The sequence below is a fragment of the Phacochoerus africanus genome, chromosome 13 (assembly GCF_016906955.1).
Source record: "Phacochoerus africanus isolate WHEZ1 chromosome 13, ROS_Pafr_v1, whole genome shotgun sequence".
NCBI lineage: Eukaryota > Metazoa > Chordata > Mammalia > Artiodactyla > Suidae > Phacochoerus > Phacochoerus africanus.
Genome location: NC_062556.1, coordinates 4,847,394 through 4,908,341, shown reverse-complemented (window position 1 = coordinate 4,908,341; position 60,948 = coordinate 4,847,394). Strand labels below are relative to the sequence as shown.

At 50.5% G+C, this 60,948-nt stretch overlaps 2 protein-coding genes, 1 long non-coding RNA gene and 1 pseudogene across 5 annotated transcripts; 1 reads left to right on the top strand and 3 right to left on the bottom strand.

Moving 5' to 3' along the window:
• Window positions 1–9,240: 9,240 nt before the first annotated feature.
• LOC125113514 (60S ribosomal protein L22-like) lies at window positions 9,241–10,057 on the bottom strand (annotated as a pseudogene).
• Window positions 10,058–10,617: 560 nt separating this feature from the next.
• LOC125113170 (uncharacterized) lies at window positions 10,618–15,519 on the bottom strand. The gene is made up of 3 exons (XR_007131374.1): window positions 14,372–15,519; window positions 13,913–13,999; window positions 10,618–11,612 (listed from the first exon to the last, which is right to left on the bottom strand). It is a non-coding gene; the product is annotated as an uncharacterized LOC125113170 (long non-coding RNA).
• On the top strand, window positions 14,741–28,413 carry MTIF3 (mitochondrial translational initiation factor 3). 3 transcript variants are annotated; one of them, XM_047755703.1, is made up of 6 exons: window positions 14,752–14,846; window positions 19,349–19,415; window positions 20,584–20,786; window positions 23,259–23,719; window positions 25,377–25,534; window positions 26,734–28,413. In XM_047755703.1, the coding sequence occupies exons 4-6, from the start codon at window positions 23,260–23,262 to the stop codon at window positions 26,947–26,949; spliced, it is 834 nt and encodes a 277-aa protein (XP_047611659.1). In that variant the 5' UTR covers window positions 14,752–14,846; window positions 19,349–19,415; window positions 20,584–20,786; window position 23,259; the 3' UTR covers window positions 26,950–28,413. The 3 variants fall into 3 exon arrangements, with proteins under 3 accessions (XP_047611658.1, XP_047611659.1, XP_047611660.1); XM_047755704.1 differs by lacking the exon at window positions 20,584–20,786; XM_047755702.1 differs by lacking the exons at window positions 19,349–19,415; window positions 20,584–20,786 and having other exon boundaries at window positions 14,741–14,846.
• Window positions 26,936–40,840, bottom strand: GTF3A (general transcription factor IIIA). The gene is made up of 12 exons (XM_047756430.1): window positions 40,799–40,840; window positions 39,611–39,744; window positions 37,090–37,168; window positions 36,741–37,019; window positions 34,494–34,594; window positions 33,460–33,556; window positions 32,722–32,810; window positions 31,881–31,954; window positions 30,299–30,379; window positions 29,535–29,764; window positions 28,256–28,315; window positions 26,936–27,191 (listed from the first exon to the last, which is right to left on the bottom strand). Exons 1-12 carry the CDS (start codon window positions 40,838–40,840, stop codon window positions 26,979–26,981), a joined length of 1,479 nt encoding a protein of 492 aa, XP_047612386.1. The 3' UTR covers window positions 26,936–26,978.
• Window positions 40,841–60,948: the final 20,108 nt, after the last annotated feature.

Genomic DNA, 60,948 nt, shown 5'->3' with positions numbered 1-60,948 from the left:
AGGCTGGAGGGCCGGAAGCACCGACTGGATGCGAAGAGCGAGTGGGAGGAAGGCTGCAGAAGCCCAGGTGAAGCTGCGGCATCGCCGCGGGGAGCCCCACTACGCTCCGGGCGGAGGGTCCTCCAGGGGGCATTTGAACAGCACCTTGAAAGATGAGAAAGGCCTCATTAAAAGGGACCTGCTCTGCTTAAGGAAAGCATCTGTGTTATCCTCCCGACCTAGTGATGGGCCCCTTCCAGAACAGTCCACAAATATTTGTTGAAGAATGAATTAAAAAACAAACAAACAAAAAAACCCTAAAACAGAGCTTCTCAAACCTTGGAGCGCATCGAAATCACCTGGAGGGCTTGTCAGGCAAGGCGCCTGGGCTCCGGCCCACAATCAGCCTCTGAGAACAGACCTTGAAAGGACTTTTCTAACAAACCTCCAGGGGATGCTGGTACTGCTAGTCCGCAGGTTCCACTTGTTTACCAAGCTTATCTCCCCCGTTTATGTGCAGCAGACTGAGGACTCTCAGAGATGAGCATTTTGGGGGGACATGGCATCAGACGATGAATAATAGCTTACATTTCCATATATATATATTTTTTGTCTTTTTGTCTTTTCTAGGACCGCTCCCATGGCATACGGAGGTTCCCAGGCTAGGGGTCGAATCGGAGCTGTGGTCACCAGCCTACACCAGAGCCACAGCAACGCGGGATCCGAGCCGCGTCTGCAACCTACACCACAGCTCACGGCAACGCCGGATCGTTAACCCACTGAGCGAGGCCAGGGACCGAACCCGCAACCTCATGGTTCCCAGTCTGATTCGTTAACCCCTGCGCCACGATGGGTACTCCCTACATTTCAGTATTGCTGGATGGTTTCCAAAGGCTTTTCCTTTATCTTGTGTGAGCCTCGGCCGTCGGTGATGTGACCCCCGTCTTAAGCATGAAGACGCAGGTGTGCAGAGAGTGGAAGCCAATCGCTCAAGGATGCACAGGAGGTCAAACGCGGAGTTAGGAAATAAATCCGGGTCCCCTGCTCTCGCAGTGGCTCTGTCCTCCACGTGGGCAACAAAGAATTGTTGGGGGGAAAAGTATACACTAGTATAAATACTCCTTTCTAGCAGACGACTTCTAGGGTCACCTCCCAGCCGTGTTTCTGAGAAGTGAAGGAAGCTCTGGGATTATAACTCACTTTACGTAAGACCTAGGTATATATGTGACTGGACAATAAATCACTATTATTAGTATTATTATTACATAAATAACATAGCACAATATCATTTGAACTCTCATGGATAGCAGCATGAACTCTGGAAGCAGACCTCCTAGGTTCTAATCCCGGCTCCACTGTTGATGAGCTGTGAGACCCCGGGCAAGTTACTTAACCTCTCTTGTCTCAGATTCCTTATTTATGAAAGAATACATAAGAACAATAATAGTACTTAATTAGAGAGTTTTTATGAGAACTAAATGAGACAATAGATGTTAACACGTTTAGAAGCGGGGCTGGTATACACGGTAAGCAGTATACATACGTACATGTGTTATGTCATTATTACCAGAGCCCCGAGGCTGTTTAGCCTTCAGGCCAGGGTCAAGTGCGATCTGCAGGAGACCTTAATTCAGGCCAGGACTCCTGGGTGTCGAGGCTCAGTCTTCTGACCTAGAATTCTCTTTCTAAAAACAAGACAGTGGAGTTCCCATCATGGCTCAGCGGACACAAATACCACTAGGAACCCATGAGGTTGCGGGTTCGATCCCTGGCCTAAATCAGTGGGTTGAGGACCCAGTGTTGCCGTGAGCTGTGGTGTAGGTCACAGATGCGGCTCGGATACCGCGTTGCTGAGGCTGGGGTATAGGCCGGCAGCTGTAGCTCCTTAGATCTCTGGCCTGGGAACTTCCATATGCTGCAAGTGCGGCTAGAAAAAGCCAAAAAAAAAAAAAAAAAAAAAGACAGAAACCCTCCATCAGTTAAGGCCTGTGAGGCGGCAGCCTCAAAAAGGAGCACCCCAGAGGAATTCACAGAGCACCTCGAAACCTGCCCTGGTGCCCTGGTGCCCTGGTGGTGGAGGCAGAAAAAGCCCAAGGCCCCTGGAGAAGCAGGCCCAGATGCCAGAAGGAGCAGGATGGGAGATGCCGGGTGGTCCTTACTGGCTGAGCCCAACTTGCTGGCACTCACTCCCTTCTCCACGTGGACATGTGGCTGGGTCACCTGGGCTGGGGCCAAGTCACAGTGTCGTTTCCAGAAAGGAGCAGAAGCTGCACGAGAGATGGCCGGTAAGCGCAGCACCAGGCCCAGTGCTGTCCCTAGGCCTCCGCTGGTCTGAGCGGTGGGGGCAGGGGAGGGGGCATTCACTGCAGGTGCTGGGCTTGGAAGTCGCTTCCCAGGGCCCTCTGACCCCTGTGAACGCCCTTTGTCCCTGCCCTTTTATCCCACTGCCTGTGCTTGGCTGACAGTCCCTTCTGTGGTCAGAGACCTTCCTGCACGGATTTTTCATATGCAGCTTTGCTAACGGTTGTGTGTGCTGCCCCCCTCTGGAAGCCCACGTGTCCTTTGTCGTGGAATTAGGGACACAATTCACCAAACCACTGAGCTCCTGTCCTCCGAGGCCTGACTCCCTTTGGGCACAGCCTCCTCAGGGCACAGCAGTAACACAGCCACTGAAACTCTCCAACCACTGAGACCAGACTCTCCCTAAAGAATCTGAAGACAGTGGAGATTCTCATGGGCTCCGTAGGACTAACTTCCAGACGCAGCTTCTACACTTTGGCACTTTGGTCACTCAAACACTCTGAATATGAGGGGTCAGCTCTAGCCCGGCCTTCTCTCATCAGAGTATTTTATTTTATTTTGACTTTTTAGAGCCGCACCTTTGGCATATGGAGGTTCCCAGGCTAGGGGTTGAATCAGAGCTTCAGCCGCTGGCCTACGCCACAGCCACAGCAACACCAGATCCAAGCCCCATCTGCAAGCTACACCACAGCTCACCGCAATGCCGGATTCATATCCTCAATCCACTGAGCAAAGCCAGGGATCGAACCTGCGTCCTCATGGATCCTAGTTAGATTCATTTCCATTGAGTCACGATGGGAACTCCGCATGAGAGTATTTCAGACAGTTATTGGCAAAAACCAGACATCTCTGTTCTCGTGGAATAATAAGTGTTACTGTTTATATACAGGTTAATTTATAAAAGAAATCTTATTTACACGCAAGCTGAATTTATAAACCATCTCTCACTGAACCTGATTCAAACTCTGATTTTCTGATGCAAAATTAACCTGTATTTTTTTTTTTTTTTTTTGGCTGAGTCTGGGACCTGCAGAAGTTCCCAGACCAGGGATCGAACCTGCACCACAGCAGCAACCCGAGTCCCAGCAGTGACAACACCAGATCCTTAACTTCGAGGCCACCTCAGAACTTTAGCTGTATTTTAACTTTCATTTTACATAATAAAATATTCTGTCAACAGTAACCAAATGATACTTTCAAGTTGTGATAGTTTTTAAGCATAAACTTCATGAAAATGCTGCTAAAACTGTATGTCGTAATGGCTACGGTGAAAGTATACAGTCTGAGCACCCTCAAGTCCATGGAATTCTGACTCACTGGGGAAAATAAACTCATTTCTATCTAACACCACATAAATACAAGCTTCTTTTTTGTATAATCATAATTTTAAGAAAGTTAAAATGTAGTTCATATTTAGCATCCCACTGAGCATTTTACGGGTCACTGAGATGAAACAGACGCAATGCTGAAAAGAAATGTGGTAAAATGATGGTCTTTTTATATCGTAAGATTTTCCTAGAAGTGGTTTAAGTATTATTACAACGATGTTTCCTTTGGCTTTTAGAAAGTAGACTTATTGAGATATAATGTCAATACATACCATGAAATTTACATACTACTACAATTCAACCAGTTTTAGTAAATTTATAGAGTTGTGCAACCATCACTGCAAACTAACTTTAGACCCCTTCCACCACTGTTAAAAACAAACAAACAAACAAACAAAAAAACCTCTTTCCTTTTTTCTTTCTTCTTTTTTTTTTTTTGTCCTTTTAGGGCTGCACCCATGGCCTATGGAGGTTCCCAGGCTAGGGGTCCAATTGGAGCCACAGTTGCCGGCCTACACCACAGCCACAGCAATGCCAGATCTCAGCTGTGTCTGTGACCCACACCACAGCTCACGGCAATGCCGGATCCCTAACCCACTGAGCGAGGCTGGGGATTGAACCTGCATCCTCATGGATCCTAGTCAGGTTCATTTCCACTGAGCCACAGCAAGAACTCCCCAAACCTTCTTTTCTATTTACAATTATTCCCCATTCCCACCCCCCACTCTAAGCAACCACTATCTACTTTTTGTCTCAGTATATATTTCGTTTGAAAATATTTCTTATAAATGGAAAAATCTTACATGTTCTTTCACGATTGGCTTCTTTCACTGACAAGAATGCTTCTCAGGTTTCCAAGGAGCCAAACCAGCTCACCTGCCACCTGCCCCTGGGTCTGTCCTCCTGCTCAGCCTCACTGGTCCAGTGTCCACCCCAGGCTCTCCTGACCTCCTACCCAGGCAGAATCTCCGCTGTCCTGTTTCCTTCTCTGACCCTGTCACATTCACAGTGTGAATGTGTTTCTCAGTCTGGCTGTGCCCTTCCTCCGTGCCAGCACCTTTGCCTGGGAAAGCAGGTGTCCCCCTCCTGAGAGCCCCCTGGCCACAGCTGGGGTGAACAGGAAGCAGGCAAGGTCGGGCCTAACCAAGTTTGGGGTAAGATGCCACCCACGTTGTGCCAACTGTAACTGAGCAGCAATCTCAGCCCAACTCAAGAAAGCAAGTGAGCTAGAGGCCAGTTACAAAAGGCACAACTTCAAGTCCATTCCAATTTATAAACAACAAAGTAGGTAAAATTGGTGGGAATTTTTGCAACTTAAACCAGTACGAGTGTAAAAGCCTCACCCACACTGGCATGTCCTGACCTGATGGTCAAATGTGAAAGGGAGCTCTAGAAACTGTCAAAGGCTGTGCGTGAGAGCCTATAACGAGGCATCGAAACTTGAGCTGCTCATCCTGTCTTCATTAGTCACCATTATTCTGTCGCATGTTCTCACAGTGATAAAGATGCAGTAAGAATTACACGTGGATCTGCTGTTGCATTTCTGTTTTTTACTGCGAGCGTTAACACCACAACATTTGAACACAGCAGTCATAAAAATCCTTCTATCATCTTCAAAGAATTAAAGAAGTGGTTAGACTGGGTGTTCTACTTCATTGTGAACTCTCTGTCTTGAAGGCAGCGGGGTCAGCCCCGTGTTACAGATATGTGATCATTTGATAACCCTTTGACAGTTCTTACTACGATTATATGGAATGTAGGTTGCAGTTATAGAGTCTACAACATGCTTATTCATCCAAGAGAATCCACAGACCTAGCTGTTACTCCTTTATAGGCACCGACTTTCTCTGTGATTTTTTTCATCAACTATTTAGACTTTCTGTGCTTCTAATTCAGTAATTGTAAATTACTACAGTAGTAGGCATGTGACTTAGAAGTTTGTTTCAACAGAATATGCCAACCTCAGAGAGCTTCCTGAATAGAAAGTTTCCTTCTAAAACGGTAATGCAACACCTAGTGCTCTCCCACTAAGTACTGTTAACTCCAAGGCAGCAGAGGAAAGCAAAACCTGCAGAAGACACGAAATCTTGCACCAGGGCTCCTGTAGTTTATTCAGAGAAAGTCGGCTATCTCTAACTCCGTTTGAAAGGGCTTAGCTGGGTGTTTCACAGCCTACAACTGTTCAACAAACGATGCGCCTTAAGGAAATGCGGCCCCGGGCGGCCACCTGGACCACATCATCAGCAAAGGCGCAGCCCCTGCCTTAGAGGCGCTGACACTGCAGAGGGCGGGATGTGCCAACAGTCACGTTACATTAGCAGTCAGAGAAAAGCCACTGCCGCAGAATACGCGTGGGTAAAATGACAGCGTTGGAAGAAGGGGAAAACTCATCCGCTTGGGCTCAGAGAAGGCTTCATGAGGAGGTGGTACTTGGGCTGGGTTCCAGGCAGGAGGTGGAGCAGCAACAGAGGCAGAAGAGCACAGACACGGTTAGGGAATAGCAGAGGTGGGTGAAGAGCGGTCAAGCTGGAAAGACATCTGATTCAATCAGAAGAGTTACTCCAAGAAAATCCACCAATCAACAGAGAGTTACCACAAGAAAATCCACCAATCAAGAGAGTTACCACAAGAAAATCCACCAATCAACAGAGAGTTACCACAAGAAAATCCACCAATCAACAGAGAGTTACCACAAGAAAATCCACCTAAGAGTTATCCGAAGACAGGAAATAAAGCCCAGAGGGTCACAGGAGGTGGAGTTAGAAGGCCGGGGATGAAGGCTCCCACCCCATCTTCACAGGGGCCCACAGCCCGGCGTCTGTGCGCGTCTAGTTCATGGTCCTGCTTCTCTGTAGACCAACTCATCCGCGTGGAGAACTCCAGCGAGCACGCGGCATTGGCTTGTATCGTGAAATCAAGTTTATAGACTTTTTAGTTGAAGTGCATGTTGGTGAAGAGTCGGTTCAGCTGCAGCATAGGAGCTTGCTCATTCCTCTCTCACAGTCGGGAATCAGGAGGCCCGGGTGCCACCCCGTCAGGAGCCATGTTCCACTTACAACGGTTTCCAGTCTCATGCTCCAGGACCCGCTCCAGGTGTCATATCTACCTTTGGGCCAGCAGAAAGGAGGAGGGGGTGAAGAGTACACCCGCCTCCTGCAAGAACTTTCTGGAAGTTGCACATAACAGCTACTTATTTAGGGTGGCCGAGTGATATGTCACTTAAACTGGAATACTTGGAGGTCCCTGGTGGCCTAGCAGTTAAGGATCCTGCATTGCCACTGCTGTGGCTCAGGTCGCTAGATGTGCAGGTTTGATCCCAGGCCTGGGAACTTCTGCATGCCATGGTTATGGCCAAAATAAATAAAATAAAGTAAAATAATAATAAAATTGAAAACCGGACTCTAATAAGAAAGAGGATGCTATTAATAATTGTACCAGGGTAACAGGCACAAACTAGCACTTTCCCAGGACTCATCGGGAATAAATATATGTATGTACACACACACACACACACACACACACACACACACACACACAGTCCACTGGCCAGAAGGTGAGCATGCAGCCATGTCCATCTATAAGGAAGGTCACACATACTGTCTACTCTGGGCAGCTGTGTGCTAAGACCCGGGAGGAGGAGGATGGGTATTCAATTAGTATCTCTGTCCTACGTACCCTCTGACACCCAAGGAGTCTCCCAGTTTGACTCTGCAGACTGTCTCAGCGTGTCGACTGGTTTCCTGTGTCGGGCTTCTGCCCTGGTCCCACCGGCTATGAACAAGAGAGGTCACAGGGGCAGGTTCAGCTCCCCTCTTGGGGGGTGTCCAGGAGCGAAGCCTGTGAAAGCGGCCTGGGCAGAGCAGGCAAAGTGACTTGTCAGCTACCACAGGCTACAGATGCCCCTCGGAGGGTGATGGATGCTGGAGTGCAGCATTACAAGCCCATCTGGCAGGCAGGCAGGCCGTGGAAAACGTTCTGCCAGCAAGGCAATGGTGTGAATGGAGCTTCATGGAAGCAAAGTTATCCTGGCCGCTGGCTGTAGGCTGATGTGGAATCAGATGGGATGGAAAGATACAGGCCCCCTTAAGCCACGCCTGCATTAGGCTAGGTGAGACTGAACTTGACCCTGAGCCTAACTTTAGGAGGCAGAGGGAACTAATAAAGCTAGGTAGGCACCTATAGCAGCAAGGGGTAGCAGGCAATATAATGGCAAGAGAGGAGTAAGAAAATCTATAAAAAGGAGAATCACAAATTCAAAAATCATGACCGTTGGGGCCACACAGTGTAGTGACATTGAGTACAACGTGACTGTTTTAGATGCCACCTGTGATAGTGTGTAGTCCTGATATTCCCATTATTTTTTTTGTTTTTATGGCCACAACCATGGCACATGGAGGTTCCCAGGCTAGGGGTCGAATCTGAGCTGTGGCCGCTGGCCACAGCCACGCCAGATCTGAGCTGCATCTGCGATCTATACCACAGCTCATGACAATGCCCGATCCTTAACCCAATGAGCGGGGCCAGGGATCGAACCTGCAACCTCATGGTTCCTAGTCAGATTTGTTTGTTTCTGCTGAGCCATGGTGGGAACTCCGATACTCCCGTTCTTAAAAACAGTATTCATTACACCCCGTTTCAGAAAGCAAGAACATTTGGAATACATTGTAGAAAATACTTGTCCTCAAAATGGTAAGTTTTGTGTTCACTTGAGAGGTAAGCTCAGGCATCTGGAAGATTCTCTTATCCAAAAAAATCTAATTTCCCAAATAATAATTAAAGTAGGCCTCACCACACCGGAAACCGTCAGGCTATCAAACGCATATTACAGAACCGCACCTGGATACGCAGGTTCCATTTACCTGCTGAGCATCAGATAGAATTCGAAGCTCCAGAAACCCAAGCTCAGCATTTTAAAACATCCAGCCTCGGAGTTCCCGTCGTGGCTCAGTGGTTAAGGAATCTGACTAGGAACCATGAGGTTGTGGGTTCGATCCCTGACCTCGCTCAGTGGGTTAAGGATCTGGCGTTGCCCTGAGCTGTGGTGTGGGTCACAGATGCGGCTCGAATCCCACGTTGCTGTGGCTGTGGTGTAGGCTGGCGGCTACAGCTCTGATTAGACCCCTAACCTGTGAACCTCCATATGCCGCGGGAGTGGCCCCAGAAAAGGTGAAAAGACAAAACAAACAAGTTAACAAACAAAAGTCCAGCCTCTTGTTAATGGCAGTAATGTGGGTTCATAATACGTGAGGTCTGTGTGTCATGCGGGACACTCATCCTCAGTCCTGGGCGATCACACCTGTTGAAAGGGGTGGGTTTCAAACTCTCCTTTGAAAGACCAATTTGTGCAGCAGTCAGTCCTTGAATGACAAACACCGACTAAAGAGAGACGCCAGTATAAAAGGGCATGTACCGAACCTGTGGCCATCTTTTTCCTTTTTTTTTTTTTGTCTTTTTGTCATTTCTAGGACCCCTCCCTCGGCACACGGACGTTCTCAGGCTAGAGGTCTAATCGGATTTGTAGCTGCCAGCCTACACCACAGCCACAGCAACTTGGGATCCAAGCCGAGTCTTCGACCTACACCGCAGCTCACGGCAACACCGGAGGGAATCGAACCTAGTCGGATTCGTTAACCGCTGCGCCACGACGGGAAGTCCTACATTTAACTGTTTTAACCCTCGTCTTCCTCCTCCTCTTCATCTTGATGAATCTGGAAGTAGCGTCACTCATAACTCCCTTTGCTGTTAGCACTGACGTGTAACCAGTCACGTAGGCTATTCTTGTCCAAGTATGTTTTGGTGAGATATCCCACACACCTCCTGGGAAGAGGCACCTCAGAAGTCACGGCAATCTTGCTTCTGCTTCTTTCGATTGTTAGCCCCCTCCTCCAAGAGTCCCAGCTTTTCCATTCACTTTGATTCTTTCCTGAAGAAACCGTTCAAAATGTGGCAGCATCCATGATGCCATCTTCCACCAAGTGTGTGCGATTAAGAGTAAACCTGAGACTCGGCTTCTTTTTTGCCCCCCTTCGCCACAAGCTTTTTCACAGGTGCCATGGCGGCAGCGGAGGCAGAAAACCTGGGGCCGTCTTTTCTGCTCACCTAGAAATACAATAAACCACTTGTTTTGCCTAAACATGAAGAAATACACGTGAGGAAATATAAGAGGAGGAGTCTGGTCATTTTGAGTAACAACTGGAAAGACTGTACCCGAACTGTTGAAAGGAAATACAAAGAAGCTTCTAGAAATCAGAGCCTCCTCATCCGATTGCCGAAGCAGCCCTCCCTTTCTAATAGAGATTTTTTGAAATACCCCTCACAGATTATTTTTGACTTAGCCAAGCAGGGAGTCTATTTTAAAGCTCTCAATCTGAAAGTTATGGAAGCTCTATAAAGTTCTCCACCTGCACCTCTTTTTAGGAACCCAGTTCTTTATCCTCTAAAGGATGAAAACCTCCAGCATATAAAAACTTTGTTAAGCTGTCACTATCAATAGGATAAAAAAAAAATAATGGTTGACAAAGAAGAAACAAATTGCATTTTCAAGTAAGTTTTCTTGAAGCTCTTGTTAAAAGCTATAACCTCCGACGTTAACTCAATTTAACCCATTCTGACCCTCGTGGTAACCCTTAACCTTTTTTCTTCTGCTTCCTGAGGCTGCTGGAGAGAACGGCCCCGTCCTTGGAAAAGCGTCCTCTGTCCCACACAAAAGCCCAGCCTTCCCGCTCCCCGTCAGGAGGCCCCAGACCGACCGTGAGGTCAGCACCTGTGCGGAGAAGCAGGTGACAGTGGCCTCGAGCAAGCTGTAAGAGTGTCTGCCCCGCCACTACCACGCTGCAGCTTCAGGCATTCAAGCCACTGCAGTTCAGGTTTTCTTTGTGAAGGCAGACTTTAAACAAATTCTTCTATTGCTGTTCAACTGACTGTAAAATTGGTAGATTTACTGTTGCAAAAAAAAAAAAAGAAAAAAAAAAGAAAGAAAGAAGAAAAACAGAGCTTTCAATTCGCCTTGGGTAAGGTCATGGATGCAGCCCAGGCTGCCAGCAAAACAGCCTTTAAAATCTTTGCGGTGGAACCTAGCAACTTCCAGGGGGAAGCAACCCGACGAGGACAGAAACGTACCTTGGAAAGAGTTTCCCCTACAGCAAACATGTAAAACTCCCCATCTGAGGAAGCTTCCAGGAGGGAATGATTTGCTTTTAGTTCCATTTTCCTCAAAGATGGGAAACAGAGCACAAGTCTGTTTCATCACTAGCACTGTATTTGCTGTCAGTCCTGCCTTCCTTAAAGAGCCTTGTAACCAGATCTGACATGCGTGTTTACAACTTGAGTGTAAAACACGCAATTATTGGTCCTGCTTTGCTCTGACTCACACTGAATCCAACGGTGCGCGTTCCATAATGATTCCTCCAGCCCCTCGTATGGCTGCATGACGTCTTACGACGGTAACGAACATGGTTTTCACTCAGGGTTTCAGAAATGATCAAAGTTCACTGAATCACCCCAAACTTAACATCTTTGAAAGGGAAACATATGGCCCTGTTGTTTTTCCAAAGGAGACTTTCGAACCTATTTTCTGCTTCATTCGGTTGCGCAAGAGACTTTTCACAGAAGATCAATGGCCCTTCCATACATAAATATTCTGTTACTTAGCAGACATGAGAGCTTTTAAAAGAAACTCATCACAATGCCATTCATTTCAGACAAATTTGCTTTGCTCATTCCCGACCGCCACCCTGTTAGAATAATCGGTGCCATCATTTTTGATACACATTTCCTCTGGAGTCTAATGTGATGGGAAGTTTTACGCATGATAAGGAAATTGAAGCATAGTCTGAGAGTCCGTGAAGGGTTTTAACACAGATGTGGTCCCCAGATGTTCCAGCTCTTCTGAGGAACCCAGAGAAGCAGGCGCATGATGGATTTAGGTCATTTCAGATTCTCTCAGTTGCCGGGAACACTGAGACAGCTGCTGATACAGGCTTTCATCTCCTTGCCTGAAATTTCCTTTTTAAAAAAAAAAAAAAAAAAAAAGCTGTCTTTTTGTTTTGATTGCCTTTTTTTTTTTTTTTAACATGCTTAGAATGGATTAATCCCCATTCTGCCTGGGGATGATGGTAGATTCTGTGGGAAGGCTTCCAGCTTTCACGCCTTATGATAGGAGACACGACAACGACGACCATGAGCTATTGGGCTGAGAGCATCCTGCGGAGGTTCTGAGGTTACCCCGCAGTCAGCCACAGCCCCGGGCACCCCTTGCTTCTTGATCCCTTTCAACCAGTTCATAAACGTACGCTCAGAAGAGAATGGACCCTCTGGGTTATTAGACAGCGCTGTGAAGAGAGCGCCGTGGCCAGTTAAGACACCGCCGTCACTGGATTCAGTCTGCCCCGTGTAGGCTCTCCCACGGAATAGACGCCCATCCTTCTGTTCAGCGCAAGGGTCCCGGTGGGAGTTTACAGTCTAATGGAGGAAGGGGAGGGGTATATAAACCAGCTGCAACCCATGAACAACGGCTCAAAGAAAATGCGGAGAATCTGACCCCACAGAGGACTTCAAAATAAACGCTCGTTATCACATTGCCGGATTATCAGATTAGCTTCTAATTTGTGGCTGTCCCTGCGTCATCATGGAGACTCAGCCCAGTGTTAAGAACTTTTAAAGAAATCACCCAGAAGAACACTTTATGGGACAGGTTTTTGGTTTTTTTGTCTTTTTAGGAGGACAGGTGTTTTGAATCTCAATGACCCGAGCCAAGCAACTGACTCCCAGGCCTCCCTCTGCACCAGTGGGGAGAGAGGAGGCAGAATATGCCCATTAATCCTTCGCCAGAGCAAAGCACAGACAGGGGCATTGTGTGGGGAGAGGGGTCACTGGGGGCCAACGAGGAAGCTGAACAAGGAAACCGCCCTGTGGTGGAAAATGTCTAAATTTCCGAGTCACCAGGATTTGAGTCATAACAAGCTACGCTTTTATACGTGGGGCTCTTTACGGGTAGAAACAGTAACAACGGGGAGCGCGCCCTACACTTCGGAGTCCACATGTTCCATCACTTACAGGGGGTTTGTGACCCAGTCAGATTATTACCACATCCCCAAAGCAAGAAGAGTGCCTTAGCAAGCAGAGGCCATAAACACAGGAAGGGGTCCCCAAAGAGCCAGCTGCCTGCTTGACTATCATTTTATTCAAGGGGCTTCCACGTCTGCCCCCACTGGAGCTGAGCCCAAAATGCCCCATCTCATGTCAGCCGGAGGTCAAAGCAGAATTCAAAAGAAGGGATAAAATGCTGCTGCTTCTCTCTCTGAAGGCATGGCTGCTGTGCTCACTCTATTCTGCTCCTCGCCTTCCAGCAACAGCTGAGGTATCTGACAACGGCCATCGAGAAAACGCCCAGATCTACTGTGGCCACACGTACCTTCAAAGAGGGGGAGTTCCCGTCGTGGCGCAGTGGTTAACGAATCCGACTAGGAACCATGAGGTTGCGAGTTCGGTCCCTGCCCTTGCTCAGTGGGTTAACGATCCGGCGTTGCCGTGAGCTGTGGTGTAGGTTGCAGACGCGGCTCAGATCCCGCGTTGCTGTGGCTCTGGCGTAGGCCTGTGGCTACGGCTCCGATTAGACCCCTGGCCTGGGAGCCTCCATATGCCGCGGGAGCGGCCCAAGAAATAGCAAAAAAAAAGACAAAAAAAACCAAAACAAAACAAAGAGGGGCTGCAAAAGGCATAGTGGCAGGTAGCTCTAGTTACCAGTGAAGACTTGATCTTACCAAATTTTAAGCCTTAAGTTGGGTATCAAACTCTTCTATCAGTTTCACCCGTTTCACTTAATATCTTCAGAGACTGGTAACTCCACTGGTTCACTCACTTTGTAAGGGATGCTCAGCATCAAGGGCGCCAACTCTGACACTAGGCTGCCTGGGTTTTTATTCTTGACTCTACCATCTGTATGACCCTGGGCAAATTATGTAACTTGTTCAGGCTTCAGTTCCCTCATCTGTGAAATAGGGTTAATCAGGTTTTCCTGAAGATTAAATGACTTGATGCAACTCCAGGGCTCAGAACAGTGCCTGGCGGCCAGCAGGTAACTTACAAAGGCGAGTAGTTCCCAAGTACCGAGATGGTCACTCTTACCTCTAGATCTACACCAAACAAGCACATCCTGCTATTAAGGAGTATTTGCGGCAGGATAAAATGAATCTCTGATTCTTCTCAACTTGGAAAAGGCCAACATGCAAATACTAACCTTGGCCTTTGAGTCACATCTAGTGTTTTCTGGGTTTACCACTTGGCTGTTTTCAGTTAGTACCTACTTTGCTCGAAGCCATGGATTCGATGAGGAAACGGAAACGTGGTCTTTGCTCTCAAGGAGGTACTTAAGGCTGAACTAGTCTCCTCGTCTGGAATGAAAGAGGTAATGCGTGATTTGAGAAGCTATTTGAGAGCAAAGCGAAGCGTCCCACTGGATTTGCAAGTACCCAACCAGGTAGCTTCATTGGGTCCCCATCACAGATTCCCGCTGTGCCGCTGAGCAACGTCTTGCCGGAGAAGCGGCAAGGGGGGCAGGGGCTGGCACAGCGGCCTGCAGGCTCGGGGCCTGCGGTGACCTCAAAGCAGCCTGGAAGAGACCAGGTGCAAGGCCCACCCAGGGATAGAAAGGCTCCAGAGCTGAGCAAACCACGCACCCACCACGCCAGTCTCCTCCTGAGTTAAAAGGCTGACTGCTCCACGTGGACCTTCCCTGCCCGGGACGGGGCTCAGCGACCGCTTACCTGGGAACCGAGGGGAGCCTTTACTTTCCGAGTCTGTCTGCTCACCTGCAATTCTAGACAGTGCATCCGAACTCACAAACGATTACAGACGTTTAAACGTTTGAAGACGTTTATTAAGTATATATCAAAATACTATGTTATTTAAGAAAAGAAGACGTGCACAAAAACTAAGCCCTAACGTGAACACAGCCACACCAAGGTTGGAGCCGACTTAATGGAACGTACGGAAGGGATGCTCTGGTCTCCGCTCAACCTGCAGCAGCCGGCCAGGCCGGCACCAACTTCACGAAGGGAACGCCCCTCGGCAGCGACATTTTCCGTCGGCGGACGTTGAGTCGCCGACCGGAAGCACCCCGCCTCACGTCACCTTTCCTTTAAAGACGCAGGCCGAAGCCCCGCCTACTACGGAAGGCGAAAGGGAGCCCCGTTTGCGGGCTCCTTCGGCCAAACCTTACCAATCGGCGGCCCAGTACAGGTAAAGCTAAAGGCGAAGGGCACTGCGCGAGTCAGGGGACCTGCGGCGGGAGGAAGGGATCGTGCGGCTGTGCCTGCGGAGGACGCGGCCTTGCGCTTAGCCATGTCCCCTGTCCCTACCCGTGGAAGGTCCGTGCCGCCCACCCGCCAACGGAGAGGCCCCGTAGACCCTGCCGCGCGGTCGGAGGTTGGGCAGGGCTGTAAAGCCGTCTTCGAGCCCAAGTTGCCGACCGCCCAGCCGGGAGCCGCAAGACCTACATGCGCCGCCAACCCTGCCATCCCCCGCACCTAAGGCCCAGCTATCCGGACGCAGCACGTTTGCTCGCGCACGCCCGCCGAACGTCGCTACGACCCTCCGCCCCAGGCGCGGTGCAGGGGCCGAGCCTGGGATGGGCGTGGCCGTCGCGGGTGCACGTGACCCGTCCGGCCGGCGCGGAAGGCCCCGCCCGACAGTACCTGGCTCTGCGCGGTGGAGGGAGATGGGGCAGACTGCTCGCCCTGCAGCCCAGGGAGGTCGTAGTGGGGTTTTCGAGGTTGCTCAGTGATCATGGGATTCCCCCACCCCATTTATCATTTACCAAGCTCCAAAGCTTAATACTCTTGAAAGAAGTCAATAAATTCTCTCACTAAACAGCTGCAGTTCCAGGAGTTCCCATCCTGGCTCAGTGGTTAAGGAACCCCACTAGCACCCATGAGGACGCAGGTTCAATCCCTGGCCTTGCTCAGTGGGTTAAGGATCTGGCCTTGTTGTGAGCTGCGGTCTAGGTCGCAGACGCGGCTCCAATCCAGCATTGCTGTGGCTGTGGCGTAGGCTGGCGCCTACAGCTCCGATTAGACGCCCTAGCCTGGGAACCTCCATATACCACCGGTGCGGCCCTAAAAGACAAAAAGGCAAAAAAGAGCTGCAACTCCAAGTGCATGCTGTGAGAGGCTTCAATGTAAGAAAGTACGGGGCGGGGGGCGGTTCCTGGAAAACCGACTACTGTTTACTGTGCCTGTGCCAGGCATGATTCAGGAAAAGAATAAACTAGATTAGTTCCTGCTTCAAAGAACTTACTGTCTAGTAAAGGAGAAACAATAATAAGCGTTTGAGGATGAAGTGTACCAGTGTCTGCTCCTTACTTTGAAATGTATCAAAAGGTACCTAAAATGAATGGAAAGAGGGGTAGGTAGATGGAGTCTAGGAGGATAGGTATAGGCCTGTTGTTCACTGTACGGTCTTCCAACTTTTCTGAGTGTTTAAACATTTTCATAATACAAAGTTGGGCCAAGAAGTCCTATAATAAGGAAGAGTCTGTATCGTATCACAAGTTAATCACTAAAGGAATGTTGTCTATAAGCTTACACTTAATGGTCCATCTCTGGGAACCCTGCCTCCCAGGTAATAAGAATTAAGGTAAAACATCTTCCTTTAGGAGTTCCCATTGTGGCACAGGTTAAGAACCCAATATAGTGTCTGTGATGATTTGGGTTCAGTCCCCGGCCTCAGTTAGTGGGTTAAGGATCTGGCATGGCTGTGGCTGTGGTGTAGGTCAGCAGCTGTATCTCCAATTCGACCCCTAGATGGGGAACTTCCATATGCCCAGGTGTGGCTGTAAAAATAAACAAAACACCTTCCTTTAGCTCATAGGAAGCATCCTGACCAGGCCCGCTTGTGAATGGCTGCAGGAAGGAAGAAATTAACATCTCCTCTGAAGTCTGGCTGGAACCAGGACCGTCTCACCTTCCGTTTTAGTATAAAAAAAGCCTGAGTTCTAATTGGGGAAGATGGGTCTTTGGGACACTAGTCCACCACCTTCTCATTCTGCTGGTTTTCTGAATAAACTATTTCTTGGCCTGTGTGGCGAGCAGTAGGAGCTGGATTTTCACAAGTCAAGACTAATGTGACAATGGACAGTACCTGGCCCTCGGCTCGCCTGAGACGCAAAGCATGGGAGGTACCGCATGTTTATTTAGAACTGCCCACTCGGTGCCCAATGTTTAAATTATTTCCAGTTCTCATCGACTGGGTGGATCAAACACTGAAATTACCCTGTGCTGCGTGCATTTGAATAAGGTAATCGACACTGCTTCTGACGTGGTCCTAGGATGAGGGTGGGGTTAGGAAGAGGCCCAAGAAGAGTGGTGAGGACTGGAAGTAGCAGGAGTTGCAGGAGAAGAGCCAAAGCCAGAGGAGAGAGGGGCTCTGGGGCTGACGCCAGTCTGTCCTCCAGTGCTTGAAGGATGTGGAGTCTCTCAGTGACCCAGTCTCAAGTAAGGAGCAACAAAAAGTGAAATTCTGTGTTTCCTTCTAGAACATGGAGTTAGCCCCCGAATTTAAAACTACCGATAGATGGGGCTCCTGTATCATGCAGGATTTCAGTAAGGTCTGAGCGAAATCATAAATGCGTGTCTCATGCTATTAAACTGTACCTTTTCAGTAACTGGCTTTGGAAATATTTTTGGATTCTCAGAAACACTAGTTGTAGGAGTGACTAAGTATATCAGTACTGTCATAAGGACATAAGCATTTTTTTAAAAAATGTTTTGGCTGCCCCAAAGCCTATGGAGTTCCCGGGTCAGGGTCAGATCTGAGCCACAGTTGTGACCTACGCCACAGGTGCGGAAATGCAGGAACCTTTAACCCACTGTGGCCGGCTGGGGATTGAACCTGCATCCTGGCGCTACAGAGACGCTGTTGATCCTGTTGCTCCCCAGCGGGAACTCCTAGAAGCATTTTTATTTTGATTTAGATTTGGGCTTGGTTCATTCGGTCTGTTATGTATTTGACAGGGAGAAAGCGGCTCCCTATTTTGCATCCGCCTCGAAAGGTTAAGGGTGATCCTGGACACCCCGGCTTAAAGCTTCAACTACTTACCCAGTGACGTTGTGTTGTTTTATTACTCATTTTCTTACATCTTTTTCTGCGGGATCCTAACCTGGTGCTTCTTAGCGGGGGCAGGGAGTGGGGGTGAGGAAACACACATCTTGCAGCTTTTTGTCTTTTTTGTTTTTAGGGCCACACCCACAGCATACAGAGGTTCCCAGGCTAGGGGTCTAATCGGAGCTACAGCTGCCAGCCTACACCACAGCCAGAGCCACTCGGGACCCAAGGTGCGTCTTCCACCTACACCACAGCTCATGGCAACGTCAGATCGTTAACCCACTGAGCAAGGCGAGGAATCGAACCTTCGTCCTCACGGATACTAGTCAGATTCATTTCCAGGGAGCCACGACGGGAACTCCAAACATCTTGCGTTTTGAAAAACCATCCCCAGGTGATGAGGGTGGGCTTGCAGTTTCTGAGAACCACTTCTCCAAAGCAGACGTGTTAACTTTTGGCAACACATCCTCCCTCAAACTGAAACCACCGCCACTTAAGGTGAGACACCTTCCGGCTTGATTCGATGAAAACCAGCTGGAAAAGTAAAGGTGATCTGCCTCAGTAAAACACGCAGACTGTTACGCTGGCCAAGTTCCTTAGCCACGGGCTTCCCTTAGACATGCACTTAAAACTAATGAGGGGACTCTCTTCTTTAGAGAGAAAACCAGAGTGCCAGTTGATTGAATGACGGTAAACACACAGCTTCTGCAGGCTGGAATAGTCACAGTGGTACGACTAGTGAACTGTTTCCTCTCTGTAGGCTGTTGATTCTTTTCCAAAAACTTTTTAATTAGGAAAAAAATTTAACATTGAAAAGTTGAAAGATTAATAACACTCCTAGAACCATAACCTAGATTCGGCACATGTTGCCCAAATTACATCTATATTTTGTGCCAAACCATATTTATTTATTTATTTTCGTCTTTTTGCCTTTTCTTGGGCCGCTCCCGCGGCATATGGAGGTTCCCAGGCTAGGGGTCTAATCAGAGCTGTAGCCACTGGCCTACGCCAGAGCCACAGCCATGCCAGAGCTGAGCCATGTCTGCGACCTACCCCACAGCTCACAGCAACGCCGGATGCTTAACCCACTGAGCAAGGCCAGGGACAGAACCGGAGTCCTCGTGGATGCTAGTCAGGCTTGTTAACTGCTGAGCCACGAAGGGAACTCCTAGGATTTACGCCTCCTTAGTCTTTTCATTCAGGTTCCCAGTGACACTTTTTTTTAAGACTCAAAGACAAGTGTTGTGCCCCACGGTGGATTTGTCAGATCGTTGCCTCGTAGTGTCATCAAATTTGTTCCTGAGTCTGGCCCTTGTATTGCCTGGAAACTAGAAGCTACGTCTAGAGGCTTGACCAGGTTCAGGCTAAACCTTGGCAGGACTGCTTCCCAGAAGGACCATGTGTGACATGCAGAGGCAGATGCGGGGTGTCAGGACGCCCAGCCCCACCTTTGCCACCAGGGCGACGGCAGAGTGTGTCTCCCGTTACAAATTGGAAGTGCTCTTTGGGTCACCCTTAGGGACCGTATGAATACCTTCCTTTCTCATCAGCTTTGACCTCGTGATCTCTGCATCCGTGGTTTGATGGGAGGTGGCAAAATGGTTTCAAAGTTACTTTTACTTTTCTTTTCCATGCATTAGCCGGCATTCTCCTCTAAAGAACACTTTTCTTCATCAACTGGGGATGATTAAAATTCTTCCTCACCAGGTAGGATGAATGCTTAGTTCTTTTTCTTTAACCACTTTCCAAAGTAAGAGCCGCATGGTTACGGCCAGTTTTCTTTCTTGCTTTTAGGTTCTTGTATATTCAGTGTGTAGAAATGAACTTCAGTCACTCATGTTTAAATTATCAGACATTTGGCCGGTGGGAGTCTCTTCATGCCACCAAGTGGAGTAAAAACAAAGTGATTATACTCTTAGGGAAATCTGAAGACTGGCTATTGGATAATGTAAAGGAATGCTTATTCGTTGGGATACGTTATTATTAAAAAGCTAAGAGTCTTCACTTCTTAGAGGTGACGGGCTGAAACGCTGATGAGACGGGATTTGCTCTGAGATGGTTTGTGGATGTCAGGGCGGGGGGAGCTGCTGGTGGAGAGGAGACACGGGCCAGTGCTGTGAGTTAGGGAGAGGGGTGCTGGGGGCTTAGGGCTTTATTACACTGTTTCTTTCTGTACACGTTTGAGAATTTCCCTAATAAAACGCTTTCACTTTATATTGCTATTTGCAATGCAAATGTAATATCATAGGGCCTTTTTTAACCCTGTATTTTTATTTCTACTATGAAAAGCTTATTTTGAAGAAACAAGTGTATTTTCAATTTTGCTGATACAAGGCCAAAATTTAGGTAGTACTGAAGTTTAACTGCTGTGTAAATCAAGAAAATTTAAAGCCTTTTAAAATTTGAATGGTAAAGAACTTTACAAAAAACACTATTTTTCTACTTTCTGCCTTTTCCTCTTCTTGGAAAGTGTTTTTAAAACTTAAAAAAATTCTAGTTTTCTTTGAAATTTTGAAATTTTTTATTTTGTAAATATATGTGATTTATTTCTTAGTATTAAATTACTCCTTTAAGAAAATTTGAGAAATAATGATAATTAGGAAGAATGGGGGACGTGTGTGAAATTACTGTCTTCAACCTTAGGAGGACCTCAGCATTTTTCTTAAATTTCTTTCCACTTTTTCCTATGCTGTTTGTTTGAAAAAAATCCTACATTTTGAGATACTATCTTTTATTGAACGTGTTGATCCTTCATCACAGAGGACACATTAGCTCTCCTCCGTGACTGCTAGTCTTACCCTGACTCAGTGAGGGCTGGGACTTGATGCTGCAGCTCTTTTTTGATGATAAGTGGTCTCTTTTCTGGTCTCTTCAGACTTTCCTGCTTTTTTGTGGTTTGGAGGCTTCCTCCACCAACAAGTATCTGACTGTTACTGGACAGTAAGCGTCTCAGCTTTTTAGAACCCAGTTCCGTCCCACTCTAGAGCCTCTACGGCATCTGCAGCTGGAGGCCTGCAGTTAATGACCGACAGTCAATCATTCTCTGTGGACGAAACATCTGGCACAAACCTCACTGAGGTCAGTGAACATGGGAAGTGTCAGCTGAGAGCTCTGTCGTTGTTGTTTTTCTGGTAAAGCCTGGATCATTTTATTCACGGTTTATTCAGTACTACAGAAAATCAACAGAAGAAAACTGAAAATTGTGGCATGACTGAATACTCCTGAAAAAAAGGCCCTCGCCTTTGAATAAAGGAGGAAAACATAAGGAGAAAAGTTCACTATCTTTAGAACAGAAAGAGCACACTTACCAGCATCTGGGTGGTGGGTGGAGACGGAGACTCCAAAGCCCCGGGCGCTAAGTGCCGGCAAACGCCGCCTCCCTTCTGGCTGCTTCCTTTGGCACACACGTTCATTCAGCACCTACAGTCGGCCCTCCACTTCCACAGGTTCTGCATCCTTGGGTGCGGCCAACTGTGGCTGACCACACGCAGGGAAAAAAATCCAGGAAGTCGTGAAAAGCCAAGTTGAATGTGCTGTGCCAGGCAGCGACCTTCATGGCATTTCCCTTGTGTTACGTAACCTGGAGATGATTCTCAGGGTCCAGGAGGTGGGCGAGGTCATCCGCAAACCCCGGACCCTTTCCCACGGGAGGGACGCGGGCACCTGCGGCCTTTGGCATCCGTGCAGGGACTCGTGGCACTTCCCCGTGGGTACCGAGGCCGGCTGCACGGACTGAGACAGGCTCTGGGCGCCAGTATTAGAAGGGAGCAGGGACAAGCCACGTCTTCTCACGAAGCTCCCGTCCTGGGGAGGAAAGAGCATGAGAGCCCCGTGTAGATACGTGTAGGTCAGCAGGGACTCGTTGTAAAAGGCCAGGTCGCCGGCCTTTTACAGAGCGGACGGGAGGCCTCGCTGAGAAGGAAGTGAACCTGCCTCCGAGGGAAAGGCTCACAGCCTGAGCGGGTGCGCTCAGCGTCTACGGGGACAGCAGGGGGCCTTTGAGGCTGGAACAGAGAGGGCGGCTCGGCCCTGAGATGGGAGCACGGAGGGCTGTGATCTGACGCCTGTGTTGTAAAGGATCACTCTGTGCCGGAGCTCGCGCTGCGGCCCAGCGGTAACACACCCAACTAGTGTCCACGAGGACGCAGGTTCCATCCCTGGCCTCATTCAGTGGGTTAAGGACCCCGTGTGGCTGTGGCTGTGGTGTAGGCCGGCAGCTGCAGCTCTGATTTGACCCGAAGAGCCTGGGAAGCTCCAGATGCTGAGGGTGTGGCCCTAAAAAGACAAAAAAAAAAAAAAAAAGAGAGTGAAAGAAAGGACCAGTCTGTGCCGAGTGGACGGGTGAGTCACAAGGAGCAAGGGCAGCGCTGGGGAGGACAGTGGATGGTCGGGAGGCTCCGACCCCGATCTGGGTGAGGGACGATGGCATTTTTGGAGCACGGCCATAGCGAAGGAGGTGAGAGGCAGTTGGATCCTGGTTATTTTAAGAAGTTGAACATTAGGTTCTGCTGATGAATCATTAAGAGAAAAGAGGGGTCAAGGATCACTCTGCTAGTTTGGTCTGAGCAGGTGAATGCGTGTGATCACAGGAGCCGGGAAGACTGAGCCGGCGCAGGTGGAAGAGTGGAATTCAGTTCAGCACAGGCTCATGTGGGTGACTGCTGGATACCTAAGGGGGGGGGTAGGCAGTTAACCCTAAAGTGTGGCTTTCGGGGGAGGCTGGAGCCGGGCAGTGGATCTGGGTGTTATCTAACTTTCTGTTCACCCCCCCACCACATCACTGGTGGATACCGGGTGAAGGCGGTGGTGCCGGGTGGGAGGAGTGGCGTCATGCCACCCCATGGGGTCACAGCTGGACCAGAGGGGGTTCCCAGCTTAACGCCCCAGGCGATGCTCGCGCAGGCGCCCCAGGGAGCGCTCTCTGGGAAGCACTGCTAAGGCACCCCTTGCTCATCTCTGATGGGCGCTTAAGACACCTCTGAGGGCTGCCTGGGCACAGATGGAAAGACAAACACGGTAAGGTAGACAAGCAACTAAAAAGTCAAAATGCCACTTAGCACTGCAGCACCTGTAGGCCTGAAGTCTAACCAGCGTCACCACGGGTGCCTAACGCTTAACTTTGGTAGCAGGGCCACAGCGATCCTGCGAGAGGCCAGCGTCGTTTATGAGGCCAGCCCTTTAACGTCAGGGTGCTGCCTTTGTGAGCGTCCCGGTTAAGCCCTCCAGCGGGTCAGCTCCCTTCACGGCGGGTCCCCTTTCCCATGACTGTGTTCTCTTCTCTAGACCAGCAGATGTACTGATAAGGGGTTCACGGGGCTTCTATACCGCACTGTCCTCAACACACCCTGGGGTGATACTCACTTGTGGAGTTGGCCCTGTGAGATCCAGGAGAAATGGAGTCAAGTGCGGTAACGTTTTAACTTCCTGTGCACGGGTCTGTAACACAACAGACGACAGAGCTCCCCAGGCTCCCACACGCCCTCCATCCTCAGCATCACATCCCGGGAACAAACGAGTGAATTCTCACGAACTTCTCTCCCTGCTTTTTAGGATGGCTGCTCTTTTTCTAAAGAGGTTAGCATTTCAAACTGTAAGGACTGAGACTAGCTGCACTGCAAGATGTCTGGGTAAACGCGTGGGACAAAAGACGTTGCCAGCCCCGCCGCACCATGTCGCTTCTGCCCCCAGACCGTCCTGCCTCATTCATGCAAAAGCTTTTAGTACTGAGGACGCCCAGGAGGAAAGAAAAAAGAAGAAAAAGCATGAGACGGCCTTCAGTAACGTCGGGAGAAAAATCCACGAGCGCATCATCCACGTGCTGGACGAGCAGGGCAACGACCTGGGCCACGTGCACCGCGCCGACGTCATCAGGCTCATGGCCGAGCGGGACCTGCGGCTGGTGAGGAGGGACCCGGGCGCCGAGCCGCCACGGTACCAGCTCCTGACGGGCGCGCAGATCCACCAGGAGCGGCTGCGCCTCCGAGAGGCCGAGCGGGCCGAGCCTAAGCCAGGTAGGCGCCCTGCTGTCTGCCGGCGAGCACCTCAGGGCCGCGTGCCCACAGCTTATCTGGCGTTTGCTGAGGCACCTTGTGACAACGGAGCAGTAGAAAACTAGGGAGGGCGAAGTGTCACCCTGGTTCCAGTGTCTTTTTTTTTTTTTTTGTCTTTTTGCCTCTTCTAGGGACACCCCTGCGGCATATGGAGGTTCCCAGGCTAGGGATCTAATCAGAGCCACAGCCACCGGCCTACACCACAGCCACAGCAACTCGGGATCCGAGCTGCGTCTGCGACCTACACCACAGCTTCTGACAACACCGGATCCTTAACCCACTGAGCGAGGCCAGGGATCGAACCCGCAACCTCATGGTTCCTAGTCAGATTCGTTAACCACTGTGCCACGATGGGAACTCCTCCAGTGTCTTTTTTTTAATCCCTCGCTTCTTTCTATGCCTCTTTCCTTTATTTTCTGTTATCATTTCCAGTATCTCTTCCTTTACGCCTGTGTGAAATGAGGGAAAACGAGGTAAATGCCCCAAAATGACAGGAACGCCCTCCCCTCTGACCTCAGCTGGGCCTCCCGGTAACTGACAGTGTGATGACGGGGGCCGCTCCCCTGTCCTGGGTGCCCGCCTGCCCTCATCGCTAAGGTGCAGGGTTGGGTTAATCACACAGGAGCACTTCCTAAACTCTGAGGTGTGCCCCGTACCCACGTCGTTACAGCCACAGCGCCCTCACCCACGTGGTTCACCAGCGCACGTGGCATCTGAGCTTTAGAGAAGCTGTGAGCTGGCTTCTGAGTAGAGGTTTGTCTCAGGATTCCTGGTAAGTGCGGATCATCCCACAAGGCTGTGTACAGCAGAGGGGTCAGAAGGTGGCCCCAGGCTGCCACAGTGAGGCTGGGTGTCAATTCTGGGGCCCCACACTGAACAGCAGGGACACTGACTAGAAAACAGAAAATATCCAGAAGCGGCCAACTAGGGTGGTAAGGACATCAAACGGTGTCACATTAAAGAGGGTGACCAGCCCAAGAAGCCTGGCTCAGGGCTGACGCGCTGATGGGGAACCTGGACCAGCCGGCCAGGGCCGTTAAGGAAGCAAGGCGGGGGTGAATACAAGCACTCCTTTTTAGAAAATTCCTTTGAACTACTTACTTTAAATTAAAAAGCATCACGGGGAGTTCCCGTCGTGGCGCAGTGGTTAACGAATCCGACTAGGAACCATGAGGTTGCGGGTTTGATCCCTGCCCTTGCTCAGTGGGTACATGGCTCGGATCCCGCGTTGCTGTGGCTCTGGCATAGGCTGGCGGGTGCAGCTCCGTATTCGACCCCTAGCCTGGGAACCTCCATATGCCGCAGGAGCAGCCCAAGAAATAGCAAAAAGACAAAAAAAAAAAAAAGCATCACGGAAAATGTAGCAAACACCTGTGACCCACCATCGAGAGTAAGATACAGGGAGTCACTGGGTCCTTTGAAAGTCGCCCCCCGTGTGCTTTCCTCAAACAATGGTAACCGCGAATGCAGGCGCTGCATGTCACTCTTACTTGGCAGGGAAGACGCTGGTGTTTGACTTTGTGTCTCTGACATGAGTCAGACGGGGACACGAGGCTTTAGGACACACGTGTGATAAAGCCCTCACACGGACTAGCACCAAGTCTCTCTTTCAAACCAGGACCCACCCTGACAAAGGAACTGAGTTTTTCTTCAAATATTGGACAGCATGATTTGGACACCAAGAGTAAACAGATTCAGCAATGGATTGAGAAAAAATACAAAGTTCAAATTATAATAAAGAAAGGGAGGAATGCAGAGGAGCCAGAAAACAAAATGGTAAGTAAAAGCAGGCATGAGTCACTGCCTGTTTTGTTTTCTGATCTTGAAAAATAACGACAGTAGAAAATCTAGGAAATGTAAAGGCAAAGAAAAATAACCAGTAATTCTGCCCAGTGACGGTAGTAGCTTTGCAATTTGTTCTTTTTTTTTTTTCTTTTTCTTTTTCTTTTTAGGGGTGCATCTGTGGCCTATGGATATTCCCAGCCTAGGGGTCTAACTGGAGCTATAGCTGCCACCCTACACTACAGCAACTCAGGATCTGAGCCGGGTCTGTGACCTACACCACAGCTCACGACAACGTCGGATCCTTAACCCACTGAGCAAGGCCAGGGATCGAACCTGCAACCTCATGCTTCCTAGTCAGACTCGATTCCTTGCACCACGACAGGAACTCCCAATTTGTTTCTCAAAATGCACGCATACTGTGCATACATTACTTTTTCCTTGTGGCATAAATACTTTGCCACGTAAAAAACCGTCTACTTCATAACTTAAGGGCTGCATGCTGTTCTATTTTACAAATTGTTGAGTATCTAACATTTAAATAGGAAAACTAAAAACTACATGGGTTCATCTTCTGCAGTTTGTTCTTCTTTATAAAGGCCTATGAGAAGCACTGCCTCTCAAGTCAAATCGTCTGCTAGAAAGCGTACAGCAGTCTGCAACCCCAGGATGAGGCTGGAGGACATGGTCGTACTTCTGGAGTTGGATTATCCAACAGCAGCTAACAGGCAGGGTCTTCAGCCCCAGTTCCACGTTAGAATCACTGAGGCCGAGGGCCCAGCCCAGCTGATCCAGAATCTCTAGAACTGCACGTCTGTTTCTTCCTAATCCCCCTACATGTCTGTGTGTCCAGTGTTGGGAACAGCACTGGGCTAACAGCTTGGGGATAAGCAGCCCAAACCCGCTGCTTTGTACTTTCTGCGAGAGGGTAGCCTGGGCCAAACACACCCCTAGGTGCCACAACGGGGGATTTAAAACTATCCAGCCCGAGGGCATTAGCCCAGTGACATGGAGGCTGTATAACCGCCTGGATACAGTACAGGTTGCAATCAGCTTAACCAGGTACGTGCGGTTTGATTTAGCAAGTCCCTGAAATAGCAGGAGTTCAAAAATGCTGGGTTTTACGGGTATGAAAATCAGCACTTTCTTACACTGGAAAGAATCACAAGCGTTTGGCTGTTTTCCTTTTCTAGGAGGAGCTATGCAACCAAATCCTCCAGACTATGCCTGGAATAGCTACCTTCTCTTCCAGGCCACAGCTCATCAGAGGGGGAAAGGCAATGATGTGTGTTCTTCGCCCCTTGAGCAGAAAGGAGGAAGCGAACAGAGCGGCACAGGGGCCCCCGAGAGGAGACCCGCTGAGCAGAGAAGATGGGAACCACGGGGCCTCCGACGTGCTGCACCAGTGATTTTAATAAAAGCGTGCTTCTGAGGGGACCTAACTGAGCTGGCTGGTCTGTGGTCCTCCAAGCAGGGCAGTCCCGTGTTCAGCTGGGCTCAGCATCCTGACGGCGGAGGGCACGTGGCACTCAGGGCCGTCCAGCGACTCCTTGCTTCTAGGCAAAGACACGCCCTGGTCCTGTTTCCTCTTCGGAGGGATGTACCCGCTGAGACGAGAGGCCAGACTCCGTTTTTCACGAGATGGCTTCACCTTTGGGGATAAGGAAGACATACAGTTGGCCCTCCGCATCTGCAGGTTCAACCAACAGCTCATCAAAAATATAAAAAAAAAAAAAGAAAAGGGAGTCCCCACTGTGGCTCAGCAGGTTAAGGACCCAACATAGTCTTCATGACGATGCGGGTTTGATCCCAGGCCTTGCTTAGTGGGTTAAGGATCCCATTTGCCACAAGCTGCAATGTAGGTGACAGCTGCAGCTCCAATTCGACGCCTGGCCCAGGAACTTCTCTATGTCACAGGGGCGGCCGCAAAAAGAAAAAAATTCAGGAAGTTTCAAAAAGCAGTTTGAATTTGCCATGTGCCAACAATACTTCCACTGTATTGGGTATTGTAAGTAATGCAGAGATGGTATGAGGTGTCTGGGAGGACATGGGTAGGTTATATGCACAGAGAGCTGACACCTGAACAACTGGGGTTAGCACGTGACATCTGCACAGTCAAAAATTCTCATGTAACTATCTGAGCACCTGTGGGTTTTGCTACCCTGGAGGATCCTAGAACCAGTTCCCCATGGATACCAAGGGATGGTGGTAATTTGAATTCAAAATTAAAACTGTCAGACTTGGGTACCTATCAGGTACATAACTACCATAGTACATACAACAATACAGCTACTGCCGTGAAATGGAATGTGAAGTCCCGCAGTTCCTGGTGTGGCTCAGCGGGTTACCAACCTGAATAGTTTCCATGAGGATGCAGGTTCGAGCCCTGGCCTTGCTCAGTGGGTTAAGGACGGGCATTGCCGTGATCCGTGGCGTAGGGTGCTGATGTGGTTTGGATTGGGCATTGCTGTGGCTGTGGGGAGGCCAGCACCTGCACCTGCGATTTGACCCCTAGCCTGGGAACTTCCATATGTCACATGAGCAACCCTAAAAAGACAGAAAAGGAAAAAAAAAAAAAAAAACTTGAGGTCCACACAACTGCCTTTCATAGTACAGAATCACACAGTAATTAGTAGCTGGAAATAGGCTAAAAAGACTGCATCTGGTTTAAGCCATTTATGTTTGAAGATTAACTGCTAAGTGGTCTCAGCGTACCTTGAGCTTCATCTTCTTCTTGTCGGGGTCGTGCACGACGGCGTGCCTGCTGAGACTCTGCTGCAGGGAGGGAGAAACAGCCATGTGTGTGAACACTGCCGTCTGGTGTCTGTTACTGTGAAAACCCCCTGAGTTACTTGAATAAACTGTCGGCCTTCTTTCTGTTCTGTTCTGTTCAGGGATCTGACCTCTACCACTGGAGCAGAACTGTTCCCTAAGTCACCGCCCTCTCCAAGGACCCAGGTTAGGCATTGATAACATTCTCACCATCAGTGGCTTCCTGGTTCTTTCATGGGGTAGGGCAGTGCGCAGCTGGGGGCAGTTCTGAACTCCTCCCAGTGGAAGGAGTCTCTTTTGACTGTGTCAGCAGCACTCCCAACACTAGTGGACAGTCTGACCCAAGTCTTGCTGTCCTCAACCAACCGCTGGCAGTTCTGGTGGCTTTCTCAAGGTCGGAGCTGTGCCAAGCCAGCCCCTGCCCCTTCAGTTTCTGCAGGATTAGCAGTGAGCGCCAACTAGGCGGAGTCTGCTGCACGGGCCCCTCACCTGGGCTCCTTCTCACCCACTGGAGTCACACCAAAACCCAGACAAGGGTCCCCGCTTCCCTTCTCAATTCCTAGATGACGGCAGTATCAGCGTGCTCTTGTAAATAGGAAGCACACGGAGCCACACAGGCGCTCAAATTCAGTCACACACCAATCACCCGGAGGGAGTTCCCGGCGTGGCTCAGCGGTATGGAACCTGACTAGTATTTGTGAGCACATGGGTTCCATCCCTGGCCCGGCTCAGTATGTTAAGGATCTGGCACTGCAGTAGCCATGGTGTAGGTTGCAGACGTGGCTCGGATCCGGCGTTGCTGTGGTTGTGGCATAAGCCAGCAGCTACGGCTCCGAGTAGACCCCTAGCCTGGGAACCTCCATATGCCACAGGTGCGGCCCTAAAAAGATTAAAAAATAAATACACAATCACCTGGAACGTTTGTTTAAACACCAATTCCCAGGCCCACCCCCAGAGCTGCGGGCGGGGTGAGCCTGGGGTGGGGCCTGTGGATGTACCTTTCCAGCAAGTTCCCCAGCGATGCTACGAGCCACACGTTGAAAACCAGGGCAAAGCCAAGTCTGGCGGTTTGCAGACTTGCGGTAAGAATCACTCCCGATGCAGCAAGAGCGACGGCCCTGGCCCTCCCCGCCCCCGCCGCCCCCCCCGCAGGGCGAGGGCGGGAAGGAGGGCTGCCGGCGGGGGGTGGGGGGTGGAATGGGGAGGATGGGGGGGCCCGGACCTTCATGGCGAAGGCTCTGCCGCAGCCGGCCTGCGGGCACACGAACGGGCGCTGCTCCTCATGGAACGAGAGAATGTGGCTCTGGAGGTTGAACACGGTGGTGTAGGTCCGGCCGCAGCCCTCCCGGGGACAGCGGCACACGTCCCGCTCGGGGGCGTGCGTCTTCGCGTGCTGCCGCAGGTGATCCTTGCGTTTGAATGTTCTCCCGCAGACGCCGCACGGGATCGCCTCTGGGGGAGCAGAAGCCAGGTCAGCCGGTCTCGCAGGTGCACCCGCGAGGAACAACGACCCCAAATACACCGAGTAGTGCATGCGATGCCCAAAACCGTACGATGACACGTAGAGCGGTCATGTCGGAGGACAGGGACCTCGTTTTCATGGCTTGACGCTTTGTCTCCATCCCCCCGTTCTCGGATAAAGTCAGCCCGCCTGCCTGCGGAGGAGCAGGGCTTCTGTGCGTGGGGCTGGGGGGCAGAGCCGGGTCCTTCCCTGTCCTCCAGCACAGGGGGCACTGCTTCCAAACCGTCCCGCACACCGCCAGCCCCCCACCCCCACCCCCAGCGCCCTCCACCTGCCTCTAAAAGGCCAGGTGTGCGCAGGCCTCTGACACCTGGGGCCACGGGTCCCGGCTCCTGCGGTGGCAGCTGAGGAACCCGCACGCCACGCAGCTATCGCAGAAACTGCGTTTAGCGTTTCACCCTCTAAATGCACTCGGTCGGTCCCACAGGGCCGAGTTTCCAGCAGGCCACTCACACCTGTCTTACCTTTATGAGTTTCTCTCACGTGTTTCAGAAGCTCTGTCCATGTTTTTGCCACAAAAGAACATTCTTTTTGACAAATATAGCCTATTGCCAAAAAAAAAAAAAAAGAGAGAGACCAGTGGATGGCCTTTTGTGAATATTCAGTACAAAAATCAATCACAATTAGATGGTAAGGAAAATAATTATCACAAAAAATCCAACGAAATTACCCAAAAAACCCTAAATTGTAGGGAAACTTAGGTACCTATATAATTTTTCTCCTACCTCCCAACAGTATTCTATCCTGTCAGTCTCAAGAGGTAGTTACAAAAACCCAGAAAACTTTATTTTCCAGCAAAACCAAACAACTGCCCAGCAAGGTCCCTGACAGAGGCTCTCCCTCCAGCGGACTCGGGGGCTGGGGGCACCGCACGCAGACTCCCAGATGCTCTGATTGCCCCCACACACCTTCCCCGGCTCTGCGCCCCCCCCCCACCATGTCTGCCTCTGTTTTTCACTCAGCAGAAGAGCCAAGCAGTCCTGTGCCCTTGGTGAACCACCAAAGACAACTGGGCTTCCCCCCAGCTTCCGCTGCTGTCAGTACCGCATATGTTTCATGCTGCAAACAAGTTGGAAGAAGCAACGGAAGGGAGAAAAGAAAACAGAAGATCCCAGGAAAAAACTCTGGGAACAAAAATGGATATTGTGCAAAGCACCAGAACTGGATTAATCAGGGTAACAGCCAGCCAGAGTTTCGTCCGACTAAATACCAGACAGAAGTTAAAAGAATCAGGCTTCCTCTCAGCCTCAGCTACTCTTTTGCCTTAAAAAAAAAAAAAAAAAAGTCCAGGGCAGGTATCAAAAATCCCTCACGCGTGGAGAACAGACCTGTGGTTGCCGAGGGGGAGGGGGAGGGACTGGGAATTGGGGGTTAATAGATGCAAACGACTGCCTCTGGACTGGATAAGCAACGGGATCCTGTGTATAGCACTGGAACTACGTCTGGTCACTTGTGATGGAGCCGGATGATGTGAGAAAAAAGAATGTGTACATGTATGTGTGACCAGGTCACCTTGCTGTGCAGCAGAAAACTGACGGAACACTGTAAACCAGCTATAATGGAAAAAGTAAAAATCATTATAAAAAAAAATCCCTTACAGAGGAGCTCCCTGATGGCACAGCAGGTTAAGGAACCGGTGTCACTGCTATGGCCCGGGTCCAATCCCGGGCCCAGTAACTTCCACATGCCATGGGCAGAGTCACAAAAAAAAAAAAAAAAAAAATCCCTTATGGAAACAGATAATAGTCAAGCAGCCGGCTCTCATCAATTCTTCTAGAACAAAGTTACGACCCCATTAGTCTGAAAACCTCAAACTGCAGTCCAAGCCCTCTGCATGCCAACAGGGAGAAGAATGGCACAGGCAGGCAAGAGAAGGACAGACAGCAACATTCAGTGCCTCTTTGGCCAAGAGCGAAACCAGCAGAACGGTGCTGCTGCCTACAGAGCTTCAGCTTCTCAGGACGAGCGCGGACTCGAGTAGAGGACTGAACAAACACCTGCACCGCCGCTGCCGGTCGGCGTGAGCACCGAGGCCGCCGTACGCACCTTCGTGGACCTTCCCGTGCCGCTTCAGGCTGCTGGGGGAAGCGAAGTGTTTCCCGCATCCGTCGTGGGCACACCTGGGTTAACACCGGGGTATCAGCTGACCCATGTTCAGAAAGAACTACACTTACGGGTACCGCCTTGTCCTCATCCCGCCAAACCTCCCCTTCCCACAACCAAACCAGTCATGAAAATGGGATCCGGGGAGTTCCCGTTGTGGCTCAGTGGTAACAAACCCGACTAGTAACCATAAGGTTGTGGGTTGGATGCCTGGCCCTGCTCGGTGGGTTAAGGATCCCGCGTTGCCATGAGCTGTGGTGCAGGTTGCAGGTGGGGATCAATCTGGCGTGGCTCTGTGGCTGTGGGGCAGGCTGGCAGCTGCGGCTTTGATTAAAGCCCTGTGCTGGGAACCTCCATATGCCTTGGGTGCAGCCCTAAAAAAGACCAAAAAATAAATAAATAAAAAGAGAGAGAAATAAAATGGGATTTTCCTTTCCAAGGAAATGCAAACTTAAAATGCCCCAATATATAAATGGGCATACACTGTTTAGGTTAACAGGAAAATGTTAAGAAATTGTTTCTGACCAATAAAGATCCACTGTAGAGTTCAGGGAACTATATACTCAATATTTTGCGACAACACATATGGAAAGAGATTCTGAAAAAGAATCTACGTGCATAAGTGTAACTGAATTGCTGTGCTGTACTCCTGAAGCTAGCATGATATTGGAAATCCACTATGCTTTAATTAAAAAAGAAACTGTTTCGAAACATTTGTGCCCAACCTTTGCATTTAATCTTATTCCCTCCTGAGAATTAAGATTTCACTCTGTAAAGCACCTACTTGAACAACGGTTCGTTGGTGTGCTGGCACTGGTGGGTTTTCAGCTGCTGGTGTTTCTTAAAGGTCTTCTTACAACCTTCAAAGCTGCACTGTTTAGTAAAGGTTTGTTAGTCTTGAAAAAAATCAAAGAGCAGTTCATAACGGAATTCTCTCAAAAAAAACAGCGCAGAGACTACATACTTGCTACTTTCATCCATGCAGTCACTGAAGAATTATGTGTCACATTTGTTTTTGGTTTTTGTTCATTTGTTTTTTGTTTTTTTTTTTTCTTTTTAGGGTCGAATCTACAGCATATAGAAATTCCTGGGCTGCGGGGCTGAATCTAAGCTGCAGCCACAGGCCCCCACCACAGCCACAGCAATGCGGGATCCGAGCTGCGTCTGCGACCTATGCTGTACCTTGCGGCAATGCTGGATCCTTAACCTGCTGAGGGAGGCCAGGGATCGAACCTGCATCCTCATGGATATTAGTCAGGCTCTTAACCTACTGAGCTACAGCAGGAACTCTGCAGTGACACATTTGAAAGAGCAAACATGTTTCACGTGGGGGAGTCTACCAATAACATACTTTAACTAGCAAAAAACACTTCCATTCAAAAAAACCATTATTATGATAGCAAGTTTTGGACTAAATTCAGATATATGATGGATAAAGTTGGGTGCTGAAATTTTTACAAACACAGGCAGGAAGCATAAAAATATTCAGAGAAGTTAGGCATAGAAAATCATTCATACTTACTACATACTGTTTTTGCTGGTTTTCATGTTTCCGTTCAAAATGCTTCTTCAGGTTTGATTTTGTGTTGAATTTTTGATCACAGCCGCTAGCTGCACAGCTGTAGGAAATTGTATAAAGCAAAATATCCACACAGCAAGGGAAGGGAAATTTTAAGTTGTGCCTAAAATTCCCAAGTAGAGTATACAATCGCCTTGAGCAAATTACTACGTGTTAAGCCCACCATGTGGGCCTCTCAGTGAGATGTGATTATCATACGATGAGATGCACTTTTTTAGGCTTCTGAAATTGAGCATCCACATCTCCTGGGAACTTGCTAGAAATGCAAATTCTCAGGCTCCATTCCAGACCCAATGAATCAGGACCGGTGATGGGGGCAGCCAGCCCTCCGGGTGATTCCGACGCACCCCAAATCTGAGCTCCACTGCTTTAAAGTAGCCAATTTAAAAGACAAGCAATATATCCACCCTTTCAGAGATAATGAGCAACCCTGAGAAGAGTCAAATGAACCCTGGCACCGTGGAGGAGCAGGTGCTTGAAGGAAAGAAATGTCAGGTGTGGCTGTGGCTGTGGTGTAGACCGGCAGCTGCCGCTCAGATCCTACCCCCAGCCCGGGAACTTCCATGTGCCATAAAAAAGAGAAGGAAATGAAAGATAAACTCTTAAAGCTCCGCCTTCTCATGAGCACGGGAGCTCGCTCGGTCATGAAGACCCCAACTACACAGAGCCCAGAAGCTCCCAGGGAACCACTTGCCACCTGGTCTGAGCTGTGCACCTTCCGAGGCTGATTCCCCATGTGGTACAGACCTCAGAGAGAGACGAGAGGATGCAAACTCAGGATCCATGCATCCCGGAAGTCATGCCCACGGACCCCCTCAAGCCCGACTCTTCCACACATTCCAAACCTAGTCCCTCTTGGTCAGCAGATGCGGGTGAAAAGCAGCTCCACATTCTTGAGCTCCTGAGTCATCAACCAACTTTCTCACTGAGTCTCTGTGCCAAACACTGCAAAGGCCTCATGTCGGCTCTTTACTTACACAAAGGGCTTCTCCCCAGTGTGGGTCAGGGCGTGGCGGCTCAGGTGGTAGTCCCGGACAAAGGCTTTGCCGCAGCCTTCATGGTCGCAAACGAACGGTCTCTGCAGGGAAGGAGGAAGCCTGTCCATCCTGCCCACGTCAGTAACTCTGGGGTTATTTAAAGCAATAAACTGATGGGCAAAGCCATGGGCTCTGTCTACAGGGGTGGTTTCCACTCAGCAAGAGCTGCGCACCTGCTACACGAGGCCCACGGTGCTCCCACCTGGGACTACACAACAGCAAAGATGCTGCAACTCGTCATGAGTTGCTGTAGCAGATTCTGCTCTAGGGATAGCATGTGAAACAAGCAGGCAGCGTTTGCAGCCACACAAGAGCATTGTGGACCCGTCCCTAACCTGACACCAGGCCTCAGCAGTGAACCCCAAAAAGACTTCCTGTCTGCCACTGGCACGGCCTGTGCACACAGACCCATCCCTCAGAGCATCATCTCACCCACCCAGAGCCTGGCGCAGGCTCTGACTCATCCCGGACAAGCCCACATCTGCTCAGAGAATGCCCCACACACCTACGGAAGAGTGGGTCACTCCCGGGAAAGTCCACCGGTGCCAGGGCACACACACAGCTCACGGCCCGAAGGGCAACCACCACTTGGGACCCAGGAGCTGGGAGGAAGGGCCTCCACTCCGAATCCATAGGGAAAGCAAAAACCCACCCTTCCATGTAGCCAGTCCAGTGTATTCAGCTATGGAAAACAAGCCCCCCGACAGTCCAAGAAGGAGGTACCAAGGCCTCCTATGACAGTAACGGCAGCAAAGTACAGGGACAGGAAGACTGGGCAGATTACTGGGGCGGATTCACAGAACTCTGCACAACCTGTCTCGGAGCAGGATCGAAAAACATTTGCACGTTACTGTGTGAGATTTGAGATGAGAGGACTCCAAGTTTTCTAGCCTGTAAGAAAGAAGCTGGCAGTGTCAGTATCCTAAAGACAGCTCCTGAGTTTAACTTGGAAATCCTGGTGATAAGAGCCCAGACAGTGGGCAGAATGGGTGAGAGGAAGGACAGGGAGGCAGACCACAAAGGATGTCAGGAGTGAAGCCTGCCACAGGGTCAGAAGCCAAGAGAGAGCTGGGCGGGAGAGGAGCCAGGGGTAAGGTCAGTGAGGTGGAGAGGGTCCCCGGGAGGAAGCGGTCAGCCTTCAAATGCTGCAGAGGGTAAGGAAGACAGGGAGCCCTAAGGCCAAGTGGAGCCGTGGCCTCTAAGTTAGGAAGATGCTTGAAGCAAAGGCAGGAGCTGCAACCCTGGTTAAGCGCCTTCAGCTGAGGCCACATGAGAAGCAAAGGCCAGGAAGCCGGGCCGACTCCTAGGCCTCCACGAGCCCCCCTTTCCTCACCTGTCACCTCCCAAAGCTCTAAACCCATTTGTACCCCTGCCTACAAAGAAGGCCTGCCGTTCAGGCCGCCCCACCCAATCCCTCTGGACCTTCAAAATGAAATCCAAGCTCTAAACCCATTTGTACACCTGCCTACAAAGAAGGCCTGCCGTTCAGGCCGCCCCACCCAATCCCTCTGGAGCCGCCCACTCCCCCTGAGCACAGGCTCCTTTGGCAGTTCTCTCTTTCCCCTCAAGTATCTGCCTGGCTGGCACCTTTCCTTCTCATTCAGGTCCAGAGGGAGACCTTTCCTGACCACCCTCTAGCAGACCTCTTCACTGTGTTAGTTCCTACTTCTCCCGCTTAAAGCCACAAGTACGTGACAGCAGAAGCTGTGCCTGTCCTGTTTGCTGCTCTCCAGGCTAGACTGAATCACCAAAGAATGAACACATGCTGCTTGAAAACCTCAGTGTTCAGAAGTTATCCTCCACTCTGGTCCGAGGAGGCGGGGCCTTTTAAGGGCGGGGGAGCGGGGTACTCCAGCTACGCACATATTAACATGTTACGGGATGGTGACTGGCCACCACTCAAGAGCAAAGAAGGGGAAAGGGTTGCTTGTTGAGCCCTGGTCCCATGGCGAGGACACCTCGGTCCTAGAACTTCCTGTCTACCTCCTCGGTCCTTCCCTTATCTAAGGCATAGTTGGTTGGCTTCTGAGGTGAAGCCCAAGTTGTACTCGCCCTGCAACCCCAGGAGCTGCTGCCCTGCGGATCAACGCGCGGGACCGTCGGGCAGAGCCCACCTGGCGCGCGTCGCATCACTGGTCCCGGGTCTGGATGCCACGCCCTCCCGGGCCACGCCTGCCGCTTCTTTACCTCCCCCGTGTGCTTGCACAGGTGCGCGTCTAGTTTCCACGCCTTGTTGTAATTGGCACTGCAGTCGGGGAAGGAGCAGATGAACCTCCGAGGGAGAGCGGCAGGCGGCGGGGTGGGGCTCTCGCCGGCCGCGATAAACGCGTCGGCGATGGTCAAGGACGACACCGCCTCGGCGACGGAAGCCGGCGGCTCCAGGGCGCCCGGAGCCAGGAACTCAGCCACGTGCTGAGCCACGTGCCGCGAACCGGTGTCGGCAACTCCCCGGGAACCCTGCGCGCGCTAACCCCCTGCACTTCCGTGAGCGCGGCCCGGGCGAGGCGGGGCTGGAGCGCCGGCGCCGCGTCTGCGCATGCTCCGGGAAGCCCCTCCCAGGCCCGAGTTCGCGCATGCTCCGGGAAAGCCCCTCGCCGTCCCAGGCCCCTCCCGCCCTGGGGGAGGAGCGGACGCAAGGAAGGAGGGGCCAAGGACCTCCTCCTCCCCCAGCAGAAGGCGCCCACGCCCCGCTAGGACCAGGGATCCCAAGGCAGTGCTTAGGTGGGCTCCCAGCTTCCATTCGTTTCTTCTGCCTTCAAACTTCCGCAGCCCTTCCTTTCTGCAGCACTGAGTAGCCAGCCCTCCAAAGTGCTGGGTTATTTTTATTCAGGCTTGTAATTTCCTCCTTCTCCAATCTTGATTTAATCTCCCTAAAGGCAAAGACTGGATCACATTCTCTTTTTTTTTTTTTTTTTTTGCCTTTTCTAGGGCTGCACCCGTGGCATATGGAGATTCCCAGGCTAGGGGTCTAATCGGACCTGTAGCTACCGGCCTATGCCAGAGCCACAGCAACATGGGATCCGAGCCGCGTCTACACCACAGCTCTCTGCAACGCCAGGTCCTTAACCTACTGAGCAAGGCCAGGGATCAAACCCGCAACCTCATGGTTCCTGTCAGATTCGTTAACCACTGAGCCACGACAGGAACTCCTTTCTTTTCTTTTCTTTTCTATTTTTAAAACCCATCCAAGGATCTTATTCTTCTTGAACTCTCAGTAGTAGCAAGCTGCCTTGTACCCACTAAGGCCTAATCATTATTGCTCAGTGAAATGAAAGTAACCATGAAACCATCATGTGAACTCTCAGAGGTTTTACAGGAATATCCTCATCAAGGAATCTTTGGTGTGCAAAGAACATAATCCCACGCAAACTATTCCACGTGAAAGGGGATTTCGTGTAAAGATTCACGGAGATCTCACCACACCCATCACAAAAGGCCCCACGGATCAAGCTGTTTGCAGTCCGTGTTTGTCTGGGTGGCCTCTGCTCCCCAGCCTGACTCCTTTGTTTGCTCTCCAGATATCTCCCGACCACTCCCATCCATCTCCTGTGTGCGCAGGTGTGCATACGTGTGTACATGCCTGTATGTGCCTGCAAGGGTGTGTGCGTGTCCTGCCGGCTCGCTCACTCACATGCCTGCAGGAGTTCACCACTTCGTCTCACTTTGCTGCACCCTCTTGTTCTGACAATTCGCTCTAACATTATGTATCTACACATACACACATATATAAAATATTCTCTTCAATTCTTTTTTGCTTTTTAGGGCCGCACCCATGGCATATGGAGGCTAGGATGCCGGCCTACGCCACAGCCACAGCAACGCAGGATCTGAGCCGTGTCTGCGACCCACACCACTGGGTCACGGAAACGCTGGATCCTTAACCCACCGAGTGAGGCCAGGGATGGGACCTGTGTCCTCATGGATGCTAGTCACGATTCATAAACCGCTGAGCCACGACGGGAACTCCACCTTCAGTTCTATTTTTATCCCCAGCAAAATGAACAGTAGTTCTTTGAAATCATCTAAAACCCACAGACCCTCAAACTCAGCATATTCAAAACTGCTCTCTGCCCCCCCCCCCCCCCCCCCCCCCCCCCCGCAAGTATCTTCCTGTCCCAGTGAGGGGCCACCACCCCGCCTCGGCTTCTCCCCTCTCTCACCATCTGCATTTGTTAAAGGACCCGTCATGCTTGGTTGGTTTTTACTTCACTCTCTTCAGTCACACCCGAGGAAGGCCCTGCCTGGTCCTCCTAGTTCCCACAGTCGGCTGTGACCCATCAAAACAGGTGTCCAGGAATCAAATCAGTCGACTCCCAACCACATGGATGGAATCCAGCCTGGGGATCTGCTCCAGGCCTCGGTTGCCCCCACAGTGGTCAGGCAAGTCTTATACCTTTAAGGCTAACAACTATGGCACTGAAGAGTGTCTATGGTAGGTTAGACGGGGACACCTGGAGTCAGGAAGACCCGCTCAGAGGCCGTCCCTGTTGGCAGGACTGAGGCCCAGGCTCGAGGGGGTGACCGTGGGCCCAGAGAGGAGGCAGGTAGGAGTTCACAGGTAAAAAGGCCCCTCAGAGGTGGCAGTGGTCAAAAGGATAGCCTTGGGGGTCTGGCACCCTAACTCGTCCCTGCTCTGCACGTAGTATTTGACCTTGAGATAGTTATTTAGTCCCTCGGAAGTTTCTGTCATCTGTGCAATGGGGGGTGATGATACCTATGCCACAGGGCTGTGGTGAGAATGACATGAGACAATTATTTCCCGCGTGGTGCTTATTAGCACAGGGCTCAGCATAAGAAGTCATCAAAAACTAGTAGCCTTTCTTTTTTCCCCACGCGCTGCAGACTTTTGCTTCTGTTCCTGCACTTGAGTGGTGGTTGGCCGAGCTCTATGACGGCTCCCAGTGATCACCGCCTCGGGACATTCACACCCTTGTGCAATTACCCGCTCCTTGGGGTAGCCCGGACCCGGTGAATTACTTCCAACTAACAGAAGAAGCCGGGTGATGGAATGGGACGGAACCACTGGCACGTGCATCTTCTTAACAGAAGTTCATTACCTTCTGGGCTTGTGCACTTCGATGGGGCAGCTACCGTGCTGCAGAAACGCACAGAGGACGGAGGGTGGCCAATAGCCAACAGCCAACTGGGAGCTGAGGCCCTCAGCCCAGCAGCCCTGGCAGGTCACTGAATCCTGCCAATGACCATGGGAGCTTAGGAGCAGATCCTGCCCCCGTCCAACCTTGAAATGAGACCCTAACTCCGCTGACTCCTTCACTGCAGCCTGGCAGAGACCCTGAAGCAGAGAATCTGGTTCAACTACGCCCAGGTTCCTGGCCCACAGAAATTGTGAAATAATAAGTGTTGGTTTACGCCACTAAATTTGGGGGGTGATTTTTTTTTTTGGTCTTTTTAGGGCTGCATCTGTGGCATAGGGAGGTTCCCAGGCTAGGGGTTGGCTTGGAACTGTAGCCGCTAGCCACAGTCACAGCCACACCAGATCCGAGCCGCGTCTGCGGCCTACACCACAGCTCAAAACAACACCAGGTCCTTAACCCACTGAGCGAGGCCAGGGATCAAACCTGCATCCTGATGGATGCCAGTCATACTCATTTCCGCTGAGCCACGAAGGGAACTCCATGATTTGTTAGGCAGCATAACTAACACATCGTCTTTCAATACATAGAATAACTCTCAACCAGGCAGTCCTGAACTCAGCCTGCGGAGAGAGCGTCTGAACAAAGGGGGTTCTGACAGGAGGGCCTCCCCGGCCTCCAGCCATGACACGAGCTCCTTCCTTCCTACCCAGAGATCGGATGCAGAGTGTGACAGGAGTGCATGTGGCTACGGTGACAACTGGACAAAACAGCGCGGGTGCGAACAGCCGTGAAGACCTTCAGTGTACTGTCCCTTTAACACCAGTTTTATCCTTTTCTCCCAATGTTTACTTCTCCTGTTTTGGTCCAGCACAGCCAAGACAGTCAGCTGGGGCCACCGTCCTCAAAGATCAAGCAGGCACCAGGACCTTATCCCATAAACACACCTTTACCTTAAATCCCCGTTCCTTCTCTGATAGGCCTCTAGCAAGACCTTTGGATTCAGCCTCAATTGCCGCCAGCGACCTGAGTATGACTTCGGGCAACTCTTCCCAACCTGCTTTGCCTCGTCTGTGAAACTGAGGAGACGCTGCCCTGCCTTCCTCTCCCAGTTATTACCAGCATCACATGGCAACCTGGCCGGTAACTGACCTCTCTGAACCTCGGCTTCTTCATCAGCCGGGTGAGGACCATGACACCTACCTCACAGAGCGTGAGGACTGTGAGGATTAGTAAGAAAATACAGGAGTTCCCGTCGTGGCGCAGTGGTTAACGAATCCAACTAGGAACCATGAGGTTGCGGGTTCAATCCCTGGCCTCCTTCAGTGGGTTAAGGACTCGGCATTGCCGGGAGCTGTGATGGAGGTCGCAGATGCAGCTCGAATCCTGCATTGCTGGGGCTGTGGTGTAGGCAGGCAGCAACAGCTCTGATTAGACCCCTTGCCTGGGAACCTCCATATCCCGCAGGTGTGGCCCTAGAAAAAGACAAAAAAAGGAGTTCCCGTCGTGGGGCAATGGTTAACGAATCTGACTAGGAACCATGAGGTTGCAGGTTCGATCCCTGCCCTTGCTCAGTGGATTAAAGATCTGGCGTTGCCGTGAGCTGTGGTGTAGGTCACAGACGCGGCCCAGATCCCACGTTGCTGTGGCTCTGGCGTAGGCCGGTGGCTACAGCTCCGATTCGACCCCTAGCCTGGGAACCTCCATATGCCGCAGGAGCGGCTCAAGAAAAGGCAAAAGGACAAAAAAAAAAAAAAAGAAAGAAAGAAAATATGCATAAAGCATCTTTGCCAACCGGGAAGCTCTACCCATCTGTAAACGGTTGCTGACACTAGGTTCTCGAATGTTGGCTCTGACAAAAAGTGAACGCACGGATGAGCACTCATGTCGGCCAAGGTCAGCCCAAGGTTGGCCAAGGAAGGATTAAGCAAGAACGATTCCACCCCTTGGCCACATTCTCAATACAGCCCGTCTCCCCATCTCTCAGGGAGCCTCTGGGGCTGCTGATGATCTAACCAGTCAGGAAAGAGCCCCCCGGCGGCAGCTGCACCCTCGTCCTTGCTCCCGGCTGTCCTCTGTCAGCAGAGTCCTCGCCCTCTCAGCACCTGTTCTTGGACCGCCCTCCACGACTTCCGCTGGAACCAGCCTGGACAGGGCTGAGGCCCGGGACCATCTCCCGTCTTGGTTGTCTGTTCACCACGCAGTTCCAGCCTGGCTTCTCTGATGAGCCCTCCTCTCGCTTCAGTCAGATCACTGCATTTTCCTGCGGCTGTAATTGCCCGGCCAGGGTACCGCCACGGGCCTGGGCTTAATCACTCCCAACTACTTCAAATCCATCGGAGCCGGGAGCAGCCAGATTGCATCTAGTGAGCGAGGCCTAATTGCTCCCTGATGACCCACGGGATCAGGTGCTTGAGTGCGCACAGCTTCCATCCACAGCCTGCACGAGATGGTCGTGTCTGATAATTTCCAAAGCCAGCTTTTTTCACTGAGCCCCCGGCAGAGCTGAGCCACAGTCCTCCCCCCGGAGTCCTCTGTGGTTTGCCTTCGGGGTGGCAACCATCCACCTCCCTTCTCCCCCGCTGCCTCCGCCTCTGTCCAGTCGGCCCGGTCTCACCTGACCTCCGGGGGCTTCCTGCAGCCAGGCTCGCCCTCTCCCGTCCTTTCTCCACCTTCGCAAACACCAGGGCTTTCCGTGGCGTCCCAGAGCCCTTCGAGTCAAGCCCTGCCTCTTGCTATGGCCCAGCCTGGCCCACTCCCCACTCCCGCTCGGTCCAAGCCTGCTGAGCACCCTTCATCACTCCCGCTGCCGGTGTCCCACCCGCCATCTCCCACCCCTACACACTCTTCTCTTGGGCTGTATCATGCTCTCCTCCTTGCTCCCTGCTGTCCCTCAAAACCAGCAAATCCCACTCGTCTGTCAGGGGGCAGCCTGGGGAAGTGCCTCCTGAGAGCTGGCCAGGTGGCCGCTCCAACCCCAAGTTCCCGGCCCCTCCCCTCACAGCACCCAGCGGGCTTGGCAGAGATTCCCTGGCTCATCTTACTTGGCAGTGACAGCTCTGCAGGGCAGGTCTGTGCCTCTCGTTCTCTTTGTGTCCCAGCACCTAGCACGGAGCTGGGCACACGGGAGGCACCAACAGAAACGTCTTGTCTGAGCTGGTGGCTTTCCTCACACTGCTAAGAGGCAGCAGGAACAACAGTGGACATTTCTATGGCATTTCCCCTGCTCAAACGCTTACTGGTCAGGATAGCATTTCATGCAAACATTAATTTTTTCCTTGAACCAATGATTGCTTTCTAGCATGGCCATGATTCTTCCCCTGCCCTCCCCTTCCCAGGGCTGCACCTGCAGCACATGGAAGTTTCCAGGCTAGGGGTGGAATCAGAGCTACAGCTGCCAGCCCACGCCACAGCCACAGCAATGCTGGATCCTTAACCCACTGAGCGAGGCCAGAGATCAAACCTGCATCCTCATGGGTACTCACTGGGTTCTGAACTTACCAAGCCACAATGGGAAATCCTTCATGACTCTTTTTTAAAAATTTCCTTGTGCCTCACAAGTTCCCTGTAGTCCGTGAATTGGCTTTGAAATACTAGCCCCCTTTTCTTCCTAATAATTGTAGGTCAGTTGGGGCCAATTTCTTTTCTCTCCATTTTTTTTTTTTTTTTTGTCTTTTTAGGGCTGCACCTGCAGCATATGGAGGTTCCCAGGCTAGGGGTCTAATCAGAGCTACAGCTGCCGGCCTACACCACAGCCACAGCCACGCCAGATCTGAGGCGAATCTTAGAACTACACCACAGCTCACAGCAACGCTGGATCCTTAACCCACTGAGCGAGGCCAGGGATGGAACCTGCATCCTCATGGATGCTGGTCAGACTCGTTTCCGCTGAACCACGAGGGGAACTCCCAAGGCCGATTTCTATATCTGCCTTTCATCTCCCTGAACCCTCCCCCTAAGACTGTGAGGCAGACATTACTCTCCTGACTCACAGATGAGGAGGCCTGAGGAATCGTGTATAATGGACTGTGTGACGGCCACACGGCCGCCCACCCAAGCTTTCACAAATGCCACTGCTTCTCTGCCCAGGGCCACACACCTGTGACAGCCTCTCTTCTCCCTTTTCTGTCTTTCTTTGGGAATCATAGATTGGAAAAGGGAGATTCTGTAATGCAGCTGCTAAAAACGCCAAGCAGGGCCTGTTACACAGCCCTTTCTAGTAGCTGTGAAGTCACTGCGTGAATGGAGGAGGGGCGGGGGCGGGGGGTGGTAGATGGACGGAGCCAGCCGGCAAGATGCACGTGCCTTCCCTGGAAGCCCTCAATCAGAAAGCCCCAACTGTGCAACACGGTATCTCCAGAGTTCCCTCGGCAGCAGAGAGATGCTGTGACACGGATGTCTTTTCACATCAGTCCCCCTAGAGGACAGGGACGCCTGGGCTCCAGCCCTTCCCCCCAGGGGGGCAGGTGGCTCCAGCCCTGAAGGTGCTCTCACACTATTGGGTCTTATTCCAAAACCCGTGTTCTGGGGCTCCCCGGCCTCCCTGTGGCTCTGATCAGCAGTGCAGAACAAAGGGAGATGATGAAAGCACTGGGGTGCCCCGGTCCAGTTTTTTCCTGCTGGTCCCCGGGGCCAGCTTCGGAAACAGCAACCATCTCTCTCCCCATCAAGGGTTGTGTGGAGAGAGGATGGGAAGGCAACAGGCCTCCTGGCTCCTGGGGATGTCGGGGGCCGTGTTCCAGAACTTGCAGAATGTATCCTAGAAAACCACTGTTCTGATGTCTGTGATGATACAAACCGGCCCCAGCATCTCAGGAGGACCTCTATCAATGTTCACTTACGTGTGGAGAAAACAGCCCGTCTCCAGTAAGAATTTTCCAGCAAGAGCACCTGAGCCGACGCAGGCGGAGCGGCTGCCTCGCCCGTGTCGGCCCCTGCCCTGTATGAACAGAGAAGCCGGAGCGGAGTGAGATGGTTCTGTTCCACGTTTCTCTTTCCCAGGGCTTCTGTCACGCTGTTGCCCAGTGGACAGAAGGTCTAAGAAACTGGTTTTCACGGGGGTTTCCTCCACCAAAAGCAGGAAAGATGGACACTCCAGTGCACACCCAAAGCTCTTCCTTTGTCACTGGTACAGCCCCCCTTCACAACGGGGGAGGGGGCCATGCCCAGAAAGGACCCCCACACATCGCAGCACACGACTGCATGGAGCGTAGAGCCAGGTTAAGAATTCCTGCCCCTGAGGGTGAGTGGCACAAAGATTTCTCAAAAGTAACACTGAGGGCAGCTGAGACAAACTGGAGCCGGCACCTTGATTGGAATGTTACACCTTTGGGTTGGTTTCTGTGGTCACGATTCTGTCCTGGGGTTCGTGACTGTTCCCCGTGGGGCTGGTCTCCTGCTCAGTGGCTCCTCCAGCGTCCCCAGGGGTGCGCAGCCCCAGAGAGGTGGCACTGATCCCTAGAGGGAGTGCGTGCTCCCGTGGGGTGATGTGTGACAACCAATCTCGCTCACACACAAGTGGCTGACTTCCCGCCTCCCACACAGACGTAATATTCATGATGCCCGGTAACTGCAGAAAGCAACAAGGGCGTGAACCCGCCTGCTATGGGTTAAGGCTGGCTCTTTCAGGGATTTATGGGGGGAGGTGTCTGCATGGGATGCTGTGCCAGCACCCCATTCTGCTCCGGGTGGCACCCCAGAGCTTCCAAGCTAACACCTCGAGGTCGCTGGGGCCAGCACTGTTTTAGCAGTTAAAAGTGTGAGAAAAGCACCATCGCCCCTTGCTTACAGCAAGGTTGGTGAAGAAAGATTTCATGTGTTTTAATCAGGACATCACACACACACTCTTTATGAAGCTTCTATTTAGCAATAAATGAAAGTATGTAAATCTGGGAGAAAATGAAAAAAGCTGCTTTGTCTTTCAGAGTTTTTTGGAGCAATAATCTTTTGTGGCTTGGATTCCCGTCGTAGCGCAGTGGAAACAAATCCCACTGGGAACCATGAGGTTTCGGGTTCGATCGCAGCCTCGATCAGTGGATTAAGGATCCAGCGTTGCCATGACCTGTGGTGTGGGTCGCAGACGCGGCTCGGATCTCGCGTTGCTGTGGCTGTGGTTTAGGCTGACAGCTGTAGCTCCAATTCAACCCCTAGCCTGGGAACCTCCATATGCTGCTGGTGCAGCCCTAAAAAAACAAAAGATAAAAAAAAGCTTTTGTTGCTGGTTGTATGTGCAAAAAAGTGCTGTTTGAAGAGTATACTTGTATTGAAATTTGTACTAAAATTGTACTAAAGGTGTTAAGCGCTATTGTTTTTATTTAAATTGTATGGGGGGGGCAATCAATTATGAGTACAATTCCTGAGCAGCAGTCACCCAGCATTAGGCCCCACACGGAAGGAGGTTCTAGCGGCTCAGGAAAGAAGCTGGTCCTTTACTTCAGGCTTGAAAGCTCGCACTGAGGTTTTCGGGTACCTGAGAGGAAGGCAGGTGTAAAGCCTCCGGGAGACCTGAGCCCCCTGGGGGTTGTGGGGGGAAGAGCTGGTTTTATTGCTCCTCTCCCTGCTGGGAGTGTCTGGCTGGAAATGCAAATTTAAGTTTTGAATTAGATTTTTAGGATCTTTATCGATTTAAAGGCCACCTCCCAGGTGTTTGACATTTCTGAGGCCTAGCACCAGCCTCCGGGCAGGTGCCAGCGCCCAGCACTCTCCCAGGGCACACCCTGGGGCTCAGGGCCCCCACCTGTGGCCTGTGGCCTCAGCCAGGGGGGCAGGAGAGGCAGCCCCGCAACCTGCCTGTAGGGGTCCCCATCCTCTGTCCCCCACTAGTTCCACATGGAGCACTTCCTTCAGAAATCCCGCCCGCAAATCCTGTCTCAGGGTCTGCCCTGGAGAACCAAGACTCAGATCATTTTATATGGTTTATCCCAAAAAACAATATGCCTCTGCCTCCCTCAGGCCCCACCCCCACACCCCGGACTCGCTCCAATCTCTAGTTCTCCGGAAGCAACAACCTGACTTCATCTCAGCTTTTTTTTTGGGGGGGGTAGTTTCCTTTATGTCCCTAAATAGCATTTTCATAGTGGTACTTCCTGATTTTTCCGTTTTAGGCATTTCCCTTTGTTTTTCCCTAGGGGATGTGAAGATTGAGGCAGACACACCCTTTCTCCACTCTCCTAGATGGTTCTGAATGGACAGCACTACTGGGTTCTCTTATATAGAATTTAACCCCATTCTGCTGTGCAGCAGGGGCACCCAGTCACACATACACGTGTAGATTCTTTTTTCTCCCGTTATCATGGCCCATCCTAAGAGACCAGACAGTTCCCAGTGCCACACAGCAGGCTCTCACTGGAGAAAACGGACAGAACACTGTAAACCTGCTAGAATGGAAAAAATAAAAATCACTACGAGAAAAAAAAAGAATGTAACCACATTCCAGACGTCGTTCTAGGCATTTCACACGTGTGAATTCATTCGCGACTCCCCCAGACCCTACGCAACGGCTCTGTTACGATCCTCGTTTTACAGATAAGGAAACTGAGTCAGCACGACTGGACGGCCCACACACGCAGCTCGTAAGCGGGTTATCAGGACTGGGTGCGGATTTGAACCTGGGCCGCCAGCCTCAGGACCTGCGCACTCCATCCTGCCGTGTGGCTAGGATTATGCCATAGCTTCGCTTGGACCAGCCTTCAGTGCTTCTCCTAATGGGATGATATCAGTGCTATCAATAGCTGAGCCAGTGGCAAACTCTCATTTCTCTTTCGCTCTTGCTAAACTTTTAAATTTACTCAGAGTTTAAAAGCGGTCAGTGTTTTTTGTTTACCTGGTCTTTTGTGTTTTGGTACTTACCCTAGCTGAACCCAACCCCCAGCGCCTGGCCGTCCACATCTGCCAATATGCTCTGGCGCAGCAGGGGCCACAGAGTTCTACCTTCCTGGAGAAGTTTCTCCTGCAGCCCTTCTGACCTGTTCCAGTCTGGACAGGCTGCTCCCAGGCCTGCTGTGACTCTGCGGTCCTAAAGCTCCCCAGCGGGCACAGTGCTGTTTCTTGGTGGGGCCCCTTACCGACACTGGGCTGGGAGCAGAGTGGACACGTCATCTGGCACACCATGTCCCGCATCCCTGGAGACTTCTTTGAGTGACTTCTTAAGCAAGGCCCTCATCCGCTAAGGGTCTCCTCTGTTCATTTCTATTTTCTTTTTTGCTCTGTTTTTTTGTTTTGTTTTCTTTTTTGTCTTTTTGCCTTTTCTAGGGCTGCACCTGTGGCATGTGGAGGTTCCCAGGCTAGGGGTCCAATCAGAGCTGTAGCCGCCAGCCTATACCACAGCCACAGCAACACAGGATCCAAGCCGTGTCTGCAACCTACACCACAGCTCACGGCAACGCCGGATCCTTAACCCACTGAGCAAGGCCAGGGATCAAACTTGCAGCCTCATCGGATTCATTGACCACTGAGCCATGAGGGGAACTCCATCTTTTTGCTCTGTTTACTGTAAGATTTCTCCCAGCTTTATCTTTTAAACCTTTCTATGGAATTTAAAAAATACACACTTTGTACTATATTTTATGTTTTTATATTTTCTGCTATTACATTTGATTTTTAAAAATTTGGTCTCTTTCTCTTTACGTGTTTTTTGTTTTTTTGTTTTTTTTGGGGTTTTTTTGCTTTTTAGGGCCACACCCATGGCAATATAGAGGTTCCCAGGATAGGGGTCGAATCCGAGCTACAGCTGCCAGCCTGCTCCACAGCCACAGCAACTTGGGAATCTGAGCCAAGCCTGCAGCCTACACCACAGCTCACGGCAACACCGGATCATTAACCCCCTGAGCGAGGCCAGGGATCGAACCTGCATGGTTTCTGGTTGGATTTGTTTCCAATGCGCCACGACGGGAGCTCCTGTTTGTTTTTTATTTATCAGTTTTCTATCTGTCTTTCATTGTATCCTATGCTCTGGCTCCTGCCCTTAGCATTCTCATGAATCACTTGCCCGTGTTTATTATGGAAGGACAGCTGATTTATCAACACAGTGATTCACAATTTTGAAAGATTCTACTCCATTTATAGTTACTATAAAGTGTTGGCTGTGTTCCTTAGGTGAACAGTACATGGTCACAGTCTGTTTTATATACAGGACTCTGTGCCTCTTAATCCCTACCCGCTGGTCCCTGCTCTTTTCCTCTCCCCACTGCTCACCAGTAGTTTGTTCTCTGTATGTCTGCGAGTATTTCTTGTTACATTCACTAGTTTGTTGTATTTTTTAGATTCCACATATAAGTGATATCATATAGTACTTGCCCCACTACTTTCACTAAGCATAATATTCTCTAGGTCCATCCATGTTGCTCCGAATGGCAGTATTCATTCTTTTTTGTGGCCGAGTAACCATCCATCATGTATATACACCACATTTTCTTTATCCACTCACCTGTTGATGGGCACTTGTGCTGCTTCCCTGTCTTGGCTACTGTAAATGACGCAGCTAAGAGTGCTAGGGGGACACGTATTTTTCAAAATAGTGTTCTTGGTTTCTTGGATACATGCCCAAGAGTGGAACTGCTGGATCCCTAATTATTGGAGAAGTGCAAGTCAAAATCACAGTGAGGTACTGCCTCCTACCTGTCAGAATGCCCAGCATCAAAAAATCCACAGATAATAGGAGTTCCCTTGTGGCTCAGCAGGTTAAGGATCTGGCATTGTCACTGTAGCCACCTGGGGTCAGAGTTGTGACACAGATTCAATCCTCCTGGGAACTTCCATATGCCATAGACACAACCCAAAAAAATCAAACCAAGGACCAAGGAGTTCCCGTTGTGGTCACAGTAGAAGTGAATCCAACTAGGAACCTTGAGGTTGTGGGTTCAACCCCTGGCCTCGCTCAGTGGGTTAAGGATCTGGCGTTGCCAGGAGCTGTGGTGGAGGTTGCAGATGCAGCTCAGATCTGACGTTGCTGTGGCTCTGGCATAGGCTGGCAGCTGTAGCTTCAATTAAAGCCCTATCCTGGGACCCTCCATATGCTGCGAGTGCAGCCCTAAAAAGTATTAAAAAAAAAAACACCAAAAAAACAAAAAGCCTATAAACAACAAATGTTAGTGAGTAGAGAAGAGGGACCCTGCTGCACTGTTGGTGGGAATGTAGATTGGAGCAGCCACCACAGAAAGCAGTACAGAGGCTCCTTAAAGAACTGGCCCTCTAGTTTTAAGGATACCATCGCCCAGGGCTTGCAGCTGCTTCACAAACATGCATTTGCCCTAGAGCTGGTATTTCTTCCTAGAAGAAACCATACAGAGCCACCTTGTGGTGGAAAAAAGACACACAGCTTTCAGCCTACAACTTGCATCAGATCTCATATGACGTCAGGTGGTGGTGGTGCGTCTGCACAACCTGGTACCCTCGAGTCCTCCCATACAGCTGGGCAGCATTTTAAAATGGTCGGCAAATGTTTACAGCAATCTACACTTGTCCTGCTAACACATTTACCACAGGTAATTAACTTAACTACCTGATAAAAATGTTATTGGCGCTGTAAGGCTCGCTGTTGTCTGAAGAGACTCGCACAGTTATTCTCACTGGGTCCTTGGTTATCTTTATAGACACATAATCAAATCCAGATTTGGTCATTAGTGTGTGATTGGATCAAAGTAAACAGCCACACCGGGTTATGAGGATCCCCAGAGATTTATCATTTGCCTCACTGATGTGGTTTGGATTTTTATACTGTGAAAAATAATAATTAGATGACTCTCCAAGGCGGTTTAAAGCCGTGCGACTCCCTGAGTCTAACTCGTCAGAGATGAGACAAGGTGTAGAGCCTCCACTTGCAGGGGTCAGGGATTCCTGCTACTGGAAGCATCCGTCATTTCCTGGGAACCTTTCATCAGGGCAAACACCAGCACACGCTGTGTCCTCGAGACCCAGGGAGCAAACCCCCCGGGGCTGGGGGACAACTTCCAGAATGTTGCCTGAGCTCGGGCTGTCTGCTCCTCTAAGCCCCTGTGTCGCCGGCGTCTACAGGGCTGTCCTAAGCAGCTTGGCCAATCCACATCAGCTGGGACTGGAGACGCATCTGTGCTTTTCTGCACAAAACCCTCAGCCCTCAAATAAGCCAACACCTCAGAGGTATTCCCCTCTTCAACACTCATTATAAGAGAACTTTTTCTTTTCAGGGCTGAACCCAATGCATATGGAGATTCCCAGGCTAGGGGTCGAATCAGAGCTTCAGCTGCCAGCCTACACCACAGCCACGGCAATGCCAGCTCCTTAACCCACCGACGAGGCCAGGGATCGAACCCGAGTCCTCACGGATACTAGTCGGGTTCATTACCGCTGAGCCAAGATGGGAACTCCCAAGAGACGTTTTCTTAAGCATGTGGTGACTGATGTGGATTAGCCCACTGCGCAGAGCAGGATGGTCCTGCAGACGCCTCCACTGATGCAGGCCCCTTCTCGGCAGCCGCCCCATGATGGGAGAGGAGGCCTCCTGGGCTGTATTTAGGAAAGCCAAGCCTCAGGACCACAGACCATGGCACCTGCAGAGCCTCAGGAAGGGGTGGACACTTCCAGGCACCCAGGAGCATCCCAAGCCTGGAGTGGGAGAGACTCTGTTACAGGCAGCCACGCTCTTGAAATCAGCCAAGACAGAAGGCAGTTCAGATTTTTAAAACAAGCTGTTTTCCCTGTGTTCTGAGGGTGACCTGGGCTGTGCTTCCTGCTCCTCTATGCTCATCCAGTCCCCACCTGGGCCAGCCTGATCTTTGCCCGTAAGACGTGGAGGCGTCTGCCTGGCCTCAGCCCTTGGCCCACGAGGGCCTCTGAGCCTGCTGACTTCCTTCTGAGGACACCTGGCTGTGCACAGGGGTCAGCTCCTGCTCTGCTCATCTCATTCTGCTGCTGTCTCCTTGTATCTCAGGTAACAGCCACTTCCCCAGGGAGATGGTAGGTGGCACGGAGGCAGTGAGCAGCCAGGGTTACAGGGCTCACCTGCTGGTTTAACAGGTGCTGCCCCCCACTCCCGCACACACACCCCCCCCCCCCGACAAGCGGCTGCTAAGTGCCAGGCACTGCTCTAAGCACAGGGGACATCAATGAAATACATCACTTTCTAGATGTCGACTCCAAAGCTGGTCCAAGGTCACCCAGGAGCCAGGGGGCCGGAGACAAGAATAAAACAGTTTTCCACAATAGAAGTCAGACTCCCCAGGTTCCAATCTTTCTTTCTTTCTCTTTCTCTTTTGTCTTTTCAGGGCCACACCTGTGGCATATGGAGGTTCCCAGGCTAGGGGTCCAGTCGGAGCTACAGCTGCCGGCCTACACCACAGCCACAGCAATGTGGGATCCCCAACCCACTGAGCAAGGCCAGGGATGGAACCCGCATCCTCATGGATGCTAGTCAGGTTCGCTAACGGCTGAGCCGCAAGGGGAACTCCCCCAGGTTCCAATTTCCTGGGCACCACAGGACACTGATCCACAGTCACAAGTGAAGTGCCACCTCCTAGGATCTAAGGTCCTCCAGCCTCCAATCCAGTGGCTCTCAAAAATACCAGTGAGGGGACTTGCTTAGGAGCAGGTCTTGGGCACCACAAGGCCGTTTCCGGGTGCCCGATAGCGCCTGGCAGGGCTCACCTGCCACAGCGGCGCAGAGGCGGCAGGAAATCAGGAAGGTCATTTGCGCTGCGATTTCAATTACCCTTAGCAAATACGGTTCGCTTCACAGAGCAAACAGGATCACCCAGTCAACTCACGGGGCGAAAGAGAGAAATTTACCTGTCATTAATGTTTGACTACCTTTCTCAAAAAGTGCAACCTTTAACCCCCAAATCAACTCTCAACTGACGCTGAGGAGGTCTGCCTGCCGGGTCAGTTCCGGGTGCCGGGTTTGTCAGTGGGCCAGAGCTGTTTCGATCGGGAGAAATAAATAAACAGAAAGATAAGCTCTTGAAGGCACACCACGAAGCCGGCCCAGACTTTCCCAGGCAGAGATAACCGGCCACTCGGGCCTGATGCGGATGACCGCGGGCCGTCTGGCCAAGCGCCCCCTTGCCTGGGGCGCAGCTGGGCCTTCGCAGTGACCAGAGGCCGGGGAAGGCCTTCCACCCAGAACAGAGTGTGGCCAGGTGCCCCCTGCAGGCACGCTGCGACTGCCTTGGTCCCAGAGGCGCGGCGGTGCCCTGGAGGAGGTCCATGGAGAAAGGAGTTGGCAGGGCCGGCCCGGCTGAGCCAGGAGGACTCCAAGGCTGAGTCCCATCTGCGGGAGGGCGCGTTTAGTGTGAGAAGTCCAGGGTCCATAGAGTGTCCCAGACCCGGCCAGGAGGGGGCTTCCGAGACCCCCACACGGCCCGCCTGTGCAGGAGACAAGCAGGGGAACGAGGCCAAGTTCGGACCCACCTCTCCTTTCTCGTGTATGAATGACAGGAGGTCGCAGACACTCGTGACTATAGATGACTCATGCCTAATTATTTGTGACCTAACCGTGAGTCATTAGTTAGCCCAATTTCACCAAGTAAAATTGGCACAAGACTGGATAACTGCCCCCACCCCCGCTCAGGCCACCCCCACCCCACCCCCGGGGCCCCCAGTGGTCTGGCTGCAGGATGCTTGGGTCTGGAGGAGGCATACTTGTGATTTCTGCAGTTTGGGGGAGGAATACTCAAATATCTGTCTTGAGCTGGTTGTGCTTTACAACTGCAGCTTCTCCTGCCCTTAGATTAGAGCTGACCCTGGCTTTAGCTTTGCTACGGTTCACTTGGGTGGCTGTGGGCTGTCCGAGGAGCCCTGCAGTGTGTAGGGGTGAGTTAGCATCTGCCTATACTTGTCCAGTCATTCCACCGACGCACTGAGGTTCAAACGTGAACCCACCACGCCTCCACTGCAAAGTGAAAAGTGTGCAGAATTCTGCCGAATGATCGATCTGAGGAGCTCTTTCTCTCTCTCTCGTGGAAACTGGTCGAAGCAGGCAGGCCATCCAGGTTTTAGCTCGTCAAAGTGGGCTGCTGTCTAAAAGTTCCAGAAGCCTGGAATGGCTTCACACCAGTGTGTGCCATGATAACGCAGCACATGTCGAGCAACGAGCTCTCAGAGGTTAAAATATGTGTGATGTACTCAAGCATCCATTTATTATAAATTTTACTGAGGCAGAAGATGTGCAACACAATTTGCGAACTTCAAAAAAATATCCAATCCTCTTGATTGTCAGTTCCAGCCAGCCAGCTGATTCGCCCAGAACGCTCGCAGTTGATTCTCGTTGAAGTCTTGTTCCCACGGCCAAACCATGGTGCAAATGATGAACAAACGTGGTTCCCACAAGCTAGTCCATGTTCTCGCTTGAGAGCAACAGAAAAACAACAAAGACTATATCCAAACTCCAGTTATCTATCAATGATGTTGCGAATCCTTTGCTCGTCAGACAATTATTTTCATGTGCTGGAAGGAGAGGGCTTGAGTGTTGCAGCTACTCACAACGTAACAGCGCCTCACATAATGCGCGTGTTAAGTTTAATCTGCAGGGCTAACATTTCCTGTCACTTTCTCACGTCTAGACGATCCACAAACAATAAATCGAGCCCTTATTTATAATCAGGCCCTGACTGATTCGACAAGAACTCAAGCATGTAGGCAATTTCTATGGTGCACCCAGCCCCCCGAAGGCCGATGTCCACCCAGGGACATGACGTCACTGGACATGGGGTTGGGAAGAGATGCCCGATAATGCACCCCGTGTAGGGCTCCCACAAGAACCCAAATAACTGCAAGAACAGACATAATAGTCAACATGCAGTCAAAAAAAATAGTAAGTGACCATCTCTTGAGTTTTACCACTTTCGTTTTTTACATAATTTATGATTAATAATGGCATGTCTAATAACTGACTTGGAAGGTTCCTGAAGATGCCCGTACCAGCTGGCCTGGCACACCTTTGCGCATGTTCCAGTGCAGGAAGCTGTGATTTAGGAAAGGCTGTTCTTCTTCCAGACACAGTGTTTCCCATTCCATCCTCCCTCAGCTTATAATCTGGCCACGTCTATGCCTGGCCCGCCCCCGTTAGTGTCACCCCCCCCTTTAGCAAAGCCATGGGCCCTGGGCCCACCCCGGGACTAAGCTGAGGCTGCACAGCCTGTCTACAGGGCACCAAGAGACAGGTCTGCACTTGCGGCCCCAACAGAAGCACAGCCCCGCCATAAAGAGGAAATGCTAGAAGCAATTTGAGAATTAGGAAGCCAGTGCCAGCCAGTGACAGAAAGCCGAGTGCAGCCATAAAAAATCTGCCCCAGGTTATACCTTGAGAAGCAAGGTTTTGGCTTTTAAAAGTGTTCAATTTTCTCTTCCTTAAAAACTTAACCAAAAATGTTAACCGCAGGCAGATCATAAAACTCAAATTCCAATATCAAAGGGCACGTCCCAGGATACGTATGTACGACATCTACGTCTTGCGATGTTTCATCAAGGAACTAAAAAAATATATACCTTTTCACCCCGCAGTTGCACGAGTCCTTTTATTGGTCAAGTGTGGAAATTTTCAAGGTTTTCTTTTATTTAGAGTACATAATTTTTTTTTTTTCTTTTTAGGGCTGCATCCATGGCATATAGAAGTTCCCAGGCCAGGGGTTGAATCAGAGCTGCAGCTGCCAGTCTACACCACAGCCACAGCAACGCAAGATCCAAACCACATTTGCAACCTACACCACAGCTCAGGGCCATGCCAGATCCTTATCCCACTGAGCGAGGCTGGGATCAAACCCACATCCTCACAGATACTAGTCAGATTCGTTTCCACTGATCCACAACGGGATCTCTGGAGTATCTAACTCTCTTTTTTTTTTGTCTTTTTGTCTTTTCTAGGGCTGCTCCCGCAGCATATGGAGGTCCCCAGGCTAGAGGTCTAATTGGAGCTGTAGCTGCTGGCCTACGCCAGAATCACAGCAACTCTGGATACAAGCCACATCTGCAACCTACACCACAGCTCATGGCAACACCAGGTCCTTAACCCACTGAGCAAGGCCAGGGATCAAACCCGAAACCTCATGGTTCCTAGTCGGATTCCTTAACCACCAAGCCATGATGGGAACTCCAGGAGTACCTAATTCTTAATGACAATAGGCCTTAACGTTTTTCAAAAAGGGCTCATTCATTTCAAAATACAACCAGACAAAACCATCTTCTCCATCTTCCACTCCACTTTTTTTGCTGAAATGAGCTGGGGCCCTGCAGAGAAGGGACGGCCATTTCCCTGCCCCGCTGCCATGCGGACACTTCCGGACCTGCTCCCGATCTCTGCTCCCACGTGCTCTTCCAGTAAGGAAGTCCCAGAGACAGAAACTAGTCTCTTCTTAAAAGAACCCTCACCTGGGATCTTCTTGGGAAAACAAGAAAATCATTCATTTGGAAGCCATCCTGGAGCTTCGAACACTCAAGTCTGCTCTTCACAAGAGGCTAGAGGAAAGGTACAGTTAGAGAAGTACCTTCTATTCGTGGCAGCTCTAAGTAATGGCGTGAACAGAAAAACTGAACAATCCTCCTTGACCTAAGAAGCCTGGAAAAGCAGGCAGCCTCGTGAGCTCCTTTCACGTAGGCAGGGGAAACACCCACCTCGAGATGCAGCAATCTGGTTTCCAAGAGCAACTGGGGAGATAAGGATGCTGGCGGCACTGGGTGAAACACAACTGTCACCCACAGTTTGAACAACTTGAATGCTAACAGCGTTTACGTACATTCAAATGGACTCTTTTCTTTGTGCCCAGATGGCGTGTTGACATAACTGCTCAAATGAAAGGTCGTTTGATGACAAATGCGCTTCTTTAGTTTTTGGAGGAGGGAGCATTTCTTGTTGGGCTTAAGTGATGAAGTTTAAATGCCCCCCCCCCACCTTTTTCTCTTAAATTGAGCTCTCAGCTCATCTCACGTTGTGAGGGTCAGGCTGCAGGAGTGATCCACAGAGTGCCTGGTTTTTGCAGCTTGCCTCACCTCCCAGGGGCACCCAGACCAGCCCATCAGAGATCTGCTCCCTCCGTGCCTCCTCCTGCACGCCTGTTTGATGGGTATCCTAACACACCAGGGGCTTTCCTCCTGTCCTCGGGGGCCGGGGGGAGGATTCCTAGGCCCGGTAAGACACGCTGTGTGCACACGCTTTATCTGGAACCTACTGCTGCTCCACCCTGTCTCCCATTTCCCCCAGCCCCAGCCCAGCAGGCTGGGGTTCCACAACTAGTTGAGCTGGCCATCTGAACCACAGACTCTTTTGTGAGCTTATGCAGGTGTCCATGTTGGACCACAGTCAGAATATCTGTCTTTATTCATTTTGCTTTTTAGGGCCTCACCCACAGCATATGGAGGTTCCCAAGCTAGGGGTCCAATCAGAGCTACAGCTGCCAGCCTACACCACGGCCACAGCAACGCCAGATCCTTAACCCACTGAGCAAGGCCAGGGATCGAACCAGCAGCCTCATGGTTCCTAGACAGATTTGTTTCCACTGTGCCACCACGGGAACTCCCAGAATATCTGTCTTTAAACACCAGAAGTCCAAGTTCCCTGATGAGGCTGGTGGACGGGGGTGGGGTGGGGGTGGTGAAGCTGGACCTCCTTCTCAGAACGAGGAATGAGGAACATTCTATAAGCAGCACCTGGGCCGGGAGCAGGGACTCGCCATGAGTCCCAGAAGATCATTCATTCACAAGAAATTGGTGACTGAACAATACTTAACCCAAAGCAGAAAACAATCCTTTGATATACGCCCAGAATAATTACAGACAAATAGCCAAAGTAATTGGAATAAAATTCTCATTGAAATATTTCCATTCATATTTGGGCCAGATTTCACTTCTGAAAATAAAATTGTATATTATGGGAAAGAACAGCTTGAATAAAAACGTAGGGGAAAAACTTTTTTTTTTTTTTTTTGGTCTGTCTTTTCTAGGGCCGCACCTGCAGCACATGGAGGTTCCCAGGCTAGGGGTCTAATTGGAGCTGTAGCCACCGGCCTACGCCAGAGCCACAGCAACGCGGGATCTGAGCCACGCCTGCGACCTACGCCACAGCTGATGGCAATGCCGGATCCTTAACCCACTCAGCGAGGCCAGGGATCAGACACACAACCTCATGGTTCCTAGTCAGACTCATTAACCACTGAGCCATGACAGGAACTTGGAAAAAACTTTAACAGAAACTGGAAATATTGTTCCTTCTGCCCAATCCAGAAATCTGGGAAATTTAGATAAAACATACGTATAGGACCAGGAATGGAGAGCCCCGAGGACATTTGCGATAGGTTGTGATAAACAAGATTGTGATTTCTGGTCACCATTCTCCAAGACAGTCGCCCAGACTATAGGGACCAACATACAACAAAAACAGACACTGAATGAATATTTAGTAAAGAAACACGTTCGGTGCTAACGATAACACCGAGTGTTTCGCATGTGTGGATCCGCACGGTACCGACAGGTCTGCAGCAGCCCTGAGGTCACGGGCCTAAGAGCCAAAGAAAAATAACCCTTCACATCAGTGTGTTGACAACGTGCAGCCAGGGCTGTCGCACCTCCTCACATGTGAGCATGTGTCATATCTTGAGCCTTTAGAAAGCGCAACCCCACAGCCCCCGCTGCAGCTCCGAGGTAACGAACCCGACGAGCGTCCATGATCCCTGGCCTCGCTCCGTGGGTTAAGGATCCGGCGCTGCCACGAGCTGCGGTGCTGGTCACAGACACAGCCTGGATGCGGCGTTGCTGTGGCTGTGGGGTAGGCCGGCAGCTGCAGCTCTGATTTGACCCCTAGCTTGAGAACTTCCATATGCTGCACCCACAGCCCTTAAAAAAAAAAAAAAAAAAACTCATATATTTGAACTTTACCAAAAAACTGTAAGACACTGTGTTATTCCAGTTTACAGAGAAATAAATTAGAATATGAACGTTTTTTAAGTGTTGAATGAATATAAGAGAAATGATTTGCCTGGAGTTACACAATTCTGTGGTTGAGCTGAAAAGAGAGCTCAAGTGTCTAGGCACCCAGTTCACGGACCTGCCCACTCTGGCTTCTGCAGAACCGGGGAGAGGCCTCAAAAGCACTCTTCTGAGACCATGCAATGGGGAGGGGGGGGGCTGAAAGAACTGTGGGTCTCTGACTCCCTTCTGACCACTCCTCATCCTTTGTCTGCTGTCCTGGGATTCTGAGATTTTATCTGAGGCAGCTCTTTGCTTCGCCTAAGTCCTTGATAAGGGAACTTGATAAGGGAGGCCACAGACACGTGTTTCTGCAGGGAGATGACATTGATAACTGTAGGTGAAATGGAGAAGAATTGTATCTGATGATTGAGAATTATTTGCAAATGCTTGTGCATACACATACAGCATAAAGAAGGTGACAGGGGAGCTCCCGTTCTGGCTCAGCGGGTTAAGAACCCGACTAGGATCCATGAGGATGTGGGTTCCATCCCTGGCCTCGCTCCATAGGTTAAGTATCCAGCGTTGCTGTAGCTGTAGTGTACGCTGGCAGCTGCAGCTCTGATCTGATCCCTAGCCTGGGAACCTTCATATGCTGCGGGGGGGTGCCCTAAAAAGCAAAGCAAAACAAAGGAATGGTGACAGGATACAGATGGCCAAAAGATGCTCAACCTCACTAATTAGAGAAATGCAAATCGAAACAATGATGCACCACCTCCCACCAATCAGAATGGCCATCACTGACAAGTTTACAAATAACAAATGCTGGAGAGGGTGTGGAGAAAGGGGTGCCCTCCTGCACTGCTGGTGGGAACGTAAACTGGTACAACCACCATGGAGAACAGTTGGGAGGTTCCTTAAAAAACTAAAAATAGAGCTATCATATGATCCTGGAATCCCACTCCTGGGCATATATCCAGAGAAAACCATAATTCAAAAAATACCCCAATGTTCACTGAAAGTGTACCCCAATGTTCACTGCAGCACTATTGACAATAGCCAAGACATGGAAACAACCTAAATGTCCATCCATAGATGAATGGAGAAAGACGATGCGGTGTTTTTACTCAATGGAATATTAGCCATAAAAAAGAATGAAGTAATGCCATTTTCAGCAATATAGATTGACTTGGAAATTATCATACTAAGTGAAGTAAGTCAGACAGAGAAAGATAAATATCATATGATATCGCTTATATGTGGAATCTAAAAAAATTATGCAAATGAACTACTATACAAAACAGAAACAGACCCATAGGCAAAGAAAACAAACCTATGTTTACCAAATGTGAAGAGGAGAGAGGTAAATTAGGAGTTTGGGATTAACATAAACACGCTGCTATACACAAAATAGATAATTAGCAAGGACCAACTGTACAGCACAGGGAACTATGCTCAGTATTTTGTAATAACCTATAAGGGAAAAGAATCTGAAAAAATTAGATGTATATGTATGTATAACTGAATCACTTTGCTGTACACCTGAAACAATGTAAATCAACTACAGTTCAGTTAAAAGAAAGAAAGAAAGAAAGGATGGAGACAGGAGCAGCATGAAAAGAGAGAACAGGGAGGACGAGGCGCTCAGAGGATGAGACGCTTGGAGGACAAGAAGGAGCAAGAGGAGGAGAGATGAAGAGACGCAAACAAAGATCACTCGCTGGTTTCCAGACACAGAAAGAGTATAAGTCTGATAACGATAAAGAGTATAAGTCTGATAACGATAAAGAGTATAAGTCTGATAAAGATATTTATTCTAACACATTCCTTTATGGGGGGGTGGGAAGTTCTTGGCATGTTCACAGCATGAGGAAGTTCTCAGGCCAGGGACTGAACCTGAGCCACAGCAGCAACCAGAGCCAAAGCGGTGACAACACTAGGTCCTTAACCCCTGAGCCACTAGGGAACTCCTCTAATACATTCTATATATTTTTTTAATTTTACAAAATTATTGATTAAAGTATAGTTGATTTACCATGTTGTGCCAATTTCTGCTGTACAGCAAAGCAACCCAGTCAGATATATAGATATATACACATACACACATGTTCCCTTTCTTATATTATCTTCCCATCATGTTCTATCCCAAGGGACAGGATATAGTTTCCTGTGATTGACAGTAGGAGCTCACTGCTTTCCCATTCTGAATGAAACAGTTTGCATCCACCAACCCCTAACTCCCAGCCATCAAACTTTTTTGTTTGTTTGTTTGGTCTTTTGGTCTTGTTAGGGCCACACTCGCGGCATATGGAGGTTTCCAGGCTAGGGGTCCAACTGGAGCTGTCGCCACTGGCCTACACCACAGCCACAGCCATGCGGGATCCAAGTCACACCTGCAACCTACACCACAGCTCACAGCAACGCCAGATCCTTAAGCA

What these genes read in the sequence shown, in the direction of transcription:
- MTIF3 (XM_047755702.1), top strand. Translation starts at nt 23,260, where the DNA reads ATGGCTGCTCTTTTTCTAAAGAGGTTAGCATTTCAAACTGTAAGGACT. An exon ending in GCGGGCCGAGCCTAAGCCAG is followed by an intron (nt 23,720 to 25,376) that starts GTAGGCGCCCTG and finishes CTTTCAAACCAG; the next exon opens with GACCCACCCTGACAAAGGAA. An exon ending in AGGAGCCAGAAAACAAAATG is followed by an intron (nt 25,535 to 26,733) that starts GTAAGTAAAAGC and finishes TTCCTTTTCTAG; the next exon opens with GAGGAGCTATGCAACCAAAT.
- GTF3A (XM_047756430.1), bottom strand. Translation starts at nt 40,840, where the DNA reads ATGGTCCTCACCCGGCTGATGAAGAAGCCGAGGTTCAGAGAG. An exon ending in AGAAGCCGAGGTTCAGAGAG is followed by an intron (nt 39,745 to 40,798) that starts GTCAGTTACCGG and finishes GGTCATTGGCAG; the next exon opens with GATTCAGTGACCTGCCAGGG. An exon ending in ACTGGGGAGAAGCCCTTTGT is followed by an intron (nt 33,557 to 34,493) that starts GTAAGTAAAGAG and finishes AATTTCCTACAG; the next exon opens with CTGTGCAGCTAGCGGCTGTG.